The sequence below is a fragment of the Astyanax mexicanus genome, chromosome 4, assembly GCF_023375975.1.
Source record: "Astyanax mexicanus isolate ESR-SI-001 chromosome 4, AstMex3_surface, whole genome shotgun sequence".
In the NCBI taxonomy this organism is placed as follows: domain Eukaryota; kingdom Metazoa; phylum Chordata; class Actinopteri; order Characiformes; family Acestrorhamphidae; genus Astyanax; species Astyanax mexicanus.
The window spans coordinates 1709932-1782020 of NC_064411.1; the positions used below are offsets into that span (position 1 = coordinate 1709932).

General features: G+C 37.4%; 3 protein-coding genes and 1 long non-coding RNA gene across 7 annotated transcripts; 1 reads left to right on the forward strand and 3 right to left on the reverse strand.

The window, feature by feature from the left end:
* Positions 1-1112: 1112 nt before the first annotated feature.
* Positions 1113-33184, forward strand: LOC103030678 (zinc finger protein 585A). 4 transcript variants are annotated; one of them, XM_049477540.1, is made up of 2 exons: positions 1113-1253; positions 2470-5508. In XM_049477540.1, the coding sequence occupies exon 2, from the start codon at positions 2592-2594 to the stop codon at positions 3690-3692; it is 1101 nt and encodes a 366-aa protein (XP_049333497.1). In that variant the 5' UTR covers positions 1113-1253; positions 2470-2591; the 3' UTR covers positions 3693-5508. The 4 variants fall into 4 exon arrangements, with proteins under 4 accessions (XP_049333497.1, XP_049333498.1, XP_049333496.1 ...); XM_049477541.1 differs by lacking the exons at positions 1113-1253; positions 2470-5508 and adding exons at positions 7317-8788; positions 31320-33184; XM_015601146.3 differs by lacking the exons at positions 1113-1253; positions 2470-5508 and adding exons at positions 29106-29166; positions 30879-33184.
* LOC125801334 (zinc finger protein 239-like) lies at positions 18208-26960 on the reverse strand. Its single transcript, XM_049477890.1, has 2 exons — positions 26657-26960; positions 18208-22303 (listed from the first exon to the last, which is right to left on the reverse strand). Exon 2 carries the CDS (start codon positions 22256-22258, stop codon positions 21263-21265), a length of 996 nt encoding a protein of 331 aa, XP_049333847.1. The 5' UTR covers positions 22259-22303; positions 26657-26960; the 3' UTR covers positions 18208-21262.
* A 2922-nt stretch (positions 33185-36106) lies between the features above and the next one.
* Positions 36107-41419, reverse strand: LOC107197418 (uncharacterized). Its single transcript, XR_007438782.1, has 4 exons — positions 41126-41419; positions 39353-39377; positions 38597-38689; positions 36107-38301 (listed from the first exon to the last, which is right to left on the reverse strand). It is a non-coding gene; the product is annotated as an uncharacterized LOC107197418 (long non-coding RNA).
* A 6169-nt stretch (positions 41420-47588) lies between these two features.
* On the reverse strand, positions 47589-50694 carry LOC125801517 (zinc finger protein 239-like). Its single transcript, XM_049478321.1, has 2 exons — positions 50470-50694; positions 47589-48766 (listed from the first exon to the last, which is right to left on the reverse strand). The coding sequence occupies exon 2, from the start codon at positions 48638-48640 to the stop codon at positions 47951-47953; it is 690 nt and encodes a 229-aa protein (XP_049334278.1). The 5' UTR covers positions 48641-48766; positions 50470-50694; the 3' UTR covers positions 47589-47950.
* Between the last annotated feature and the right edge of the window lie 21395 nt (positions 50695-72089).

Consider the following 72089-nt stretch of genomic DNA (forward strand, 5'->3'; position numbering starts at 1 on the left):
CAGGATCCGAATCCCGTGGTTCGTTTCAAAGAGTCGGTTCTTAGAGCCGGATCGTCGCCGGAGGAAGAGCAGCATCAGCTGGACTGCAGAAGGTAATGGAGAAATTTCTCTTTCTTTAACACGCTGTTCTACATTCACTCCTACACCCACACCTACACCACCTTCAGCACGTGCAGCATTTACACCACCTTCAGCACTGGATCTTCTCCTAGCTCTGACCCACAGACACAGGAAGGGGCTTCATACACAGGATAACGGAGCCTCAACATCACTCATACCTACACACCTATTACACCTGGCCTGTGATGATCTGTGTGATCAAATCACAGCTCTGATTTTACTATTCTCGATAGCACACGACCTCAAATGTTCTATTGCTTGTAAACAACAGTTTTTTTTTTTAACAAAATGAATAAAGAAAATAAATCAAAGAACCTTAGGAAATTCAGAATGAATATGCTTTAATATGGACTGTGCCCTTCTGCCAAAAACTAGTTCCACAACAACTGTAACAGAACTAAACTACAAAACGTCGTGTAACTTAGTTTATACAGACTAACACCACGAACCTTAGCTTGAAATCAGAATTGGGAATAAGCGAAGATGGTAAACATTAGGAGCGTGAAATAACGCTAATACTCTCCTCTCCTGCTCAGTTGAGTCGTCTTCAGGTGAAATCTGCGCGTTTTTCGAGCATTTCTGCTTGTTTTTGCAGGGTGGTGTTTTGTTTTAGCTAGCCGGCTGTTTAGCTGTGGTTAGTAGCTCAGCATTAGCTTAGCTTATTTTAGCCTAGCCTGGCTGCTGGTTACCGTTCCGACTGTCAGTTCCGACTGTCAGACTGCGGTCAAGATGATTTTCTTTCCTTTTTCTCCACAAAAAAAAACGAGTCAGCGCTGCGGGCTGGGGGCGAGCGTGCCTCAGCTGGACGCTAGCCTGTGCTAAGCTAATGCTGCAAAACTGTCCAGTGTGTATAAATACGCCGTTGCTCGGCAACGCGTCTGCGTTATCCAAGTATCAGCGCGGCTAGAACACTTCTCAACCAATCAGATTGTGAGGTCGGAACTACCTGTTGTATAAAGGCCGATAAAAATCACCTCAGGCACTTCTCAACCAATCAGATTGTGAGGTCGGAACTACCTGTTGTATAAAGGCCGATAAAAATCACCTCAGAACGGCTAAGCTAGCACTTAGTTGTTTAGCAGCTGGTTAGCAGCTAATGCTAATACTGCTGGAGAAACTAAACTGAAACTTTGGTAAGCTTTTATTTTGATAATAACTCAAACAATCGGTGGCCGATAATTTGTGCAATAATGCGTAATAATTGCTGGGTTTATGTGTGTGGGAACAGTATAAGTTGTTACATATTTAAGCTTTAGAATAACGTTTAAAGAACAGGAGGATTCGAAAAATATATATAGTTATATTAGTTAGTTATAACTCAACTATCCTTCCACATACAACATATTCTTTATTGACAGAATACAAACCAGAATATGTGTTTATTAAATAAGATAGACATCATGGACGTGTGACAAATGAACAGAACAAAATGACCCAGTGTTGTTTTACCACAATAACACACCTAACGGGTAAAGTTAATTATATAACGAAAAGGATTAACCATTACAAACAGCGTGTACATTATCCCACCACTTAGCTTATATAACAACAACATAACACAAATTTCATGTTTTTAAGACATTCAGGCTGCTAATTTAAAAAGTATTTTATTGTTTGGAATTGCCAGCTGACTTAGCTATACAGATAGCATTAGCTAGGTTAGCTAAAGGTGGCCAAGACTTTAACTTACCTTTAAAATGAATGTACCCCGCTATCCAGTTGCTGTATCCTTTTAACAAAACTGCTCTTGTTGTTCAATATTTTTCTACATCGTTTGTGGTACTTAAAAAAAAAACACTGTTTTTACCAGGTAAATAAAAAGCAAATCATACTGTGTGACTCTGGCAGCTAGGCTACTTTCTAAATATTTGTATATAGAAAGTGAAGAGTAGAGATATACTGCAAGTCAGATAATTACAAAGATAAAGATATTTATAAGATAAAATGAGATACACCTTCATCAGAGCAGTATAACATATTTACAGTCCAACGTAAAAAAAAAAAAAAAAAGGTCAATATAGTAGAGTTTTAGTAGTATGGATTAATGTATTATAGTGTAAAGTGTGATACTACAGTAGTAGTAAAACATTGTATTCATTGCTGGACAGCAGCAGAGTTTCTGCTACGTGTATTTTGCTGCTGCATCCTGCTGACAGTCAAGCTACAACTTTATATTATAATGTCTGTGAATTTATAATGTGATAAAAGTACTAAAGCTTTTATTGGAGGATGAAGGTGTCCCAGTAGTTTTCTCCTTTTACTGTAACTAATGTAGGTAATTATTTTTGGTTAATTTACCTGCTTTAATTGTAATACTCAATGAAATGTTTTTACTTTTTTGTTTTTCAGAAATAAAAATATTCCAAGTTTTCTTCTGAAATTCATCACTACCAACAACCAGGATATTTAACAAAGACGTCCAGAAGTATTTCCAGAAAACGCAGAAATTGTTTACAGCATTTCACAGACAGATGGAGCCCAGTCCCGACATGGAGACACATCAGCACTCTGAACTTACTGAAAGAAGTGATCTCAAAATACACCAGCGCGTTCACACAGGAGAGAAACCGTATCACTGCTCAGACTGTGGGAAGAGTTTTTCTAAACAGAGTAATCTAAAAAAACACCAGCGCATTCACACAGGAGAGAAACCGTATCACTGTTCAGACTGTGGGAAGAGTTTTAATCAACAAAGTGATCTCAAACAACACCAGCGGGTTCACACTGGGGAGAAACCGTATCAGTGCTCAGACTGTGGAAAGAGTTTTAATCATCCGAGTCATCTTAAACAACACCAGCGCATTCACACAGGAGAGAAACCACATCAGTGTTCAGACTGTGGAAAGAGTTTTAATCGACAGAGTCATTTCAAACTGCATCAGCGCATTCACACAGGAGAGAAACCGTATCACTGCTCATACTGCGGGAGGAGTTTTAATCGACAGAGTCATCTGAAACTGCACCTGCGTGTTCACACAGGAGAGAAACCGTATCACTGCTCAGACTGTGGGAAAAGTTTTATTCAGCAGATTCATCTAAAACTGCATCAGCGCGTTCACACGGGAGAGAAACCGTATCACTGCTCAGAGTGTGGGAAGAGTTTTAGCCGACTGTGTAATCTCGAACCGCACCAGCGCATTCACACAGGAGAGAAACCGTATCACTGCTCAGACTGTGGGAAGAGTTTTATTCAACAGAGTAGTTTTAAACAACACCAGCGCATTCACACAGGAGAGAAACCATATCACTGCTCAGAGTGTGAGAAGTGTTTTACTTCACAGAGTGATCTCAAAACACATCAGCGCGTTCACACAGGAGAGAAACCGTATTACTGCTCAGACTGTGGGAAGTGTTTCAGTCAACAGAGCAGTTTCAAACAACACCAGCGTGTTCACACTGGAGAGAAACCGTATCACTGCTTAGAGTGTGAAAAGTGTTTTACTACCCAGAGTAATCTTAAAAAACACCAGTGCATTCACACAGGAGTGAAACCGTATCACTGCTCCGATTGTGGGAAGAGTTTTACTCAACAGAGTAATCTCAAACTGCATCAGCGCATTCACACAGGATAAAAACTATCCCAAATCTGTTCCTCTGCCAAAAAAGTGCAAATACTAAATGTTTTAGACATCTTTCAAAACACCTGATCATACACAAAATCTTCACTCTGTCACTCGAAGACAGACAAGAACTGAACTTAAAAATGACTTTCTACAAGTTCAGTAAAAATTAATCTTATCCAGAGACGATGCTTACTGAATTTCGTTCTATGTTTCATGTATGTTTGAATACCTACATTAGTTAATGCCTGCAGAGCTTTGTTGTGCTGAGTGTTGTGGTTTAATAGGTTTTTATACACAGAATCATAAATGGTACCTCTAACACCAAGAACGTATATTTTATAATCATGATATGTTGAGCCTTTTCAGTGAAATGCTGAATGAATGGTAAAGTGATGATGCTAGTTTAGAGTAAAATCCTCTAAACAAAACTACACTGATTTTATAGGTTCACTGCATTAGAATGTAGCACTAATAATATTAATATATTATAATAATTAACATTTAAAAAGTGTTGATTTTATAATTCCAGGACATAATTATTTTTAAAAATTAGTATGCTTAACATATTCTGATTTGTTTACATATAAACCCTTTCTTTCTTTTCTGGAATTGCAAATGTGTATAGTGTAACCCTGTTCAGTGTTGTTCAAACAAAGGGATTCTTCTGTTTTTTTTTGCTGGTTAACATGTGAATGTATTGTGTTTGCATATTATTTTAAATAATCAAAGTTAATTATTAAGTGTTCTTCCTTAAAACAAGTGATTTCTGAATCTGTGATTGACCTTGTTTATCAGAGTTTGATACCATTTCTTTGGGACAAGCGGTTAGCCAGATCAAGTTACTTAATTACTTATGAAGCAACAGAAGTGCATTCATGTAGTTTTCTCTTCCCATCAGGAAGCTGATTGGAGACTAAGCTGATTGGAAACTAACATAGCCTTTGAAACCAATATTTTCCTTCTTTCCTTCATTCCCTCTACTGGTTTTCTCATTGGTCTACGGTTCAGTCAGTCTGATTAAAACTCTGCAATTTTGTATAGAGGGATATTTGGTTTTGTTGTATTACTAACGTTATATACTCTTTTCTTGTCATTATTTGGTATCATCATCTTGCTTAGTTCCTTGGTTGTTTTTATCTAGTAATATAGGCAAAAAGGGGCATTATGATTTTAATTGGTCAAATCCTGTTGCCACTTCTGATTGGCTGGAGACTTTTGTAAGCTTTGTTGCAGTGAAAAGCTCCGTGCTCGAGCGGGGACCGCTCCGCGAGCACACAGGGGGAATTTGAGTGCGATCGCACGCTCTCAAAACATTAAGAACAGCCAGATAGCACAGGAGGATGATATATCCGAGAGCACGCGTGCAGATTCGTACAAGAGAAGAGTTAATCTGAGAGAGAGCATGGTGAATTTGTGAGAGCACAACTATACACGTGAGCAAATAAAATCCGTGAGAGCTGCATTCAAAAACGTCACTCTCGACTACTGTCAGTAAAATTACGCCATAACACTGTAAAAGTTTCTTTCCAATCGCCATCAAACTTATTAATAACTAGAACTGAACTGCTGTTTACTGTTGTTTACATGCCATACTGCACTTTATACATGTTGTATAATACTGCAACTGCACTTCACTCTACTCATCTATAGGTATTTCACTTTCAGTACGTATGCAATTCTGCTGAACACGTGAAGTTGTTATTGTCTACATATTCTTGTCTGTATATTGTGTTGTTTGTAATTGTAGAGAGGTAACAACAGCCGGAAACAAATTCCTTGTGTGTGTAAACACTCTTGGCGAATAAAGCTGATTCTGATTTCATAAGCCAAACAATTTGTATACAATTTTCACTCTAAAAACATTTCTAAACTATTATTTAGCTGGATGTATCCATATGTAACCCATATTCATATGGAACAGCTGAGCAAAATAATAGAAATGTTTAAGACTTAAAATAGTACTCATTTGCTCTACACAGCACAACAATTGTTTCAGACTTTCAGAGATCATTATTAAAGCTTTTAAACTGCAGTTTTAATTATTTAAAAAAACAGTTGTTGGAAAATGGAAAAATATAGGGGTACGTTTTCTTTCCCATTTTGGTGAAATACTTTGTTCTACTTTGTAAAATTAAAGGAAAACCCCATAGAAGTAGTTATACAGTGTTTTAAATTAGAGTTTTAGCTGTTTAGCTCCATTCAGCTCCATGCATTAAGGACTCCCTCGTGGTGATAGGGTGTAATGTGATATAGAGGGGGAGGGGGAGGGGCTCTACCTAACCCGTATGAGGCTGAGCTTCGGGCTCTGCAGTTCTCTCGAAGAGCAGGATCAGCTGAATTACAGAAGGTATGGAGAAGTTTCTCTCTTTTTCTATAACACGCTTCTACACCCACACCAACACCACCTTCAGCATGTGCAGCATTTACACCACCAGCACTGGATCTTCTCCTAGCTCTTGCTCAGCAGTCTGACTCTGACCCACAGAGGGGGTGGCGGAGCTGGGGATGGGGGGGGGGGGGGCTTTACAGATCATACACAGGATAACGGAGCCTCACACTCCTGGATGAAAGGATTTTGAGTGTGCCTAAAAGTGCATAAAATACAGGAACTCTCATTTTAATAGTAACTCATAATTGTGGCCGATAATGTGTGCAATGATGCGTAATAATTGCTGGGTTTATTTGTATGGGAGCAGCGAGTTCAGTCTGTGATGCTGGAATGGCATGTTGTTGAATATTTAAGCTTTAGAATAAAGTTAAAGAATAGGAGGATTACAAAAAATATATATATATATATATATATATATATATACAGTTATATTAGTTAGTTATAACTCAGCTATCCTTCCACATACAACGGAATACAAACCAGAATATGTGTTTATTAAATAAGATAGACATCATGGACGTGTGATAAATGAACAGAAATGAACAGAACGATCATGGAACTTGAAATTGTACACAAACCTGAACACAGTTTTTTAGTAACTACCTGTAAACTGTAAAGGTTTTCCTGAGGGATCATAACGACCTGGTCCTCACCACGCAGCCTGCCTCACTCGTCCTGACAGAATAAACTAAAATATTAGCTTGTAAAATGACCCAGTGTTATTATACCACAATAACACACATAACGGTTAAAGTTATGCCTCCCTCAACTATCTCTCCTGTTTAATCACTTGTGGAAGCGTCAGGTGCATTCATTCTGCATCTAAAATCTAAAATTCTGCATCGGGGCCGAGCCTAACCGAGGAACTCGGTTCGGCCGCGCTGCGCTCCGCGCGGCTTCATCGCGGGAGGTTTTAGCTGCAGAATGAGATCCGCTCGTTTAGGGGCGGTTTCGCTTAATCGCGGGACATTTTAGCTGCGGACCGGAGCGAGTTTTAGCAGTATGGATTAATGTATTATAGTGTAAAGTAAGATACTAAAGTAGTAGTAAAACATTGTATTCAGTGCTGGACAGCAGCAGTGTTTCTGCGACATACATTTTGCAGCTGCAGCCTGCTGAGAGTAGTACTGAAGCTTTTATTGTAGTATGAAGGTGTCCCAGTACTTTTCTCCATATAGTGTAACTGATGTAGGTCATTCATTTTGGTTAATTGACCTGCTTTAATTTTAATACACAAAACAAATTTTCTTTGTTTTTCCAGAAATAAAAAAAAAAACACCAACAACCAGGATATTTATTAAAGAACAGTTTTAAACTGCTGAAAGAGGTGAAGCACAAGCCGTCCACAAGAATCTCCTGAAAACGCAGAAACTGTTTGATACATTGCACAGACAGATGGAGCCAAGTCCCGACATGGAGGAACATCAGCACTCTGTAAAGAGTGTTACTAAACAGAGTGATCTCAATATACACCAGCGCATTCACACAGGAGAGAAACCGTATCACTGCTCAGACTGTGGAAAGAGTTTTAAACAACAGAGTAATCTCAAAAAACACCAGCGCATTCACACAGGAGAGAAACCGTATCACTGCTCAGACTGTGGGAAGAGTTTTAATCAACAGAGTAATCTCAAAAAACACCAGCGCATTCACACAGGAGAGAAACCGTATCACTGCTCAGACTGTGGGAAGAGTTTTAATCAACAGAGTCATCTCAAACTGCATCAGCGCATTCACACAGGAGAGAAACAGTATCACTGCTCAGACTGTGGGAAGAGTTTTAATCAACAGAGTACTCTCAATATACACCAGCGCATTCACACAGGAGAGAAACCGTATTACTGTTCAGACTGTGGGAAGAGTTTTAATCAACAGAGTCATCTCAAACTGCATCAGCGCATTCACACAGGAGAGAAACAGTATCACTGCTCAGACTGTGGGAAGAGTTTTAATCAACAGAGTACTCTCAATATACACCAGCGCATTCACACAGGAGAGAAACCGTATTACTGCTCCGACTGTGGGAAGAGTTTTACTACACAGAGTCATCTCAAACTGCACCAGCGCATTCACACAGGAGAGAAACCGTATCACTGCTCAGACTGTGGGAAGAGTTTTACTCTACAGAGTACTCTCCAAATTCACCAGCGCATTCACACAGGAGAGAAACCGTATCACTGCTCAGACTGTGGGAAGAGTTTTACTACACGGAGTAATCTCAAAAAACACCAGCGCATTCACACAGGAGTGAAACCGTATTACTGCTTCGACTGTGGTAGAAGTTTTACTAAACAGTGTAATCTCAAAATACACCAGCGCATTCACACAGGAGAGAAACCGTATCACTGCTCAGACTGTGGGAAGAGTTTTTATCAACGGAGTAATCTCCAAAGACACCAGCGCATTCACACAGGAGAGAAACCGTATCACTGCTCAGACTGTGGGAAGCGTTTTTATCAACGGAGTAATCTCCAAATACACCAGCGCATTCACACAGGAGAGAAACCTTATCACTGCTCAGACTGTGGGAAGTGTTTTACTACACGGAGTAATCTCAAACTGCACCAGCGCATTCACACAGGAGAGAAACCGTATCACTGCTCAGACTGTGGGAAGAGTTTTAATCAACAGAGTACTCTCAAACTGCACCAGCGCATTCACACAGGAGAGAAACCGTATCACTGCTCAGACTGTGGGAAGAGTTTTACTACACAGGGTACTCTTAAATTACATCAGCGCATTCACAAAAGATAGAAAAGTATCCCAAATCTGTTCCTCTGTCATAAAAAATGCAAACCTTAATTCTTTCAGACAGCCAAAAACACCTCATCATGCACAAAATCTTCACTCTGTTACAAGAACTAAATTTAATAATGTTTTTTTACAGGTTCAGAAAAATTAATCTTCTCCAAAGATGATGCTTACTGAATTTCATGCTGTGTTTTTATGTATGTTTGGATTCCAACATTAGTTAATGCCTGCAGAGCTCTTCAACACTTAGTGTTGTGTTGTGTTTTAAGAATTTTTTACACACAGAATCATACATGGTACCACTAACAGCATAAACTAGGAACATATATTTTTATAATCATATGTTGAGCATTTTCAGTGATATGCTGAATGGATAGTAAAGCGATGACGCTATAGCTCATAGTAAAATCGTATATAAAATACTGTACTGATTTACAGGTTCACTGCATTAGCCTTTAGAACCAAGAATAAACAAAAGTGAGGATTTTATAATTCCAGGACATTTTTAGTTTTTAAAATTGAGTATGCTTTGCCATAAGTAGGAAATTATAATTTGGTCAATTTATGTAATTTACAGCCTTAACAGATTCTCAATTGTTTACATATAAACACTTTCTCTATTTTTTCCTCCACTGCACGCTCTAACCCCTTGTCAATCAACCGCCAGCTGTAACTACCTACCATTTGTGACGGAAGTTCGCAACGACAAATCTGCCACACCCAGCTACCAGCGACTCACCTTGCTACCCAAACATAGACCTCGACACCTCAGACAACGAGCTCTTTCCTCTCAGCCAGCCTGCCCCCTCTCCTGCTCCTTCTCGCCGAACTCCTCGGTCGTAATCGGCCATGTCCATGCCAGCTACTCCTGCTTCAACCCGATCTTTCTCCCGGACCGGTCGTTCAGCGCACCACCAGTTCCCCCAATTTAACCCTCTCCCGTCTCTCCGACCCCTTATAACCGCAATATCCACTTCAGCCGGCGTCGTCACTGTACCCGCTCTCCAGCTCAACATCGCTTGTTCGGTAAATCTTAACCTCCCCAAACTCTGATTGGACAGTTGTTAAATTCTCCTCACTTCCCTGCTGGGAGGTAAACAAAACCAGTGGTGCGCCCCGATGACGTAACTCACTCGACGTAACGCCGCGGAAGCTATTCCCACCTGCTGTTGGTTCAACGTAAGCTCATCCAAGCCCTGCACTTAAAACCAATTTCTACTCACCTGCTGCAACTTCTCATCTTCCCGTACCCATTCCAAATGTCCCTCTCTCCCTCCCCCACCCTCCTACACCAACCCTCAATCGCCCCCCTTCCCTACAACCGTCCAACCTCCTTTTCCCAAGCGTCCAACACCCGGGCATATCAGTTGTACATTTGTTCCCAACAGATGATTTAAGACAGACTCGTTCCAAACTTGATTCCATATAAGCTTCAATTTTTGGGGATATAACTGCACGCTCTTCAGCCAAGCAGTTCAGATCTCCAGCCCAAATTCCTTGAGTTCCCTCCCCTTTTTCTTTCTTTCCTCTACTTCTAAAATTGTATTAATTCAGTAAAGTGCAAAGATGTATTGTGTAACCCTGTTCAGTGTTGTTGAAATTAAGGGATTAATTTATTTTTTGTTGGTTAACATATGAATGTTTTGTGTTTGTATATTATTTTAAATAATCAAAGTTAATTATTAAGTGTTTTTCCTTAGAACAAATGGTAGATTTCTGACGCTGTGATTGAACTCGTTTATCAGAGTTGGACAACATTTTGTTTGGGACAAGCGATTTGCCAGGTCAAGTTACTTAATTACGTAGCAACCAAGCAACCAAATTCATGTAGTTTTCTCTTCCTACCAGTAAGCTGATTGGAGCTTCAACAAAGGCCCAGACCATGGAACTTAAAATTAGCCTTTAAAACCAATACCAACAATGGGGTTTGTGGCCTAAATAATTCAGACTTTGTGAGGCAGACAGAGCTCAGTTTTTAGGGTAGTTGTAGTTGAGTTTAGTTCTGAAAAGGGGGAGATTGTTCAAGTTTGTAGTTGGAGCAAGGGCACTGCCAGTGTTTGCTCCTGATGTTAGATTAGCATAAGTTAGTCTTTATAATTTAGATGTTTAAAGACTTAGTTGTAAGGAGTAAAGTATTCTTGGGAATAGAGAAGTTTCTTAGCTTGCAACAAAATGCCAACACAATCCTTTCAAAGTTACAACGCTTTAACTGTAGTTTCCGTACTGAAATAAACACTCAGCAGGCTGTGCTGCAATAAAACTGCAGGATTCTTCATTCCCTCTACTGCTTTTCTCATTGGTCCATGTTTCAGGGATATTTAGGGATATTTGGTTGTGTTGTGTTGCTAAAGTTATATACTCTGTTATCTTTTCCTTATTTGGTATCATTTTGCTTTGCTAAAGGTACTAAAAATATCCAATCCATTTAGTTTCTTGATTGTTTTATCCAGTACCAATTATTATTATTATTATTGTTTTGCTTCACCTTATGTATTTACTCATATTCATATCTATTTGATTCAATAAAATGCTTTTATATTGCAAGATCTGCAATCTTATCTTATCTTTGAACTTTAGCATTTAGCCAAAAGCTTTTGTACACTGCTCTATCAGCCAAACATACATTCAAGCAACCACTATATACAGTGGCTTGCAAAAGTATTCAGCCCCCTTTGAACTTTTCAAACTTTTGCCACATTTCAGGCTTCAAAGATAAATAAATGAAATGTTTATTTTTGTGAAGAATCAACAACAAGGGGGAGACAATCGTGAAGTGGAACGAAATTTATTGGAAACTATCTCATTATTTTGAGAAACATTGGTATTTAATTTGTGTGAAACTGACACCACGTGTATGAATTATGAACTTTAGGAAAAGAATATAAACAGAATTGTGCTTTTTTTCCCAATTGTGAGTTAAATGAAGTAACTGCTGCCTATTCTAATAAGCTAACTGTATGACTAGCTTGATAAGCTCGGGGGACGTTTTTACATGGGATGTGTCTGAAAGGTCTGTGGAAAAAAAGGACATAACTTATATTAATGAAAAGTATTATTACAAATGTTACAAAATGACTTTCTGAGCTGAAAAAAAGCAAGTCTGATATGCATTATTATTTAGTGAGATCAGTGAAGAGATATAAGATGGCAAATGCCAATAAAGAAGGACGATAAAGAGCCAAAACTGTAAAAAAGGAATTCATGTCAGGAAAAGAGGGAAACTATAAAGTAAGGACGTATGTAAGACTGATCAAACAAATTAAAATGAAGCTAAAAGTCATAAAATAAGACATACGTATGATACGAAGATCATGAGTGTTATGAGCAAAAGAGGAAAATATGTGGCTAAAAATGAACGTGAACGTTTAAAATGATTGTCACGCCAACTGTCAAAACACTAAAATAACCAAACATCTTCATCCACATTCAAAACAACAATCAACTAGTCTCCATCCGGACCTGCAGGGGGCAGACAAGCTTTGAAACAACCACACCACTGCACTCTGATGGACTTCCTGTCAGGTCTGAGGGATTTCCTGTAAGGCGGCCATCTTTACCCTCAGATCAACACATGCTGCAGGGGACAAAGAAGCAAATGTTTGTTTGGAGCAAAAGCTTGGAAAAAGACAAACTAAAGAAAACAAGAAAATCCTTCAGTTCACCGGTCAAACGCTACTGGTAGGAGATTTGACTTTTCTCAATTACTTACCTTTGGTTTAAATGCGACAAGGGATGAACTTTAATACTTTGTGTGTGTCAAAATGTGCACATGTGATATGTTTGGTCTGAGTTGGCAAGTAACTTGATTTTAATGTTGATGATTAAGTTACATGTTTCACTTTTCTTAGTTTGTGAAGTAGATGTTTAGTTTGACAAGCTAAAACTTATTTTGTGTAATTTGAGAAGTGCTTTTGCTTATGCTCATGCTTTTGTTTCAAAGTAACTTATATCTGCTCATCTGTTTAGTTATGCAAGTTGCATATATTTTGTTGATTTTTGATATTTAGACCTTAATGCTAAAGCATTTTAATGTGTTTGCTTTTCAAGTAGTACATGGCGGTTACATAACACCATGTCTTTTCTGTATTTTTGTGTTTAAGGTTATCAACCTAACTATCTGCCTGGCTGATACCTTTCATCAATAAAATCAAACCAATCAAAGACGCCTTCGAGTTGTTCCTTGCGTGACTGGGCTCTTTCAAGTTTCAAGTTGGAGCATAAATCAAAGCAAAACACCAGAAACTTGACAATGATTGAGTGAAACAAAGAGCTGTTTCCTGTAGTGAATTCCAGTATGAAATTTGAATATGAATATGATTTTTTTTAGCTGCTTTTATTAAATCCACAAAAACAGCAGTACCATGTTTGGTCTGACGTATGTTTGAGCATACATATTTGTAAGCAGGGTTATTCACCATTATCCTTTATATATTTTTTCACACAGAATAGAACGGCCTCTGGACCACAGGATACAGTGGGGGTTGGGCTCTAACCTAAACACATCTGTTTCAATCATAGGCTAGGAGGTATGGGGGGGGGGCACTTCTTTCCCCCCTTTTCTCCCATGCATTGAGTCAGACTGACTTGTGTATGTTCTATATATGTGCGCCATTGGTGCACCATAGGTATGTTAAGTGTTTCCAGTTTTGAGATGTTTTCAAGCATAAAACCCTAGAATCTAAACTAGAGAGCTCTCTTCAAGCCAACCCGGGTGCTTGTTACGATGCTGTTTTTTGTACTAATTATTATTTTCCGTAATAAATTTTATTTTATACAAAGAACAGTACCAGCGACGATTTCTTTCATATATCTACATGGCATCAAAATCAAAATAGAACAAATATTCTGGCAAGAAATTATCGCATCGATGTGGGCTATTAGTTATCGGAGCTATATGGTGGGGAGCTAGAAAAACATGAGCATATAATTTACATTTAGGTCCTGGTGCGAAGAAAAAACAGGACTTGGATTGAGTCCATTTGGATATTGGGTTATGTTGGGGGCAATTGTGTTATGTCTGGTATAGCAGACATAGCTATGTAATGCTTTACATCTAACTATGTGAAAGACTGAATGAAAAACAAAAAAGAGGGGAAAAAAACGATGTGAAAGATTGATGGGTGTTGAAGGTCTCTGGGGGAACATCAGCATGAGTATCTGTCAGGTAAATTAAGCACAGATGCTCTTAGTGTGTAATGTAAGCTAGAGAGCTGTGAGCTATTGTTTACATAGTTGGGGGACATATACTGGCTGCAAGGCAACAGCAGTTTTCTGGAGCTTGATTTTACAGGGTCATCTCAAAAATTTAGAATACCTTTGAAAAGTTGCTTTATTTCAGTAATTCAGTTCAAAATGTGAAACTCATATATTATATAGATGTATTAAACACAGAGTGATCTATTTTAAGCGTTTATTTATTTTATTAATGATTATTGAAGCTTACAGCCAATGAATCCCAGAAATCAGTGTCTCAGAAAATAGAATATTATATAAGACTATATATATATTATATTATATATGGTACTTTCTGCAGTGTGGGCAGTGTGCCAAGTCCTGCTGGAAAATGAAATCTGCATCTCTATAAAAGTTGTTTTCAGCAGAGGGAAGCTGTAAGATATGAAGTGCTGTAAGATTTTGTTGGAAAACAAAACTGCACTGACTTTAGACTTGATAATAAAACACAGTGGATCAACACCAGCAGATGACAAACATGACTCTCCTGATGACAAACCACCACTGATTTTACATTTCATTTAAAGGAAATCAAGGGATCAGAGTCTGGAGGAAGAGTGGAGAGACACACAGTCCAAACTGCTCGAGGTCTAGTGTGAAGTTTCCACCAATCAGTGAACACAATATATTTCCATGCTATTGGGGAAAACCCTGGTACTGTAAGTCCAATGCACGGGACGCTTGTGGTGTATTTAATCCCACCTACACACATTATAAAGGGGACTGTGTGGTGAAGGTAAAGGACCTTGACCTTGTGGTCATTCATCTGGGAAAACTCTGGGGTGTTTTAGCTCGCAAATATATATATTGACGTTGAGGTTAATTTTTAGAAGCTCTTGTAAACACCAGCTGAAAATACTGCAATAGCGAGTGTATTAGAAAATCCAAACAGGGAAACGCTGGAGCAGCACTGATGAGAATGCGGAAGTAGTTGTGCAAAGAGCGCATTAAATATTGAGATGGTGATTTAATGCGCTCTTTGCACAACAACATTTATTAATTCTATCAATACATAAATAGATAGATAAATAAATAAATAAAATATGTATTAATCTATACAATTATTTAAGCGTTTGTTTTTTTTCTTCATTTTAACATGCATTTGTTTATTCATAATTATGTGATTTTTCGTCCTCCATACATATACATATATTCCTTGTGTTTAAATTTAATTTTAGACCCAGTGATGCTCTACATGTTTAACTGGAAGCTTTAAACCCTATTACTGTGTTCTTTATAGTCTTTTATCTGAAATATAAAGAGCAGTGTGGGTGTAAAGCTGTTTTATCTAAATAGTGCACTTCTTAGGGAGTAGGGAAGAGGGAGCACGTAGTGATCTGGACTCACCCGCAGAGGAGAGGCTAACTGCTGGTTCTGAGGTAAGCAGTGCTAACGGCTCGGAGAAAAACGCTAAAAACACGGCAAAAAACGCCTCTTTTAATCTACACTTCAAATATTTAGTAATATAGTCGACTAATAAGTATTAACTACAGAAAGGTGTGTGTTAATAAAGTTAAATATAGTTATTTCTGTGTTTGTATAATCCTAGGTTAGCGCTGTAGCTAACACTTCAGGCAGTTAGCAGGCTAGCGTTAGCTCCCTCAGAAACACTCATACAGAACCTCAGATAACCAGCTATTCACATTAGTCTGACCTGCCCATAAAACCAGATTAAACCAGTTTAAACCAGTTTAAACCGGATTAGCTAGCTATCCACTGCAGGCTGACCTGCACACTGAACCAGTTTAAACCAGTTTAAACCGGGTTAGATAGCTAGCTATTCACTGCGGTCTGACCTGCCCATTAAACCGGTTGATAAAATAGCCTGAAGTCTGTCTAATGGGAAATGTATATTAAAAAAGAGAGATAAATAAGAAATGTTTTCACATTTTTAAAATGTTACATCCCCTGTGTAAGTAAAACAATGTCAATACATAACAATAGGAGTTATTTATTTAGATCATGTTTATTAATTTATTTAAAATTGCATTACTGAAATTTCCTATGGTTATAATTATGAATATTTAGTAAGTAAAACTACAGAATTACCTAATTAACTGTAAATGTTGCTGCTGTTACATCATTTAACAGTAGAAATGTATTTCCCTCAGTGTGTTTAGCCATGCTTTGTTTTATTTAGTTGTAAGTTCTGATTAGTGATGGTGTTGATTACAGCTGATAAATGATTGTGTGTTTTGTAGCCCGTTTCAGTCGTAACACAACGGGTCAGAATATATCTGAATTATTATTGATTTCATGTTGTTTATTATGACTATAGGAGCTCAAAAAGAATTACTCTCCCATTTCGTCCTCTTTCTTATTTTACAGGTTCAAGAAAGATGCGGCATTACAGTATTTAAATATAAATAAACAATTGATGAGTATCAGTGATGTTACAAAATATCAAAATATATGAATATAACATTTTTATTACATGTGTTTTCTTACAGTAGTATACTGTGACGTGGCTAATATCTGATGGAACTATTCACACAAAACTCAGACATAACACTTGCAGGCAGTTAAATAACATATTTTTCTTTGCTAGATTTAGTCTTAAATTTTGTAAGAAACATCAAGTTAAAGTATTCTAAATTCTTGGATAATGACACTGGATTTACATAAACTATTCTATTTAAAGTAAATTACTCATTAGTTTTATGTTTGTGTGTTTCAATTGTTTTTGGTTATCATAGTTGTATACCAATCTAATGTTTTGTGCATATATTTTTTAAGCAAGTTGATTCCTTTTTACAGATCCATTAATTGAGAGAATAACTGTTCCTGTAGTGCAGGCGTGTCCAAAGTGCGGCTCGTTTCCTTTTGTGGAGCGGCCCGCGAGGTATTTTAGAAACAGAATGAAAGTTGGCCCGCTGTTAAGCAGGTTTTTATAATGTGAGATTCAAAGTTTGAACGCTAGGTGTCAGAAATGGGCCAAAGAGTCTAAAAGAGGAGAGAGTGCGCATTTCTAGCGCTGAAAAATGGGCCAAAGAGTCTAAAAGTTTCCGTAATTGAGGAGTTTAATATTAAGAGACAATCTGAAAAATCTTAGTTTACACAACACTGTCAAAGATAAAGATAGTAAGTCAAGTAAAATGGTGTGTAAAAGAAATAATCAGGAAAATGTATTATTAAAGAGGTATATTTCATTATTTGTTTTATTACAGAGTCTGTGGCCTGTGACTTAATACCGTGAAAAAAATTTCTCCTTCTGGCCCCCCAACAAAAAAAGTTTGGACACCCCTGCTTTAGTGACATGATTTCCTAATTTCTTCTTTAAGTAAATGGAAGGTTGTGCATTTTTTGTTTTGGCAAAACTCTGTATTTAGTTATTAAATATTTCCATTTACCACCCAACAAAACGTTCTTCTGGTGTTTAGAGACGGAATTGTTAAATATCAGGTCTGAACCAAACCACAGACTTAGCATTAGAGCAAGTAGCGATTTCAACAAAATGCCCAAGCCCGAACCGACCCGACCCATAAACTTTCATTATGAGCCCGACCCATAAACTGTCTGTTTTTGGGCCGTTTGAATGAGCGAAATCTGTTCAGAATTATGTAAATTAACGCTGCAACACTGATGGAGTGCAGACCTATTATTTAATAAAAATGTTTTTTTTTTTTTTTTTTTTTTTTTTTTTTTTTTTTTTTTTAAAGAATAACTGCACACAGCTCTGCAAGTCAAACGCGGACAAATGGAGGAGCTCAGAGTCGGCCAGAGCTGCGTGATTATAACAATCTAACTGGTGCAACTTTAAAAAAAAAAAAAAAAACAGTTTAATTTTCACCAAAATTATTAACTACGAGTGAGTAAGAGAGAGAGAAAAATAGATTTATCAGTTAATTCTTCCGCATGGGGTGTATGAGTTATTCACAGGTATTTATAGCTGAGTGAGGTTTATTTCACATACTTTATCTCCTGTTTTGCTACAGAACACTTTTATCTCCAGTGGGGTGACGTGCCCGTTTTGGCTGGCTGAAGACCAGACGTGCTGCTGCATTCTGGATCATCTGGAGTGGTTTTACTACACAGCCCGGGAGGACAGTTAGTATGGCATTGCAGTAGTCAAGGTGTGAGATGACCACTGCTTGTACCAGGAGTTGGCTAAATGCTAAAGTTCAAAGATTAGATAAAATCAGATTCCAGATCTTGCAATGTAAAAGCATTTTATTAAACACAGATATACTATAAAATCTATAAGGAATATACAGTTGCAGGAAAATGTATGTAAACCCTTTGGGATTGTACTTGGATTTCTGCATAATTTCTATGTTGGTTAAAGTTGCCCTGCCCTATAAAAAAACACATCAGTTTTGAGTTTGCTGTTCTTAAGAAGCATTGCTTGATGTGAATCATGCCTCGCACAAAAGATCAAGCTCTCAGAAGACCTATGTTTTGTTGAATTGCATGAAGCTGGAAAGGGTTACAAAAGTATCTCAAAAAGCCTTGATGTTCATGTGTCCACGGTAAGTCAGACACTCTACAAATGGAGAAAGTTCAGCACTGTTGCTACTCTCCCTAGGCGTGGTAAAGTCCTGTAAAGATGACTGCAAGAGCACAGCGCAGAATGATCAATGAGGTGAGGAAGAATCCTAGAGTGTCAGCCGAAGACTGAATACAGAAATCTCTGGCACATGCTAACATTTTTGTTGACAAATCTACAATAAGGAAAACAAACAAGAATGGAGTTCATGGGAGGACACCACTGAGGAAGCCCCTGCTAAAACATTTCTGCATGTTTTAAGTTTGCAAAAGAGCACCTGGATGTTGCACAGCACTACTGGCAAAATATACTGTGGATAGATGAAACCAAAATTGAGTTGTTTGAAATGAACACACAACGCTACAGCATACCATCATCAAAACCTCATCCCAACTGTGAAACATGGTGGAGGGAGCATCATGGTTTGGGGCTGCTTTGCTGCTTCAGGGCCTGGACGGATTTTGCCGTCATCAACGGAAAAATTAATTACCAAGGTTACCAAGACAATCATTTTGCAGGACAACTTAAGACCATCTGTCCGCCAACTGAAGCTCAACAGAAGATAGTTGATGCAACAGAACAACGACCCAAAACATAGAATTAAATCAACAACCGAACGACTTCAACAGGAGAAAATAAATAAATACTCCTTCTGGAGAGTCCTGACCTCAACCCAACCCATACTGTTATTGCTGCCAAAGGAGGGGTCAACCAGTTAACCAGTTATTAAATTCAAAGGTTCACATACTTTTATGTCCAATAAAACCATGCAAACATATAATTATTTGTGTGGTATTAGTTTAAGCAGACTGTGTTTGTTTATTGTTGAGATCAAAACACATTTAATGATCCATTTATGCAGAATTCCTAGTAATCCTGGAGGGTTCACATAATTTTTCTTGCAAGTGTATAAGGTGAAAAAAAAACAATGATAATAGTTGGTACTGGATAAAAACAATCAAGGAACTAAATAAGTTGTATATTTTTAGTACCTTTAGAGATATAAAAAAACCTGAAGCAAGATGATGATACCAAATAATGAAAAGATAAGAAAGAATATAACTTTAGTAATACAACAAATCCAAATATCCCTCTATACTAAGTTGCAGAGTTTTAATCAGACTGACTGAACCGTAGACCAATGAGAAAAGCAGTAGAGGGAATGAAGGATCCTGCAGTCTTACTGCAGCACAGCCTGCTGAGTGTTGATTTCAGTACGGAAACTACAGCTAAAGCGTTTTAACTCTGAAAAGGATTGTGTTGGCATTTTGTTGTGTGGTGTATTAAAATGGTACAACACTGTATTCCATACAAGAAGAATACTGGGTCATTCGGTTCATTGGAGCACTGGGTTTGTCTGGGAGTGAGGGGCCCTGGGGTAGATGTTGGAATGTGGGCCAAGGGCCAAAAACACCCCTCATCTGTTTGTACTTTAAACTTTTGGGCTCATGCCTGGAACATATATGTCCTTTTATGGTAAGGAGATATGTGATATGCCTTGGTCTGACGTATAAAACCCTGGCTTAGGACAAAGAAAGGGAGAGAGAGAGCTTGGGATCAGATTTGGGAACCTCTCTCCAAGCAAAACCGGTTTGCTTGTTAATGATGCTGTTATCTTTTGTACTAATTATTCTTTTTTCTGTAATAAATTTTCTTATATACAAAGAACAGTATCAGCGAAGACTTATTTCATGCATCTACACAGCATCACAGCTCAAGATACTACAGTTGCAAGCTCATGATCCTACTCTACTCCTAAGAATACTCTACCCCTTACAACTACGACATTTAAATTTTAAAGACTAAGTTATGGTAATCTAACATCAGGAGCAAACACTGGCAGTGCTCTTGCTCCAACTACAAACTTGAACAATCTCCCCCTCTTCAGAACTGAACTCAACTACAACTACCCTAAAAACTGAGCTCTGTCTGCCTCACAAAGTCTGGATTACTTCAGACACGACTCCAATAAAGGATTGATTTGAAAGGCTATTTTAGTTTCAGTGGTCTTTGGGCCTTTCGTTGAGGCTCCAATCAGCTTCCTGGTGGGAAGAGAAAACTACATGAATGCACTTTTGTTGCTTCATAAGTAATTAAGTAACTTGATCTGGTTAACCGCTTGTCCCAAAGAAATGGTATCAAACTCTGATAAACGAGGTCAATCACAGCGTCAGAAATCTACCATTTGTTCTAAAGGAAAACACTTAATAATTAACTTTGATTATTTAAGATCATAAACAAACAATACATTCACATGTTATCCAACAAAAAATAAATGAATCCATTGGTTTCAACAACATTGAACAGGGATACACAATACATCTTTGCATATCAAATGAATTCATACAAGTAATAAAAAAAAAGAAAAAAAGTGTTTAAATGTAAACAATCGTGAGTCTGTTAAGGCTGTAAATGACAGTTCACCAAATTATCATTTCCTACTTATGGCAAAGCATACATTTTTAAACTAAGAATGTCCTGGAATTATAAAATTCACACTTTTGTTTCATATTATTAATGCTAAATGGTAATGCAGTGAACCTGCAGTGAAACATCACCCCTGGATAAGATACATTTTACTGAACCTGCAAAAAATTCAGTTATTAAATTATTACAATGATTGAATTCAGTTCATGTCTGTCTCTGATGAGGTGCTTTTGGCTAGCTGAAAGATTTAGAATTGCAATTTTTATGGCAGAGGAACCGATTTGGGATAGTATTCTATCTTGTATGAATGCGCTGATGTAATTTAAAATAACGCTGTGTAGTAAAACTCTTCCTACAGTCTGAGCAGTGATACGGTTTCTCTCCTGTGTGAATGCGCTGGTGTTTTTTGAGATCACCCTGTTGATTAAAACTCTTCCCACAGTCTGAGCAGTGATACGGTTTCTCTCCTGTGTGAATGCGCTGGTGTTTTTTGAGAGCACTCTTTTCAGTAAAACTCTTCCCACAGTCAAAACAGTGATATGGTTTCTCTCCTGTGTGAATGCGCTGGTGTATTTGGAGAGTACTTTGTTGATTAAAACTCTTCCCACAGTCTGAGCAGTGATAGGGTTTCTCTCCTGTGTGAATGCGCTGGTGTATTTTGAGATGACCCTCTCGATTAAAACTCTTACCACAGTCTGAGCAGTGATACGGTTTCTCTCCTGTGTGAACCCGCTGGTGCATTTTGAGATTACCTTGTGCAGTAAAACTCTTCTCACAGTCGAAGCAGTAATAAGGTTTAACTCCTGTGTGAATGCGCTGGTGTATTTTGAGACTACTCTGTGTAGTAAAACACTTCTCACAGTCTGAGCAGTGATACGGTTTCTCACCTGTGTGAATGCGCTGATGTATTTTTAATTGACTCAAATTATAAAAACTCCTCCCACAGTCTGAGCAGTGATAAGGTTTCTCTCCTGTGTGAATGCGCTGGTGATTTTTGAGAGTACTCTGTTCAGTAAAACTCTTCCCACAGTCTGAGCAGTGATACGGTTTCTCTCCTGTGTGAATGCGCTGGTGTTTTTTGAGATCACCCTGTTGATTAAAACTCTTCCCACAGTCTGAGCAGTGATGCAGTTTCTCTCCTGTGTGAATGCGCTGGTGTATTTTGAGATCACTCTGTTTAGTAGAACTCTTGACAAAGTGGCGATATATCTCCATGCCGGGAATTTGCTTCATCTGTCTGGAGATTCTTCTGGATGGCTTTTGTGCTTCACCTCTTTCAGCAGTTTCCATGGCTCTTTGTTAAGTATCCTGGTTGTTGGAGGATGGTTTATATTTCTGAAACAAAAAAAATAACAATATGAATAATAAGTGTTTTAAAATAAAAGCAGGGGAATTATCCAGAAAGAAGTACCTACATCAGTTACACTATACCACGTTCCAAATTATTATGCAAGTGTCATAAAGATTCATTGTTTTGTTTTTCAATGAAACTCATGGATGGTATTGTGTCTCAGGGCTCTTTGAATCATTGAAATCAAGCTCAGACACCTGTGATAATTAGTTAGTTAGGGCCAAGTGAGCCCAATTAAAGGAAAACTACTTAAGAAGGATGTTCCACATTATTAGGCAGGCCACAGGTTTCAAGCAATATGGGAAAGAAAAAGGACCCCCACCCCACGCAAAGAGAAACATGTAGAGAAAGGTAGACAATAAAAGAAGGAGGAAGATGGGGAGGAGGTGGGTGCGAGGTTGTTCAACAAGCAGGTAGAGAGGAAGTGACGGTTTATTTAGGGAGGAAAGTGGGAGGATTTATATACATAACTCCACTTTGCTAGTATTGCAACTCACCGATTCGAGCTGGTGAGTTGCTGTGTATAAATCGGGGGCAAGTGTCGTTACATTTAGGATGGTGGGAACTGCCAGAAGCGGAATTAGGTAAAGTGGAAGAGGGGTTGAGTGTTGCGGAAAGAAGAGAGGCACATGACCTGTGCAGAGCATGAATGCAGTAAGACACAAAATGAGAAGAGAAGGAGGTGCGGATTGAGAGCGCGAGGCTCTTTTTTGAGATCTCTGATGACCGGAGAATATGTGGTGGTTGGAAAGGGGGAGGAGATCTGAGTAGCAGTTGACAGAATTAAGGTAAACTAGAGAAGGAAGAACGGTTAACAACAAGTGCTGGTGAGATGAGGAAGGCAGTGTGGAGGTCTAAGGAAAGAAAGGTAGGGAATGAATTAAGTGAGGTGTTTTAAGGAGCTGCCAGCCTATTCAAATATGGGAGTGTACTGGAATAACAGCATAGAGGGTGAGGTCCTAGGAGTCAGAAATCAGTTGAAGTGGAAAGATGGTGTTGAATGACTTTGCAGAATGATGCACATGGTGTACATGTAGCTTAAAGGGCCCAAAATAGAAGCCGCAGCTGCCACGTCAGCAAGGAGGGGGCGGAGTCACGTTTTGGGCCGGAATCATGGGGAGAGAGCTGGTAGCCCCTTTAGGGTCCCTGAAGGTATGAAAATGGTACAAAAGACTCTGGGAGGCTATTCTGATATCATGCAAAGAAATTCAAGCAGAAACTCTCCAAAAACTCACAAGCTCAATGAATGGAGGAATTGTGAAGGTGATTTCAAAGTTATCATCGAGAGGTTTTTAAATAATATTTGATTTATACTATAATGGGTGACGAATTATTATACTGGCAGTCATTTGTACCTTCATACAACAATAAAAGCGTCTGCACTTTTATCCCATTCTGCTGTCCAGCACTGAATACATTGTGGTACTACTACTTTGGTATTTCATTTTACACTACAATACATTAATCCATACTACTAAAACGCTACAATATAAGTTACTGTAAACATTATACTGCTCTAATAATGTTGTCTCATTTTAGCTTTTTTTTTTTTCATTGTAATTTTTTGACTTGCAGTATATCTCAAGATTCAAGATTTTTATTGTCACGTCACAGAGAACAGGTGTACATGTGACTGAAAAACTTGGGTACAGATTCCCACCAATGTGCAAAGGATAATATACAAGAAGAGTAATAAAATAAAATAATGTAATATAAGACATACAGATATCTTTACAGTACAAACACTTCACAATACACTTAATAACAATAAACATGATAACTTACACTATAGACACATATTGCACAGAACAAATATTGCACACATGTAGATATGCAGATATCTAGAGTATATCTGTGTTTGTGTGGAAGTGAGGAAATAGTCCTGTGGGTGACAGAATAACTATGAGTAAGTGCAGGTAAGGAATGAGTTGAGTGGGGAGTGCAGGGGGCAGAATGCTGTATAATATGGGAAAGTCTGATAGATGCCTTCAATTTATATATTTAACTATTTACACAAAGTCACAGTATGATTTTCTTGTTATTTACTTAGTTTTCTCAATACTGGTAAATTATTAAAGTTAAAAAAAAATCTAATACTTCTTTAGTTTTTCAATATTCTAGTGAGAATTGGATGTTCTGACCTGAAGCACAAAAAAACTAATATTATGAGAACATAGTAGTGCTGGGTGATTATGGCCAAACTTTTTTTTTTTTTGTAGATTTTTTTCACCCCCTACTAAAAATCAAACTACAGATGACAAAGAAATAAAAAAAATAGGTTTATCTGTAAAATATATATATATATATATATTATCTATTTTCGTTTACATTGTAGATTCTCACTGAAGCATCAAAACTATGAATAAACAGATGTCGAGTTTTGTACTTAACAAAAAAATGACCTGGCCTCCAGTCACCGGACCAGAACCCAATCCAGATGGTTTGGGGTGAGCTGGAGCACAGAGTGAAGGCAAAGGGGCCAACAAACAATAGTGTAAATTAATGCACTGGGGGCGCAGGGTTGCCTCATCCAATATGGCGGCCACGCTGAAACGCTGGCTCCAATAGAGGGCGTCTGTGGATGCGGCGCCTATGTATATGATGTCTATGGTCACAGACACAGAGGGATCACGTGAACTCAAAACGTATGTAGCGCCCCCATCAGGTACTGATTTAAATAACAAGGGCCTAATTTAAGTTGTCATAAACTCAGACAAACAGCATGGAAAGAACCTGCCGGTTCCCGTCAGCTCATTTACTAGGGTGATGTCTCCCCTGTCGGTCCAAAGTGCAGTATTGTACTATTATTCTCAGAGCACCTGATCAGACTCAAACGTTTTTAAAAATGATAATTTCACTAAATATAAAAAAACGCTTAATACCAGTATCCCCTCTAGTGTTAAAGCTCCACTAGGTAGGATTGAGATTTTGTGTATGTTGTGTGTGTGTATATATATATATATATATATATATATATATATATATATATTTATTTATTTTTACATATATACAGTAGACAGTTCTGTACTACATAAATAGTGGAAAAAATCCTCTGGCATGTAAGCTACCTTTTCCATCAGAAAGTAAAAAGCACACAAAAATAATTACAACCATCATCAATTTGTCTCTTTTAGCATGAAATGTTTACTATATTGTAGTGCTGTACGATTTGACGATAAATATCGTGGGGACGTGCTACTTATCTTCAATCATCCCTATCATTTCTGCAGTAATTTCATCAATTATTCATGCAAATATATAAAGTAGGCTACGATGAAATGTATTGGTGTGGTCACTTTGCATAAACTCGATTTATTTAAGTGGTAATAAAGTAATCTTCCCAAAAAAGCCTCATAATGTGGTTTTGCGACATGACACTGCTTTACATTATTTGACGGACACTTTAAACATTTTTTAATGAGTTTATTGTGATAACTCAATTTAAATACCTGTATAATTTTTTTATATAATTAGCTACTGCATCTACCTTATCTGTGTTCATTTGATATATATAAATATATTGCTGCACTAAAAGGTAGTAATTCTCATTTCGTGAAAATTTGGTTTAATGTCCCTTTTTAAATAAAGTTGTAAAAAAAGTAAGCAATGATATTATTTTGTCATATTTTTCGAAGAATAACTGAAAACATACTCAAATGTGGTATATCATGATATATATCGTTATCGTGATATTTGATTTTACCCATAACACCCAGCACTACTATACTGTAATCAGACTGAAACAAGACATTTCTTCTGTGTCTACAACTGATAAAACAGCGTGTTTACAGAGCAGCACTGTTAACCCTCACCACCAGACAAACACAGCATGAAATAATATTAAAACAAAAACACAGAATCAGTAAAATCAGCTTTTACAAGCCCCAGACTACAATAGTCTAATTTGAGCTCAGAGGAGCTCCGGCACAGACATGAGAGCACCGCTATTCCTCCTATTACACCTCAATGCAGCGAGTTTCAAGCTGTAATTTTACTTCTTTACAAAGTTCAACAATCAAAAGAAAATTCTACCTCGTGTGCCTTTAATTGAGAACATTGACTTAATCAATTCATTAAACCACATCAGCAACCTGAATGGACATGTGATGGAACACAATGTAATTAGTGAAAAATACACAGTTTCAGCTGAAATTTAGCGTGTAACGGGAATCTTACTCAAATAACCAAATTAAATGACTGATTATAACACATCTGCAATCAAGGATTCCAAGAAAAAGAGAGCTTATAAACCCAAAGTCAGAGTCTGTGAGGGAGCTACCCTCTCGTTGGTGCACGTTAGAGCCTATAAAAAAGAGAAAACAAGTTAATTTACTCACAGTTCAGCTTGAAGCACGATTATCCAAAGATGGTGGTTTAGTGGAGAAAGAAACAATGCAAAACAGAATAAAACATATCTCCAGTATAGCGACCCCGGCTCGGCTTTAACACTGCTCCTGTCCGTCTGTCCCAGCAGCAGTCTGTCTTTACTCCCACCAAATCTCTATGTCGGGCTACACGCAGTGTGCTTTCTCAGAGATTAACACAAACACTCACTGCTTCTCACTCTTAACTTTTATCTTTCTGACCATATTTAGCTTCAGTCGCCCAAAAAAGTCTCTCTCCAGCCCCCCAAACTTTGTAGTTTTCTCCCCGCTCCCCTCTCTCCACCACTCCTGCCACCCCCGTCTTCCCTCCCCCTTCTCGCTCTCTCTCCCCGCCCCTTCCCTTACTATAAAAAAACCTGTAAAAATAACATCCAATAGAAAACACAGGATAAGTGTCATTCTCCATTTGCAGTGGGAAACCATGTCACAAAGGTTGGAGGACTAAAAAAAAAAGCCTCACAGCTAACCTAAGATTAAAACCACATTTTTCCTCATGATTTATTAGATTTTCCTTTTAAATCATATCTCAAAGCTGCTTTACATGCGTAACATAGCTTGTCAAATAACCAACTTTCAATGCTTGAGCAAACATTTTTAGTGTAAAGAAATATTTTTTAAAAATATAAAAAATATTTTTAATATATGCATGATTAACATCAAAAAATATTTTTGTCACCTTTTTTTTTGTCACTGGTGTTATCAGGACTGTATTTATATTATATTTGATCATATATATTGTTAGCTCTGTTAAACTTTTCCCCGGGTCACAGGTCATCAAAGAATAAGCATCTCAAGGCATGAGAAGGTGAGACCATACTTGATCATTTTAGTTTGTTAATTTGACGATAATTCTCTTTATCAGGTAGCACATAACTTCTTAGTGTCACTGGTGTTGTGTGCTTTAATTGTTTAAATATATATAAATATATAAAAATGTAATATATATAAAAAAATATAATACATTTTTTATTAAAAGTGTCCTGCATGAAATGTTAGAATCATTAATAGCTGCACTGTTTCTTATATCACTAGTTACATTTTCATGTTCATTGGACCAAAAATGTAGCATTTTATAAAAAATAGTATAGGAAGATGCCTTTAAGTATAAAGAAAGAGCGCTTTATTTTTGTTATTTTCAGTGCTTGTGTATAAACATACCGTGGTAACCTGTTTAGTTAAATGGAATTTCTTTATCACATTTAGCCACATTGTAATTTCAATTAAAAATAAATAAATTGATGTCAAAATAAAATTCCTCAAGATGGGCTAACACCAGTGGCAAATTGACCAAAGCTTTGCACTTTAATAAGTGTGAATAAGCACATCTAATAAAATAACCATGCATACACATGATCACATCTAGTGAAATGAACATGCATAAATAACAACGCCAATGTTAAATGTTGAAGTGTGTGGAAAGACACTGAAATTTATGGTTGACAGCGGTTCACACAGGAGAGAAACCGTATCACTGCTCAGAGTGTGAAAAGTGTTTTAGTCGACAGAGTGATCTCAAAAAACACAAGCAAGTTCACACAGGATAAGCTGTCTATACACAGCACGTCCAGTGTTTGCTCCAGATTTTAGATTTAGACCGTAGTTGTAAGGCGTAGAGTATTCTTAGGAGCAGAGTAGGATTCTTAGCTTAAGTGTTGCTAAAATTATATACTCTCTCTTATAATTTCCTAATATGGTATTATCATCTTGCCTAAAGGTTTTTTTTTATCTCCTAAGATACTAAATATGTCTAGTTCAATTACTTCCTTTATTTAAAAATGTATTAATTAAAAAAATATTTTAGATATTGTGGACACATGTTTAGAAAACCACTTATTCAGATGCATTATGCACTTCATAATGCCAAATATTTCGAGCCAGTTTCTTTTATTCTGTTTCTTCTCATTTTTTTTAGTTCTGAAAATATATGGCGCTGATTTTTAAATTGTCAAGCTGCTCAGAGTGTGATGTATACTTTTTTCTTCTGTATTGTTCTGTATTAATATTTCTTGTCTTGTCTACTGCAGTTTATTATTATTATTATTATTATTATTATTATTATTATTATTATTATTATTATTATAACTGAAAGTATCAGTTAAGGACCAGCTGAAAATATTTCACAGTAATTGTTTTAAGTGGGGTTTCTTTTTACTTTCATTTGCTAACTTTTTGTATTGTTTATTATTACAGTAAAATAGTGAGTGAGTTTTCTGTTAAATTATCAAGCTACTCAATGAAAAAAAAAATACTTGTGAAATTCCACTTCTTACCTGTCTTACCTGACCTTCTCCTCGCTATTATCACTTGGAAAACCAATTCTATCTTTTTAAATTTAATATTTTTACAATCGGACTTTTATTTTGACGGCAAAATCACATGACTTTCCAGCTGCTGTTGCTCATTTCACGGAGCAGTTCTCCCGCAGCGCCGGAGGAAAAGCAGCATCGGCTGAACTACAGAAGGTATGAAGAAATCTCTTTCTCTCTTTCAGAGAAAGACTGATAACGGGGCCTCACACTCCTGCCCTCCCTCCCCCACATTACTAATAAACACCTGAGATTAATCTGAGGATCACACTCCTGTTCACTATGGGTTTGAATATTCGGTGCAGCAGCAGCAGCTCCGTGAAATAGACCTTTTTCACACTTCCGGGTTTAAAATGCGAAAGTAGGAAATAGCCGAAAAAACAGCTCAGCTAGAGAGAACGCGCTCCCTATTTACTAGTTATTCGAACGTGATTTTGAGGCACTATAAACTCCCACAATGCATCATGATTCATAGTAAACATCGCTGCTTACTAAGCGAGCTAAATGTGCCCCAAAATGCATTGCGGGTTTGGCTACTAAGCAACAGACAGCTGAAGAAACGGAGCGGACAGCGAGCCATTAGGGTTGCCAGATTGTTACAGAGGAATTACGTGTTTCAAATCCGCCAAAATACTGAGAAAACCCAAACCCAAACAGCGGATGTTCATCAAATTAACAACGTAACAGGGTTTATTCCAACATGATCTTAACTAAAATAACTTAATTATCTTAAATATCACTAATGACAAAAAACTACATTTAAATGAGTTTATCTGCATGTTTGTATTATGTGTTTGTGTCTTGTATCATTGGACACACGAACCAAAAACGTAAATACAGTACATAAAAATAATCTTGCAAGTAATGAAAAAGAAATATTCACATATAATAACAAACAAACAGCTTCAAATTTCCATCAGCATGACTAAAAGCTCTGTCTCTGCAGGGTTAGATATCTAACTACAACACTGATGAGTACCCTTTCCATCAGCAGGACTAAAAGCTCTGTCTCTGCCAGGTTAGATATCTAACTACAAAACTGATCAGCTGTTCAATTTCCAAACTTCTAACACTTGGTAGTTTTGTTCACCTGTCAAATCACAGCGTTTCCTCCAGACAATTTCAGACACAACTGGAGATTTAGCATGAAACCACCCAATCTGGCAACAGTGCGAGCCGGTTGAAACTGTTAATTTCAAGGTTTCTTAATGAAGTTCAATATTGTGAGAATTATCTTTTAAACAGCGTAAATTTAACAGTCAGAAATATTAATTAATTCATGATCAGCTCAGAGCTTCACTAACTTTAATTTCAGTGTGTTTATGGAGTTTTAAACACGGCTCAACCCCTCTCTCACCTGTGTGTGTTTCTGCGACCGGCGCTGGCGCATAGTGTCCGAATTAACTCCTGTTTTACAAAAATAATAAATATTTCACTCTTCTACTCAGTGATAAAACTCCTGCATCTGGACTGCAATTGTAAAAACAGGAGGATCAGTGAGTTTTAGGCTTTTTTCTCAGTCACATGACATCACGTTCAGTAGCTCCTCCATTTCCAATCGCTGTTGTGTTTTACGTTGATCTCCGTGGAAACGCACGTCCAAACCATAATTACGGTGCGCGGCAGTGGACAAATAGCTATTTAATTCAACGTGAGGAGACGAAACGAGATGTGCATCCGGACGGGACTAAAATTACCGGAGGACCACAGAGTTCAGAGAAAAACAATAGTTTACCTTGGTAACTGACGTTATCTAGCTAGCTAAAGTTATCGCTGTTTTGTTTAACCGGATAGCTGACATTATCTTGCTAGCTAAAATTGCTTAAGTCTTAAGTTAATTGACCTGCTTTTTTCTTTTTCTTTTCCAGAAATGAAAATATTCCAGGTTTTCTCCTAAAATCCATCACCAACAACAACCAGGATATTTAATAAAGAGCAATGTTAAACTGCTGAAAGAGGTGACGCACAAGCCGTCCAGAAGAATCTCCAGAAAACGCAGAAATTGTTTGCTTCATTTTACAGACAGATGGAGCCAAATCCTGACATGGAGAAACAGAGTGATCTCAAAAAACACCAGCGCATTCACACAAGAGAGAAACCGTATCACTGTTCAGACTGTAGGAAGAGTTTTACTACACAGAGTAACCTCCAACAACACAAGCGCATTCACACAGGAGAAAAACCTTATAACTGCTTAGACTGTGGGAAGAGTTTTTTTCAACCGAGGACTCTGAAACTGCATCAGCGCATTCACACAGGAGAAAAACCGTATCACTGCTCAGACTGTGGAAGTAGTTTTAGTCGTCAAGGTACTCTCAAACTACACCAACGTATTCACACAGGAGAGAAACCATATCACTGCTCGGACTGTGGGCGTAGTTTTAGTCGTCATGGTACTTTCAAACTGCACCAGCGTGTTCACACAGGAGAGAAACCGTATTACTGCTCAGACTGTGGGAAATGCTTTTCTTCAGAGAGTCATCTAAAAAAACACCAGCGCATTCACACAGGAGAGAAACCGTATTACTGCTCAGACTGTGGGAAGAGTTTTACTCAACAGGGTAATTTTAAACTGCATCAGCGCATTCACACAGGAGAGAAACCGTATTACTGCTCAGAGTGTGAGAAGTGTTTCTCTACAGAGAGTCATCTAAAAAAACACCTGCGCATTCACACAGGAGAGAAACCGTATCAGTGCTCAGACTGTGAGAAGAGTTTTAAACAAGCGAGTCATCTCCAACTACACCAGCGCATTCACACAGGAGAGAAACCGTATCAGTGTTCAGATTGTGGGAAGAGTTTTAAACAACATAGAACTCTCAAAATACACCAGCGCATTCACACAGGAGAGAAACCGTATCAGTGTTCAGATTGTGGAAAGAGTTTTAATCAACAGAGTACCCTTAACCTGCACCAGCGCGTTCACACAGGAGAGAAACCCTATCAGTGCCCAGAGTGTGGGAAGTGTTTTAATCGTGAGAGTAATCTCAAAATACACCAGCGCATTCACACAGGAGAGAAACCGTATCACTGCTCAGAGTGTGGGAAGTGTTTTAATTTACAGAATACTCTTAAACTGCACGAGCGCATTCACACAGGAGAGAAACCGTATCACTGCTCAGACTGTGGCAAGAGTTTTACTCAACAGAGTAATCTCAAACTGCATCAACGCAATCATCACACAGGAGAAAACTGTCCCAAATCTGTTCCACTGACATAAAGAGTGCAAATCCTAAATATTTCGGACATCAAAAACACCTTATCCAATGCAAAATCTTTCCAAAATTGAATCCAGTCTTCTGAATAGACAACACCCTTTCTCACGGCTACACATCTGTTAAGTCCTCTCAAATCAAATATTCATGTGGAAGGAGCTTTAAAGGAATGCAAATTGCCCTTCCCACAAACACAGACACTCTACATTGACGTTTTATTGACTCATTTGGCTTTTTCTCCCGAACAGGACCTGGTAGAAATCCATGTCAACACAATTGACCACAAATGAAGGGTTTGGATCAACAGTCATAAACTTAACATAAACTTAACATGTTCATAATGTTATCGGAGTTCAGATCAGCCAAGATAAAAAAAAAAAAACAAGATTAAGTGACTGTAAAATTCTCCCCTGGATTATGCCCCAAGCACCAACGAATGTTGTCTCCTGGACGAAAGTCGTCGTCTGGAATTGTTTTCCAATTTATGGTGGTTAAAGGTTCTGGTTTGGCTTCATTAGTAATGTGACTTTTGATTTCTTTTAATTAATACTTCAGGGTATCTGGAATATGTTACAAACACATTTGGAGGTAAAACTACATTATGTGCATTTTGTCTTGGTTTGTATAAGTTAATAGTTATGCGTTTTGCTTCAAGACACGTTAAATTTAGAATCAGATTGCGTAAAATAATATTAGTCCTATATACACTGTTTTTGTTCTCATTAATCAGTATTATATTTTTTTATTGTTTTTTTTTAACAATTTGAGAAGCTACTTTTTGTTAGCTAATATTAGCATTGTTTCCTGATACTTACCTCATTTACCATTTAAGGAGCTGCAATTTTAGTGTGTTTTCTCAAGACCTGATGTAGGAGTTGCTGTAACCTGTAGTACCTATTATCTTGAGATGAATGTTGTGTTATTATGTAGTAAACAGTAACTGGCACCCATTAACCGAATTATTAAGACATCTCAGCTTACACTTAGTCTAGTCGGTGTCGTGCATTGGATCCAGTTGTTGAAAACATGCAAAATATTTGTTCATTATTTATTTATATTTTTCATTATCATATTATTTATATTTATATAAGTCTTTATTTGACATAATATCTCATTATTTTGAGATAGTAAGTTTGCTTTTCGGAAAAGAAAAAATTAGGGAATTATTTCGGAAAGTAATGGCTCACCGCTGCCAAGCCCCTTCCGCTGTCTGCTTCCGCGGCCTGCTTCCGCGGCCGAGCGCTCTCCGCTGCCGTGACCCTCCGCTGTCTGCTCCCGCGGCCGACCGCTCTCCGCTGCCGTGACCCTCCGCTGTCTGCTCCCGCGGCCGAGCGCTCTCTGCTGCCGGCACCCTCCGTTGTCTGCTCCCGCGGCCGACCGCTCTCCGCTGCCGTGACCCTCCGCTGTCTGCTCCCGCTGCCGAGCGCTCTCTGCTGCCGGCACCCTCTGTTGTCTGCTCACGCGGCCGACCGCTCTCCGCTGCCGTGACCCTCCGCTGTCTGCTCCCGCGGCCAAGCGCTCTCCGCTGCCGGGACCCTCCGCTGTCTGCTGCCGCGGCCTTGACCCTCCGCTGTCTACTCTCCGCTGTCTGCTCCCGCGGCTGAGCGCTCTCCGCTGCCGGGACCCTCCGCTGTCTGCTCCCGCGGCCGAGCGCTCTCCGCTGTCTGCTGCCGCGGCCGAGCGCTCTCCGCTGCCGGCACCCTCCGCTGTCTGCTCCCGCGGCCGAGCGCTCTCCGCTGCCGGGACCCTCCGCTGTCTGCTCCCGCGGCCGAGCGCTCTCCGCTGCCGGGACCCTCCGCTGTCTGCTCCCGCGGCCGAGCGCTCTCCGCTGCCGGGACCCTCCGCTGTCTGCTCCCGCGGCCGAGCGCTCTCCGCTGCCGGGACCCTCCGCTGTCTGCTCCCGCGGCCTAGCGCTCTCCGCTGCCGGGACCCTCCGCTGTCTGCTGCCGCGGCCGTGACTCTCCGCTGCCAGGACCCTCCGCTGTCTGCTGCCGCGGCCGAGCGCTCTCCGCTGCCAGGACCCTCCGCTGTCTGCTGCAGCGGCCGTGACCCTCCGCTGTCTACTCTCCGCGGCCGTGACCCTCCGCTGTCTACTCCCGCGGGTCCCACTGCCGGCACCCTCCGCTGTCTGCTGCCCCGGCCGGGACCCTCCGCTGTCTACTCCCACGGCCGAGGGCTCTGAAGCGGTAATGTAGTAAATCATTTTAATAAATTGTTCTGTTAATTAAATAAATAAATTCCTCAGTTTTATTAAATTGTTCTGTTCGTCTAACAAATACTTACCTTTGTTTTAATAAATCGTTTTGTTAATTCCCTCATTTTTAATAAATTGTTCTGTTAATTTAATAAAAAAGATCCATCAGTTTACATTTTTTTTCCTGTTAATTATGGTTGTGCATTGCTTTAGCACATTTTAATCTCATTTATGCAAATACATTACCTAGTAACCACCTAGTAACCACTTAGCAACATCAAAGCAACCACCATGGATACCATAGCAACCACCTAGCAACTGCTTAGCAACACCATAGCAACCACCATGGATACCATAGCAATGCCTTAGCAACCACCTAACAACTGCTTAGCAGCACCATAGCAACCACCATGTATACCATAGTAATGCCTTAGCAACTGCTTATCAACACCATAGCAACCACCATGGATACCATGGCAACGCCTTAGCAACCACCATGGATACTGTGGCAACACCTTAGCAACCACCTAGCAACTGCTTAGCAACATCACAGTAACCACCATGGATACCATGGCAACGCCTTAGCAACCACCTAGCAACTGCTTAGCAGCACCATAGCAACCACCATGGATACCATGGCAACGCATTAGCAACCACCTAGCAACTGCTTAGCAACCACCATGGATACCATGGCAACACCTTAGCAACCACATAGCAACTGCTTAGCAACCACAATGGATACCATGGCAACACCTTAGCAACCACCTAGCAACTGCTTAGCAACATCACAGTAACCACCATGGATACCATGGCAACGCCTTAGCAACCACCTAGCAACTGCTTAGCAGCACCATAGCAACCACCATGGATACCATGGCAACGCCTTAGCAACCACCTAGCAACTGCTTACCAACCACCATGGATACCATGGCAACACCTTAGCAACCACCTAGCAACTTCTTAGCAACCACCATGGATACCATGGCAACACCTTAGCAACCACCTAGCAACTGCTTATCAACACCATAGCAACCACCATGGATACCATGGCAATGCCTTAGCAACCACCTAGCAACACCTTAGCAACCACTTAGCAACTGCTTATCAACACCATAGCAAACACCATGTATACTATAGTAACGCCTTAGCAACCACCTAGCAAAATCATAGCAACCACCACACTCTTAACCCGGATTAGTTGAGTTTACTAATAAATCGCGTGGAAACCCGTTGCCTTAAGTTACTTTAGTTTTTACATAAGAAGAAACTAAATATGTTAAGCTGTATTAACATAAACGCTTAAGTGGATCCAGTAGACAAATCAAGTTTACATTAGTAGTCTTTACTCAAAATCATTAGTTCACATAACTTCTCTTTTCGAAACTTTAAATTGTTAAAAATAAATATTTTAAGTATAATCTGTTAACCCGGATTAGTTGAGTTTACTAATAAATCGTGTGGAAACCCGTTGCCTTAAGTTACTTTAGTTTTTACATAAGGAGAAACTAAATATGTCAAGTTGTATTAACATAGACTATTAAGTGGATCTAGTAGACAAATCAAGTTTACATTAGTAGTCTTTACTCAGAATAATTAGTTCACCTTAATTATCTCTTTTCGAAAGTTTAAATTGTAAAAACAATATTTCTAAAGATTTCTAAAGATTTCTAAAGAAACAAAACAATACTTTTCAATGTTTCAAAGTATTTTATTGACAATAAAAGGTTACAGCTCACGTGTTGCTGAATCAATAACAATGTTGCCAACCAAGTACAAGGGAAAAAATGGGCATTAAAATGGGCATTAAAACTTAAATGCTAAAAGTTTGTTTTGTTCATTTTCAGAACACACAACATTTAACAAATCTGCTGTATCACACATACACTAAAACTTGATACAAGCTGTTAAAACATCAACTTGACAAGTGAACTGTCTTAAAGGAGTTAAAGGTGTAAAATGGACTTGGGGTGTAGTGAAACATGATTACAAATACCAACCTTTGTTGAATAGCCCACCTCTGTTCTCCCCAGTATTCCAAAAGTTTTTCTAAACTGGCTTTAGAATAGACACTAGAGGGCATGTGGTTGCCCCTGCAGATTAAAAAAAAAAATATGCAGTTTGTCCAAACAGAATTAGCTTATGCTACGCAATGTAAACGGTCAATTAAAAAGAATGAGGTTTGGAGCTAATTTGAGTTTGTAAACGATGTAAAAAGCGATGTATCTGCAGGAGCAACAACATGCTCTCTAGCGTCCATTCTAAAGCCTGTTTGGAGAAACTTTCAGAATGCTGGGAGTGAACAAAGGTGGGCTATTCAACAAAGGTTAGTACACGTAATCATGCTTCACTACACCCAAAGTCTTAAACCAGAGTTTCAAAGTTTTCAAAGTTTCAAACCAGAGTTCTCCCTCAAATAGTGTACACTAAATAGTGTACAACACTATTTAACACTAATATGCAGTCCTGAGGAAATGTGTCTCCACGCTGAATTGTAGAACACATATTGATGAACATTTCCCAAATATCCCAAACATATGCACAGCATTGAACAATACCTGCTATATACTTGTGAACAAATTAACTTTTGAAGACACATCAAAACTTGATACAAGTTGATAAAGTTATAACTTGACTAATCAACTGTGTTAAAGGAGAACTTCGGTGTGAAATTGACTTTGGGTGTAGTAAAACATTATAATGAGTACTAACCTTTGTTGAATAGCCCACCTCCGTTCTCCCGCAGATTTCTGAGATCCAGCAATTTTGTGCTGTTTTCCAAACAGGCTTTAGAATGGGTGATACAGGGCATATTTTACCCTGTAGATAAATCGCTTTTTACACTGTTATCCAGGCTCCACTCCACTCCATTGGTAGAAACCAAAGAGCACTGGCATTTGAAACGAGGCTTTAAGAAATTTAAAAGTGCACAAGAAGTTTATTAAAAAACACTGTTTACAACCCGTAACATAGCTGAATCTCCGGGCACCATCATCTTAAAATGAAGACGTGATCAAGAATTTTTTAATATACTTCTTGTGCACTTTTAATTTCTTAAAACCTAGTTTCAAATGCCAGTGCTCTCTGGTTTCTACTAATGAGGTGTGGAGCTAATTTGAGCCTGGATAACAGTGTAAAAAGAGGTTAATCTGCAGGGGTAAACATACCCTGTTTCACTCATTCTAAAGCCTGTTTGGACGAACAGCACAAAATTGCTGGATCTCGGAAAGCTGTGGGAGAATGGAGCTTGGCTATTCAACAAAGGTAGGTACTTTATCATGTTTTACTAACTACACCCAAAGTCAATTTCACACCAGAGCTCGTCTTTAAGTATATCCTGTCAATTGAGGACTGACATGCAGTCCTAAAAAATGTCTGAAGTGACATGACAGAAGTAATTGGACATTTCCATCCCACAATAAACTTAAATCAGCATAATACAAAATGGAACAACCCAGTTTAACATTTCTTTTTTAGCACTGGTTCAAGGACAATGACAATACAATGAATACAGTCACACAAGACTGTAGTGGGGAAAAGGCACTGGAAAAACAAAGCAGCTATGCCTTTTCACATTAAACTTGGCACAGCAGTTTCTTACAATGTAAGCTGGTTTTTCAGCGATTGTAATTTGGGTTTAAGTTCAATGTGGCCCAGTGAGAGAAGTACCTGTTGGATGAACTGGAATGTGTTTCTCATTGATTTGGGATAGTTTAGATGGAGGGCATATGTAAGACCAAACAGAATGCACATAGCTTTTGGCAGGTCTTGAATGTTGTCCATCAGAACTTCTCCCTCAATGACAATCTTCAGATAGGCTGGACTGAGGTGGGGGGGTGGGAAGAGCAAAGCAATGTCAAGGTGGAGGAATGAGTCATCAGAGTCCTAACAACATAAGAGCACAATTAACACATTTTTTATTAAATAACCATCCATAAGGTAAAGCAATACAGTATAAACATGTGAGAGTCATAAGGGGAGGTGTGAAATGGTTATGACTGCTGAAGTAGACTAAACAGGCAGATCAATTAAAAAGAGCTGGGAGACATGGGAGATCTTTAATTCTAATTGTATAAAACTATACTCACACTGTGTCAAGAACAGAAACTATAAAATATTTGTGAAAAGTCAAGAATAAGCTGTTATTTGATACTCTTTGATAAATTAAGAAGTTACTTACAGAGTATTCTTTGTAGAAGTCTGCAGGACTGTCCCCAAGGACAATAGGAAGCCCTTTGAGCACCAGTGTCCGGATGTCAGTAGGCTCTTTGGTCTTTTGGGGAGTGAAATAACAACACAGTTAGTAGAATGAAAAGTCAATAATAAGAAAGCACAATTTTGAATGGATTGTGCAACTATTATACACTGAACAAAAATATAACCTCATTAGTTTTGCTCCCATTTTTCATGAGCTGAACTCAAAGGTCTAAGATTTTTCTTATGTACACAAAAGGCCTTTTTCTCACAATTTTACAATTGGGTCTAAATGTGTGCTAGTAAGCATGTCTCCTTTGCTGACTTAAACCTGGCTTGAACATTGTCCAATTGCCCATTCTGTGCTCTTTACTGATGTGTGCATTAAATGTAGAGTACACATTCGTATGGAAGTTACATCCTTTATATGGACAATGTACTCTGTGATTAACTTTCAAATGTGTACTGCGCAGGTGTGTAAAAAAAACTGCTTCTGTACAGGGTGCAGAAAAATCACATAACTGACACTGAATTATCCGGTCAGATTCACACAGCTGTGCATCCTGGGTTTTCTGATGAATTTTAGATAGGTGGACCTTAAGTGCATTAATGGAGTTAAATGTGCACAAACATTCTTGGTGTAAACAAGGAAATGGCACCGTTCTACTGTAGCCCCCATGTTTTAACCTGTAATGTTTTAATAGGTAACCCCGTTTATCACAAATGAACTCACAATACTTACACTTCCACTGCATCTTCAAAACAACCTGTAAAAAAGAGCATAAAAATATTTAGCTCAACAGCTGCAGTTCTGTAAACTCCACTGCAAAACTATCAGCCTCTACTAATGACTTGCTAAGAAGTCGATAAATGTATTATTGCTTAACAACGACTCTACGAGAGGCAAACAAACTAAACAAGGGGCACGGTGAGCGCGAGACGCGGCATGTTGGCGCTAGATGCGGCATGGAGAGTGACCTGTTGGCGCGAGACGCGGAATGGGGGATGGTGGGTGGGCGCGAGACGCGGAATGGGGGGTGATGAATGGGCGCGAGACACTGACTGTAAGCTTTAAACCGCCGAAACGTATTTCTGGGACAGAGCTTGACTATCTAAATATGTAACCGCTAGTACTTTCAAAAGTCGTCTCTTTATTTTTTTTTTGAAATATAGCACATCACACATACAACATGGATATAAATCACCCTTTGAAATGCTAACTAGCTTACTCGTTGGCTAAGCTTTCTAGTTAACCTAGCTACAGCATCCAACAGACAAGTTAGAGCTAGATAACCTTATATAAACCGTATAAAGCACTCAAGCTAGCGTTGGTCAGCTAACCTAAATATCTAGCTACCATATAAAGCTGACAAATAGCGTTACCCATCTACCATATATAAAGCACTCAAGCTAGCGTTGGTCAGCTAACCTAACTATCTAGCTACCATATAAAGCTGTTAAATAGCGTTAGCTATCTTCCTCTTCCAACAGGCCAGCTAGCTAACTTTATGAACTTTTAACACGGTTAACCGGCAGAATACTAATGGTATTGCTAAATTGTGCCCTGACACAAACACCCCAAACAGTTGTGCTACCAATATAAACTGTGAACCGATAAAAAATAGTTAACTAGGGTTAGTTAGCTAGCTACTTAGATAGTTAGCGTTAGCTAGCTAGCTAATTAGCGTTAGCTACCTTTAGCACACAGAATTAACGTTAATGCGCCACGCAGCGTCCAGCCGAGTGGAGCAGAGCTGAGACACAAATACCCCAAACAGTTGTGCTACCAATATACACTATGAACCGATAAAATAGTTAACTAGGGTTAGTTAGCTAGCTACCTAGATAGTTAGCGTTAACTAGCTAGCTAGCTAGCTAATTAGCGTTAGCTACCTTTAGCACACTGAATTAATGTGCCACGCGTCCAGCCGAGTGGAGCAGAGCTGAGACACAAACACCCAAACACAAACACAGTTGTGCTACCAATATAAACTGTGAACCGATAAAAAAAAATAGTTAACTAGGGTTAGTTAGCTAGCTACCTAGATAGTTAGCGTTAGCTAGCTAGCTAATTAACGTTAGCTACCTTTAGCACACTGAATTAACACGTCCAGCCGAGTGGAGCAGAGCTGAGACACAAATACCCCAAACAGTTGTGCTACCAATATACACTATGAACCGATAAAAAATAGTTAACTAGGGTTAGTTTGTTAGCTAGCTAGCTAAATAGCGTTAGCTACCTTTAGCACACTGAATTAATCCGCCATGCAGCGTCCAGCCGAGTGGAGCAGAGCTGAGGCGAGCAGCACTGTGACTGAAGTGAGAGCTCTGTGTGTAATGGATGAGCTAGCTAACTAATATATACTAATATATTCAGCAACTTCATCCATCATGCACACTGGAGCTGCTTGCGAGAGAGACGTGTATTACCGAACTGAGTCAGCCTTCTCACAGTGAAAAGTTTATTTGTATCAGAGAGGTCTCATTCAAAATATAGCTAGTTTCTTATACTCACCATTTGAAGTAACAGATTTCAGAACCCACAGGTTTGGGGTGCAGCAGCCATAAGTCGTCTAACAAGCAACTCTTCTCCTGCAGCGTTCTGTTGCTGTTTCAAACTGGCCCCTCCCCTCCCTCTCAAAAATTTAACACATTTAGTTATCTTTGCTTAACATGATTATTGCACTGAATATTTCAAGTAAATATTACTAACAGCTAGTTTTATTTAGTAATGGCAATATTTTTTTCCAAAACATGAAAGAATAAGTAATGACTACTTAAAAAAATTATTTAAACCAAATCCGGGTTTACAGTGCATGGATACCATAGCAACCGCTTAGCAACACCATAGCAACGCCTTAGCAACCACCAAGCAACTGCTTAGCAACACCATAGCAACCACCATGAATACCATGGCAACGCCTTAGCAACCACCATGGATACCGTGGCAACACCTTAGCAACCACCTAGCAACTGCTTAGCAACCACCATGGATACCATGGCAACGCCTTAGCAACCACCTAGCAACCACCATGGATACCATGGCAACACCTTAGCAACCACCTAGCAACTGCTTAGCAACCCTCTAGCAACAACACGTTCCACTTTTTAAAACTTATGAAATACAATGAAGTAAGTGTCTAGAACTGTTCAGAAGACCTGCCTTATGACACCTGACCATAGATAAACATAAACATTACAACATAGTTTTAGTAATTCTTAAACATTTCCATTTAGTTATGTAATTAACATTTTCTTTATAAAAACTTGTATATAATTGTATAGACAGAATATACTGTGGCTAAAATGCCATGGACATGTTTTTGAACCCCTTCACTATTTATTTTAATGCAACTTACATTTGCAAAATGTTTTGTCTCAGTTTACACTCTGTTATTTAGGAAAACATGACGCCCTGGGCTCACTCTTGCCTTTCTCTGCTCTTAGCTGTGCTTTTTTAATTTTTGTCAACCCTGATGTAGGACACCAGTGTGCTGCTGCGTCCCAATGTAAACTCTCCACTCATATCATTCCTCCAAGGATCAGGCCAACATGTGTTGTCTGAACTGATTTAATAGTGTACCTAATTATTTTTTAATGTTTGTGTTAATTAAATTAATTGAGCCACTTCACTTTTACCCATGTGCGCCCAGGGAAAATAATAAAATTCAGTACTCAAATGTATTTTGAAAATGTAATTTAATTGCCCATTTTTAATGTATGTCTTTAACATTTAGCTTTATTTGGCAAACATGAATTGTAGTGAAAAAAGTGCACTGAAGAGCTCCTTAGCTAAAATGTATTTTACAGTCTTGGAGAGATTTGTGTCAATTATTCAAGCAGGCATCGCTTGAGTAAAGATAACTTGTGCTGTGCACATTTATGAATTAGTTAATAATTATTTTTTAAACCCACTGTGCTATATGCACTTTCTGAATAAGGGTACCAAACTGTCACTGGGGTGATACTCTTAAATGGCTTTAACGTAAACACCTGTACCCTAAGGACCTTTTGAGGGTATATTTCATTGTTTGTATCCATACAGTAGGCAAGAATGTGTATTTTAATAATAATAATAATAATAATAATAATAATAATAATAATAACAAGAAAAAACGAAGTAAAAAGTGTCTTAAAATAAAAGTGAAAATTATAGAGACATGTAATAAGCAGGTGTTTTGAATTACCGAATTACTCCTATGGAGGTAACAGGACCAGACGAAGTGTGTAATAAAGAAAATGTATCATTTACCCATTACAACGTGTGTGTTTCTAGGCCTATACAAATGTTCTCAATTAGTATTTGTTAAATAATATATATCACAGGAAATAAGTAGAAATATGTGGGCTACATTAATAGATATTTTTAAAAATAAGAACATTAATTGCCATTATGAAAAAAAATATTAAGAGAATAAAACCACGACTGGGATTTGAACTAGGCTTCCATCCAGTTTTCTGTTGAGTTTTCCACCATGTCAAACCATACTACCCTACTGCATATTTAAATATAAAATTGCTAAAAAAAAAAAAAAGCCCCATATTTAAACATGCATTAGGTAGAATATTTGGAAACCTTGAATCAAAATATCAGGAGACAGTTTAGAGTTATTAGGGTTGATTATAACCCTATTTAATTGCTTAAATGTCATGGCACTTACTATTACTTTCATTATTATCAACTGTCATTTAAACATTTGTAATACTAAGACAAATAATGGCAAGGGGTTTCTGTTCGTTTAATGCAGCCAAGAAGAACAGAATTACCATAATAAATAATAAATAAATAAATATTTCCACGCATGGGCACTGGTTGTAAGAAGCACATCTCGATGGGTTGCACAATTTGACAGAACACCACCCGCTGCACCGTCCTAAGTGCTCTGCTGAACCACTCAGTAACACAAATTTCTCAGGTCTCATATTAATAAGACTAATTCAGAATGGTGATGTATACATGTTTTATTAAAAAAAAATATAGCAATAACAAATATGTATATGTTTTTTTAAAGTGACACTGTTACAATTAATAATTAATATATAGCAATTATTGTGTGAATTTTACTTGCAGTTCATTGTTATTTTATTAATAGTATTGTTGTCGGTTCTTGTTGTTGTGATAATTACAATATAAATAGCCTAAATTATACATTACTAACATATTTTTGTCATAATATTTTAAAGATCTTTATTACTGACCATTATTATTTTTTATCTAGCTAGCTAAATGTCCAAAAACAACATTTGCTGTTTTACTGACTATTATTTTTTAGCTTTTTAGCTAGCTAGCTAAACGTCCAAACACAACATTTGCTGTTTTACTGACCATTATTGTTGTTTAGCTAGCTAGCTAAATGTCCAAAAACAACATTTACTGTTTTAATGACCATTATTATTCCTTAGCTAGCTAGCTAAATGTCCAAAAACAACATTTACTGTTTTACTGACCATTATTAATTTTAGCTAGCTAGCTAAATGTCCAAAAACAACATTTACTGTTTTAATGACCATTATTATTCCTTAGCTAGCTAGCTAGCTAGCTAAACATCCAAACACAACATTAACTGTTTTACTGATCATTGTTATTTTTTAGCTTTTTAGCTAGCTAGCTAAATGTCCAAACACAACATTTACTGTTTTACTGACCATTATTATTCCTTAGCTAGCTAGCTAAACGTCCAAACACAATAACTGTATAACGGACCATTATTATTTTTTAGCTAGCTAGCTAAATGTCCAAAAACAACATTTACTGTTTTACTGACCATTATTATTTTCTAGCTTTTTGGCTAGCTAGCTAAATGTCCAAACACAACATTTACTGTTTTACTGACCATTATTATTTTCTAGCGTTTTAGCTAGCTAGCTAAATGTACAAACACATTGTTTACTGTTTAACTGACCATTATTATTGTTTAGCTAGCTAGCTAAATGTCCAAACACTGTATTTCCTGTTTTACTGACTATTTTTTTTTTACTTAGCTAGCTAGCTAAACGCCCAAAAACAACATTTACTGTTTTACTGACCATTATTATTTTCTAGCTTTTTGGCTAGCTAGCTAAATGTCCAAACACAACGTTTACTGTTTTACTGACCATTATTATTGTTTAGCTAGCTAGCTAAATGTCCAAACACAACATTTACTGTTTTACTGACCATTATTAATTTTAGCTAGCTAGCTAAATGTCCAAAAACAACATTTACTGTTTTAATGACCATTATTATTCCTTAGCTAGCTAGCTAAATGTCCAAAAACAACATTTACTGTTTTAATGACCATTATTATTCCTTAGCTAGCTAGCTAAACGTCCAAACACAATAACTGTATAACGGACCATTATTATTTTTTAGCTAGCTAGCTAAACATCCAAACACAACATTTACTGTTTTACTGACCATTCTTTTTTTTTGCTAGCTAGCTAAATGTCCAAAAACAACATTTACTGTTTTAATGACCATTATTATTCCTTAGCTAGCTAGCTAAACGTCCAAAAACAACATTTACTGTTTTACTGACCATTATTATTTTTTAGCTTTTTAGCTAGCTAAATGTCTAAAAACAACATTTACTGTTTTAATGACCATTATTGTTCCATAGCTAGCTAGCTAAACGTCCAAACACAACATTTACTGTTTTACTGACCATTCTTTTTTTTTGCTAGCTAGCTAAATGTCCAAAAACAACATTTACTGTTTTACTGACCATTATTATTTTTTAGCTAGCTAGCTAAATGTCCAAAAACAACATTTACTGTTTTACTGACCATTATTATTTTTTAGCTTTTTAGCTAGCTAGCTAAATGTCCAAACACAACATTTACTGTTTTACTGACCATTATTATTCCTTAGCTAGCTAGCAAAACGTCCAAACACAACATTTACTGTTTTACTGACCATTCTTTTTTTTTTGCTAGCTAGCTAAATGTCCAAACACATTGTTTACTGTTTAACTGACCATTATTATTCCTTAGCTAGCTAGCAAAACGTCCAAACACAATAACTGTACAACGGACCATTATTATTTTTTAGCTTTTTAGTTAGCTAGCTAAATGTCCAAAAACAACATTTACTGTTTTAATGACCATTATTATTCCATAGCTAGCTAGCTAAACGTCCAAACACAACATTTACTGTTTTATTGACCATTCTTTTTTTTTACTAGCTAGCTAAATGTCCAAAAACAACATTTACTGTTTTAATGACCATTATTATTCCTTAGCTAGCTAGCTAAATGTCCAAAAACAACATTTACTGTTTTAATGACCATTATTGTTCCATAGCTAGCTAGCTAAACGTCCAAACACAACATTAACTGTTTTACTGACCATTATTATTTTTTAGCTTTTTAGCTAGCTAGCTAAATGTCCAAACACAACATTTACTGTTTTACTGACCATTATTATTCCTTAGCTAGCTAGCAAAACGTCCAAACACAATAACTGTATAACGGACCATTATTATTTTTTAGCTTTTTAGTTAGCTAGCTAAATGTCCAAAAACAACATTTACTGTTTTAATGACCATTATTATTCCTTAGCTAGCTAGCAAAACGTCCAAACACAATAACTGTATAACGGACCATTATTATTTTTTAGCTTTTTAGTTAGCTAGCTAAATGTCCAAAAACAACATTTACTGTTTAACTGACCATTATTATTCCTTAGCTAGCTAGCAAAACGTCCAAACACAATAACTGTACAACGGACCATTATTATTTTTTAGCTTTTTAGTTAGCTAGCTAAATGTCCAAAAACAACATTTACTGTTTTAATGACCATTATTATTCCATAGCTAGCTAGCTAAACGTCCAAACACAACATTTACTGTTTTATTGACCATTCTTTTTTTTTACTAGCTAGCTAAATGTCCAAAAACAACATTTACTGTTTTAATGACCATTATTATTCCTTAGCTAGCTAGCTAAATGTCCAAAAACAACATTTACTGTTTTAATGACCATTATTGTTCCATAGCTAGCTAGCTAAACGTCCAAACACAACATTAACTGTTTTACTGACCATTATTATTTTTTAGCTAGCTAGCTAAATGTCCAAAAACAACATTTACTGTTTTACTGACCATTATTATTTTTTAGCTTTTTAGCTAGCTAGCTAAATGTCCAAACACAACATTTACTGTTTTACTGACCATTATTATTCCTTAGCTAGCTAGCAAAACGTCCAAACACAATAACTGTATAACGGACCATTATTATTTTTTAGCTTTTTAGTTAGCTAGCTAAATGTCCAAAAACAACATTTACTGTTTTAATGACCATTATTATTCCATAGCTAGCTAGCTAAACGTCCAAACACAACATTTACTGTTTTACTGACCATTCTTTTTTTTGCTAGCTAGCTAAATGTCCAAACACATTGTTTACTGTTTAACTGTCCATTATTATTTTTTAGCTAGCTAGCTAAACTCCAAACATAACATTTACTGTTTAACTGACCATTATTATTTTTAGCTTTTTAGCTAGCTAGCTAAATGTAACCTTCATGACTGGGGAGGGTTGGGCAGAGCAGACTATTCTCTGTGGTGTTTTGAAATTGGACTGCTGTAGCCATTTCACACACTCGCCCTCAGGTCTTACATAATGCACCTTTAACTTAAATACTGAAATTGGGGAAACAGAAGAGAAGAGGAAGGCACAGTCTTCATTCCACAGTTAAGTCTAACTTTTTTGTAACTTCAACTATTTATTTTTCTAATCCCCCACCCTCTCTTTCTATGTTGAGAGAACAGAAAAAGATAGAAATAAAGAAAAGTCTGTCCCAAAGACTCAAAAACAGAAAGAATAGCAGCCACTTGGCTACTTGTTCAAACAGCACCCCTTTTAAAGGCAGGACACAGGTGATGCTTATTTACAGGTGTTTGCCAAATAATAATGCAAGACAGTCCCAGGATTGATTGGTTCCAGGTCACAGAGAATTTCTCAAACATACGTTGAGAAAACAAGCTGAGATTGCGGATCTTAAAACATATAAGCCTTTTATTGAAACACGCAGACAGACAGGCGGCTTCTGCAGAGCAAATACAGATATACTGGAAACGAATGAAAATAAATCAAATCTGCACAAACTATAAAAAATTAATTAAATTTGTTTTTAAAGGCATTACGTTTAGTTGCAAGCTAAGAATACAACTCTACTCATAACATATATCACATCTAAATTTTATAAACTAAGTTAAGCTAACCTATTATAACATAATAATGTTATAATATAATTTTCAACGTTCATGGTGTTACTTTTTGTGTAAAAATGTATTAGTGTAGTAGTGGAGAGCTCTGTAGGCATTAACTAATGTAGGTATCAAACTCCACCCTGGATGCGTTTATTTAGGACTTTCAGTTTTTATGGCAGTGGAACAGGTTTGGGATAGTTTCTCTCCTGTGTGAACGCGCTGGTGTTTTTTGAGATTACTCTTTTGAATAAAACTCTTCCCACAGTCTGAGCAGTGATACGGTTTTTCTCCTGTGTGAATGCGCTGATGCAGTTTGAGAGTACTCTGTCGATTAAAACTTCTCCCACACTCTAAGCAGTGATACGGTTTTACTCCTGTGTGAATGCGCTGATGCAGTTTGAGATGACTCTGTTGATTAAAACACCTCCCACAGTCTGAGCAGTAATACGGTTTCTCTCCTGTGTGAATGCGCTGGTGTATTTTGAGATCACTCTGTTGAATAAAACTCTTTCCACATTCAGAGCAGTGATACGGTTTCTCTCCTGTGTGAATGCGCTGGTGTTTTTTGAGATCACTCTGTTGAATAAAACTCTTCCCACATTCAGAGCAGTGATACGGTTTCTCTCCTGTGTGAATGCGCTGGTGCAGTTTGAGATGGCTCTGTCGACTAAAACACATCCCACATTCTGAGCAGTGATGCGGTTTCTCTCCTGTGTGAATGAGCTGGTGTATTTTGAGATCCCTGCGTTGTTTAAAACTGTTCCCACAGTCTGAGCAGTGGTGCCGATTAAGAGTACTTTGTGTAGTAAAACTCTCGGCAGAGTGGTGAGATTTGTCCATGCCAGGACAAAAAATTTTGATGAAAAATGTTCTGGAAATTCTTCTGGACGACTTGTGCTTCACCTCTTTCAGCAGTTTAACATGGCTCTTTGTTAAATATCCTGGTTGTTTCCTGGTAATACATGTCTGCAAAAAAAACAAAGAAAATATAATTGTTTATTCAGCGTAGATATTACGGTGCTGCACATAAACACATTACCCATTGGCTGGTATTGGCTCTGCCCAAGAGTAAATCAGCCATATTGGAATCCGTGAATTTTTTACACATTTTCACAAACTCATTCAAACTCCTGCTAGAGTCTTTGTCAAATTACCTCTATATTGGATCTGAATAGACTCCAGATACACCTAGTGATAAATTGCGAACGGATAGTTCATAGCTGAAAACATGGCGTAATGGCGGGTGAAAGATTTAACAGAGACACAACACTAGACCAAAAAGAAACATGAGCACGGTCAGAATGGGAAATTCATGAAACTTGGCACAAACATAAAAGACATCATTTCACACGTTTTCTGTTTTGGCATGTTTGACTTCACCTAACAGGAAGTTGGCCCTTTTAAAAATATGTATATTTTAAACACATTTTTTGCATACTTGTCGACCTCCTCCTAGGAAATGTGTCAAATACAGTTGATATATCTCCGAAATAAACTTGTTTTGTTTTCGGCAAGATCATCACGATATTAAACAATGCAGCACGTGACGTCGCCAGCCCCACCACAACAGACCCGACCCGAGCCCGTTCTGCCGCACACTGTCTCACGACACACCTGCCCGAACCCAACTCATAAATAGTCATTATGAGCCCGACCCGACTCATAAACTGCCTGTTTTCAGGCTGTTTGAATAAGCGAAATCTGTTTAGAATGGTGTTAATGAACACTAAAGGAGCATAAACCTATTATTTAAGAAAAAGGTTTAAGAACAGCTGCACACAGCGCTGCACATAAAAAATCCTCTAAGCTTTAGTTTTAGTTTAATTCTTTAGAAAGCTTTATCAGTTCATCAGTGTAAGAGCTACTTACAGGTAACATTCTCACAGCTGCTTCTCAATTGGACTATAAAACTATGTGGAGTTTATTCCGGCAAACGACTGAAGCACGGCTACTTTTTGTCATGTCAGATTTTATTTTTATTTTTTACAGTATTTTAGCAGCAGCAGTAAATACATAAACTATCCCTGCCCTGTTGCTCCGGCCCCCGGCCATCAGCCACTGCCCCCGCCGCGGGGTTCAGCTTATGTCTAAATTAGCAAATTTGTTTTGAGTTTTGTAAATTTGTTATTCTGAAATGTAATGTTTTTTTGCCCATGTAAAATAGTTTTTTTCTTTAGTAATTTTGTTTTATTGAATGTAATTTTTGTTCGTATGTAAATTTGTTTTAATTTTTGTCATTTTGTTTTCTGACATGTTCATTTGTTTTGCACTTCAGCGCCACCGTACATTACCTACCGGTTAAATAAAACATTGGTTAGCTAGCCGGTTAAACAAAGCACTGGTAACTTTATCAATCTATTTCTAGATACCCAGCTATACAAACCACAGGTACTTGGTTCAAGAAAGCACTGGTAACTTTGGTTAGCTTGATGACATTAATTACCGGTTAAACAAAATACTGGTTAAATAAAGCACTGAAAACTAGCTAGCTAGCTAAAGTAGCTACTGGCTAAACGAAGCACTCATAACTTTAGCTAGCTAACATTATCTATCCAGTAAAACAAAGTGCTGGTGGTGTAAATGCTGCACGTGCTGAAGGTGGTGTTGGTGTGGGTGAAGGAGTGAATGGTGAGAGAGAAAAAGAGAGAGAGAAAGAGATTTCTCCATACCTTCTGTGGTTCAGCTGATCCTGCTCTTCCTCCTCCGGCGCTGCGGGAGAACAGCTCCGTGAAATGAGCAACAGTAAACAGCGCGAGACCGGGAGAGCTCTCTTACCGCGGCTCAGGCGAATGTCATAATAAAAGTCTTCTGTGATTATGTATTTTACAATATAAAAGTCTACAGCGCGAGACTGGCAGTGTGTCTCAATTCAGGGGCTGCATCCTTCGAAGGACGCGGTCTATGAAGGTGTGTCCTTTGAAGGACGGGTAGGCTGCGATGGCTCTACTGAAATGGGACAGTCTACCCTACGGAGTATTTCCTGTTTCCTGTTTGAGATTCTACCCGCCACAACCAAAGTCAGAGCTGAGAAATGATCGAGCCAGAGATTTTGATTCTCGTTTTGCTTCAGACCACAAAATACCAAATGAATTAAGTCCAGGTTAATTAACTGTGCAGTCACTTAAATATTTTAAATGTGAACGGGTGGAACTGAACATAAACAAATAAAATGGCGTTTGAAATGAAGTTGGAAAAAAGAGAATTAACTAGAATAAAGTATTATTTAGTTTTAGTTTAGTTCTATATATATATATATATATATATTTGAGTTCGAATCACGGTCATGCATCATGCCATCAGCTGCCGGAGCACAATTGTCCTTGCTCTCTCTGGATGGGTACAGTAGATGGCACTCTCTCTTTCCCCTCATCACTCCTAGGGTGATGTGGATCACCACAAGGCTGCGTCTGTGACCTGATGTATCAGAACCGAGTCGCTGCGCTTTCCTCCGAGCGTTAGCGCTGCGATGCTACTCGGCAATGCTTGGGGAGTAGGGTCAGGCCTTAAATCTCAGCTTTGACACTTAGCTTTTCTGTGGGACCAGAAGAGGTTCCAGAGAGGAGGTCCTGTATTATATTGATCGCCAGCTACAGGCGTGGAGTGGTATTGCCCTGGAATAAAACATTAGGTGTTTTAGTGTCTAGCGTTCACATTTTTCACAAAGGTGACTTAACAGCAGGCTAATTGGACTGATGATCAACTGATAAGGCTGTGAAAATGTGTTTTTTCTTCTCTTTTGTACACAGTGTATGTATGTGTGTGTGTGCATGCTTTTAAGTTTGTGTTTTTCAAAAACATTCAGTGTAAGCTTTCATTATTTGTTTTATTGACTTTGAAATCTTTGTTTTTAATATAAATAATATATATATTTTTTGTAAATAATTCACTAATTAAGTTTGCTTTTATAATTTCCATGTTCTGTATTGCTTAATAAATTAAGTTACTGAGTTACATTTGGGTTTCTTGCATTTACTAAATCAAACACACAACATTGACATTAATTAAACTTCACAGTTCTGTATATAGCAAGTGTAGTTGTCTACAAAAAAAAAAGTTTTTTAAGTTTTTCTCCATGGGATGTGGTTAATATGTGGATAAATGCCAGTCACTTTTTTCAGAAAAATGTCTTTTTTTTTTTTACTATTTATTTATTTACAATGTGTAAAATAAACTAAAATCAGGCCTAAAGAATATATATATATATATATATATATATATATATATATATATATATATATATATATATATATTGGAGTGAAAGCGAAAATTATTTAAACTTAAATTTATTCCTATACACAGTTATATTATATTATAGAGATAATTGTTTGGGTAATTGCTTGATAAAAATAATAAATAACTAGTGTTCACTTGAGTAATGTTGGTTGGCTATTTACATGTTAATATATGCAGCAGAAATATTGCTAGGTGCAGTTTATTCCCTCAGTTGATGTAAGTTGATGTTATATATTTGAAATATTAATAATGTATTGCAGGGCCAAATTTATTCGAAATAAAAACGTCATAAAAAAATCAGGATTTTCATTGGCCCCTCTCTCTACTCAGGCTCTGGGTAGTCAGGTCCACTTTTCCCCTCCCACTACCACACCCATGACAATTGGCTAGATAAATTGGGAGAAAACAGTAGAAAATGAAAAATAAAAAAAAGATTAAAAAAAATAATGGTATTGCAGCTATTAATGCAGCAATTTATTTGGTGATTTATGTATAAAATATGTTTTTACGCAGCTCTTTTTTTAAAGAACGTTAAAAACGTGTTCATCATTGACCCTTTTGTCACAATAACAAGAACAAAAAAAAAACAAAAAAACTCCCGCCTCTTGTTTGCACAGGTTTGCATGTCTGAGGCGGTTGTTACTGGAGCGTTTCCCTGATGGTAGTTTACTGTGCAGTCTCTGGAAATGTAACCTTTAAGGAGATACGAGGTTCAGCGATAGATTAGAATGCGTTTATTCTCCTGCTGCTGCTCCTCTCAGGTAAGGAGAAAACATGAGCATTAAACATGTTTCTGCATGATCTGGTGAAAAATCTCATTTTTTTTTAACAAAACAGAGATACATACAGTTCAGGTTAGGACTCTCACCATATTTTCCCAAAAATAATCACAATAAAAGCTATTATTGTTTTTTTGTCTATAATAATTATAAATAACAATATTGGTAACACTTTACCATAAAAGTACAAAGACATAATATCTTTTAATAAATAATTATTAATTGGCACTTTTTAATACATTATTAATCATTACAGTGTTTATTAACATTATTAACAAACAACATTTACAACATACCTAATAATTAAAATGTATTTAGGGTTTGTATGGTCATGAGAAACATGAAAAAGTCATGCAATTCAAAAATAGCAATTTCCAGGCCTGGATAAGTTTTGGATAAGCATTGGTGGCTAATCATTAGCTGGTTATGCTAATGCTGCTCCAGCAGTGCTAGCCAAGGTTACGAGCAGGCTACAGGCCGATAATGCTCCCCTCCGAACAGAGAAAGAGCTAACACAATTAGCGGGTAATGCTAATGCTACTCCAGTAGTGCTAGCCGGGGTTAGGAGCAAGCTACCGGCCGACAATTCTAAATCTAAGCTAGACTTAAATTTCAGAATTTCTCCATCACTACGGCTGGAACATTAGCATTAGTGGCTAATCATTAGCGGCTTATGCTAATGCTGCTCCGGCAGTGCTAGCCAGGTTTAGGAGAAGGCTACAGGCCTATAATTTCCATCTTTACCAATCTGACCTAAAGTTTTGTTTATTATATATTTAACCAGAAACTGAAGAAGTGAATAAATTAAACACTCCTACAGATCTCGTGGAGTTTTTACCGCTATTGGTTACATGTCTTGGCTGTTGAGGCTGTGTGCACAATTTAAATGTGCACACAAAATAACTTTAAAATACATTTTATTATTCAGCACAGTGTCTTGTACATTGACCTAATTGTAAAAGTAAGATATGTAATTAAACGCATTAATAAAAACTATTAGAACACTGAAAAATAGCATTTGTTACCCCGTTTGTTCCACACTATAACTATAAACTTTACCATGAAATACAATTATTTAAATCCTTCAGAGATGTAATTTTTTTTGCATTGTTGTGTGAATCCAAATCCCATCTATGCTATATTATAATAAATCCATAATATTTAAGTTAAACTGCACATTTTAGTTTAATGTCCCTGTGTTGTGGTTTCACTCAGTCCTGTTACCGTAACACATTACCCTGATCATCTGAAACATCTGGAACATTCTACAACAGGAAGTGCAATCAGCTGGTTCTTCTGAAGATCATGGGAAGACCAAACATTCCCAAAGTTCCCTCATTAGTTTATTTCTGTATATTTGATCTTATTTTAGCGATGACTGAGGAGCTCAATCTCAACACTCACTCCTGTTACCTGCATTTATTCTTACATCTTATTTGTTTTTAAAATATTTTTTTGGGGAAAATCACTAGCTATTATTAAAATCATGCTATTAGCATAGCCACTGTTAAGCTATTTTTCATGTTTTTGCCAATTCTATGCTAAAAACAAATTTCTGTTACTTTCATTCCTCTCACTCAAAACATACAAAGTAACAGAGGAGTAAGTTCCTTTAACAGAAGTGAGGATTTTGTTTTTTGTCATAAATATCAAGACTTTAAAGTCAAAGAATCAAAGGAATTAGTGGACATGCTTTTAAACATACTCTTTAAATGTCACATGAGTTTTGTTTAATTTGGAAGAGTTACAACAAGCATATGGCTCCAATTTACTGAAGAAATATTTTCTGAACAGTTAAATATATATATTATACTGTAAAGAATTGCTGTAAATTTACTGGGGATTTAAAACACTATTGAACTGTATTTTGTAACAACTGTAAAATGGCACACACCTGTCTTTATAAGGTCCCACAGTTAACTGCATGTCCGAGCGCAAACACCAAGCATGAAGTCAAAGGAATTGTCTGTAGACCTCAGAGACTAAATTGTCTCGAGGCACAAATCTGAGGAAGGATACAGAAAAAGTTCTGCTGCTTTGAAGATCCCAATGAGCACAGTGGCCTCCATCATTCCTAAATGAAAGAAAGTTTGTATGGTCATGAGAAACATGAAAAAGTCATGCAATTCAAAAATAGCAATTTCCAGGCCTGGATAAGTTTTGGATAAGCATTAGTGGCTAATCATTAGCTGGTTATGCTAATGCTGCTCCAGCAGTGCTAGCCAAGGTTACGAGCAGGCTACACGCCGATAATGCTCCCCTCCGAACAGAGAAAGAGCTAACACAATTAGCGGGTAATGCTAATGCTACTCCAGTAGTGCTAGCCGGGGTTAGGAGCAAGCTACCGGACGACAATTCTAAATCTAAGCTAGACTTAAATTTCAGAATTTCTCCATCACTACGGCTGGAACATTAGCATTAGTGGCTAATCATTAGCGGCTTAGTCCTGGTTTGGAACCACCAGGACTATTCCTAGAGCCGGCCGGCCGTCTAAACTGAGCGATCGGGGGAGAAGGGCCTCGGTCAGGGAGGTGACCAAGAACCCGATGGTCACTCTGTCAGAGCTCCAGCGTTCCTCCGTGGAGAGAGGAGAACCTTCTCTGCAGCAATCCACCAATCAGGCCTGTATGGCAGAGTGGCCAGGCCAAAGCCACTCCTTAGTGAAAGGCAGAAGTCAGCCCGTCTGGAATTTACCAAAAGTCACCTGAAGGACTCTCAGACCATGAAAAACAAAATTCTCTGGTCTGATGAGACAGATGTGTGAATGCCAGGCACTGCTCATCAAGAGGCCAATACCATCCCTACAGTCCCTACATGGTGGTGGCAGCATCATGCTATGGGGATGTCCTGGATGAAAACCTGCTCCAGAGCTCTCTTGACCTCAGACTGGGGCAGCGGTTTATTTTTCAGCAGGACAACGATCCGAAGCACACAGCCAAGATCTCAAAGGAGTGGCTTCAGGACCCCTCTGTGAATGTCCTGGAGTGGCCCAGCCAGAGCACAGACTTGAATCCAATTGAACATCTCTGGAGAGATCTGAAAATGGCTCTGCACAGACGTCTCCCATCCAACCTGATGGAGCTTCAGAGGTACGGCAAAGAAGAATGGGCAAAACTGCCTAAAGAGAGGAGTAACAAGCTCGAGGCATCATATTCAAAAAGACTTGAGGCTGTAGTTGATGCCAAAGGTGGTTCTACAAAGTATTAAGCAAAGGCTGTGAATACTTACGTAAATGTGATTTCTTTGTGATTTCTTTGTGATTACTTTTTTCACATGGTCATAATGGGGTATTTTTTGTAGAATTTTAAAGAAAAAGAGATTAATATAATACAGTTTGGAAAAAGGCTGTAACGTAACAAAATGTGGAAAAAAATGAATCGCTGTGAATACTTTCCGGATGCACTGTACATATTCACACAGAATTTAACTGTTAATGTGCGGTAGAACTCCAGTGGCCGTTTCTTCTGATCAAAATTTGACTATTTGGCAATTAGGAACACCAGGAATTTGGTTAGGTTGGTGTTAGGAGGTTTGTGGTGCAGTAAGTGAGTGTTTTAGTCTGCAGGATTTGAATAACCAAATAAAGTCTCGTTCTGTTTTTGTTAATCGTTGATGAAATGTGCTGTTAACCCAGCGACCTTTACAATAGCTCAGATTATTATTAAAATGGTCTCCATTGGAGAGTTCCAAGATAAAAAACACTACTACACAACTACAGTCTGAAATTATTATATTATGCAAATACAGCGTGAAATATATGATCATTGCAGCTGATAAATAATATTTGACAATCTTTATTTAATTGTTAGAATTCCTCTAAAAGAATGACTGCAGTTATTTTAGTGAACTGTACACGAGAATTATTTAATTTATATCAAAATGATGTCACACTTTGGTTAAAGATGACAGTATTAGTTGGAACATTTCTTCTGCTGCTCCTTCACTGTTTTGTCTAAAGAGAAAACAGTTCCTCTGAGGTTTCTCCAGGTCAGGGTGGTATCAGGACCCACACCTTGTTTCCTCAGGGTCTGCGTAATCTATAAAAAAACATATTATACTGATTACGAACAGACTACCATATTTTTGGCACTGTAAAGCACACCGGATTATAAATTGTACTATCAATAAATCAATAAACGTCTATTTTCTGGTCTATTTTTATACATAAATTATTTGGGTGAGTAAAGTGATTCTGTTTGTTTACAGTAAGCTTAGATTTACAGATTTTCACTAAGGCTGGGTGCAGCAGCATTAGCGGCTAACTGCTAACGCTACACTGAGGAAACCTGAGTGTTCTGGTAAGCCAGGGTGATATTAGCTAGCGGTTCATCCAACGTAGCTTGTTTTAACACAGTAAACACGCAGGCTACAGTCTCAACTCGATATACTCGCCTCTGAGCGACAAAAGAGCTAGCGCTGTTAGCGGGTAATGCTAATGCTGCTCTAGCAGCAGTGCTAGCTGGGGTTGGCAGCAGGCTACAGGCTGAAAAAGAGCTAGCGCTTAGTGGCTTTCCTGCTCTTCACAACTTGACTGGTAAAATTCATACTTAAGCTGATGATTTAGGAAAATTTAATGGATTGTAAGTGATTTTATAGTGCGGTAAATACAGTAATGACTCACATCTACATTTAATGCAGGAGATCCCAGACACACATATTCCAGACGTTACAAATATACTGAGATTTAACACTAAGGGGAACAGGTGAAAGTAATCAGTACTCAGGTGACTGTGAGCAGATTCTGATGAACTGGGTTCTGACTGGTTGGTAAAAAGTCAAGCAGTGATTTCACTAACCTGAGTCTGAATGTTCGCCATCACGACAGGGTCATTGAGATCCGTCTCTCCACCAGACGTTACTTTCAGTCTTATTAGGCGTTTGTTTGGAGCTGGAGAAACAAAAGCATAAATATATACTGCATATATTTATTCATATTTGTTATTCAGGAATCACATTTATCACCCCCCCCTTAATGAGACAGTGATCATACTGACCTTTGTAACACATGAACGCTATTTTATCATCACACACTGTGTTAAACCAGTATCCGATCCACTTTGTGGACACCGCAGCACAGTCTCCGATCCACGGCTGTCCGGAATACCAGTTTTGGAATGTGGTTTTCTTCCCGTCAGACCACTCCCACAGACCGAAGAAGAGACCGATCCACACCGTATCTGAGTTGGTGAGAAGACCCCAAACGCGCTGAAGCTCCTGCTCGCTGTGAATGGTGGCCAGGTCGGTGTAGTACTGCCGGCAGTAGGTCTGCGCCGCTCTCCAAGTGTTCAGTGTCTTAACCAGAATAAACTTTCTCAATGACTCTACACACACACACACACACACACAAAGAGAGAGAGTTTACATTTTAGAGCGTTTTCACACCTGGATCAGTTGATGAGTTTGTTTATTTGGAGCTTCAGTTTCTCCCTCTGTTTGGTTTGTTTTCACACTGGCATAAAAACCTAAACGCCCTAAAAATAAGCACCAATAAACCACACAGACACATAGTCTCCTCTGATTGGTCTGAGCTGTCTAGCGCAGGAACAAGAAAGTAAATATAGTGAGAAGACTCTGTGTTCCAGTGTGTGAATCTGTACATTGGCGTAGAAACCAGGGGGATATATAACATATATAATATTAGAAACAGGTGAATTTGTCCCCCCCAAATATGGTTTTGTTTCGCTCAGCTTAGCTGTACTATTTATGAGGAGACAGACCGCTAAGCGCTGTGTAAAGGGAAACCAATCACGCTGCCGTTTCAGGGAGAAAGTCACGCCTTTCGGGAGAAACAGCCGATCAGCTTGCTGGTTTCCTCTTCTGAAGTCTCCATTGCTCCACCAGCCGCTCACGTTCAGTAAAACTAAGCCAGATCGTCTTTTAGAGGCTGTACGCGTGAGTGTGTAGGTACGTAAAGATGTGTGACGTGGCCAGAAGAAGAACTCTGGCCCACTGGTACCTTTTTTAAACACAATATTTTATCTCTTCTCCACTCAGAAATACTTCTGCTTTCAGTTTAGCAACAAAATAATACGGACTGCAACTTTAAAAATCATACAATGTGATTTTATATATACATGACATTCATTTACTGCACAGTCTTTAGCCTGTATTATTAAAACTCACCACTGTAACAAACAAACTGATATTTGTTTGTGCAATACATATCGACAAATCCGCCAGACTTATACATTCCTCCACAAATGCCTTCTAGGTTTTCATTGTCGGGTTGTCCAGGGCTCCATTTAGCATACTGGAGGACCTCTCCTGAAGACCAGCCCCAGTGTTTCACCGAGCCCGTCTTCAGCCCAATCCAAATACTATCGCTGAACCCAGGAGGAATTAACCCTTTCAGCTGCTGCATCTCTGCCATGTTGTCCACAGTGGCCAGGTCAGTGTACTGCTGTCTGCAGTAACTCTGAGCCTGAACCCACGTCTTCGGCTCAGTCACTAAGTAATAGTACCTGAACCCAGCCGAGGATGGACTCCAGAGACCTAAAGAGACATAAGTTCCACATTATTTACATCCTAAACTCAATACTAAATCAATTAACAGCAGCAGGTGATGGTTTATGTTTACTGTACTGTGTTTACTGAGTAAATTACAGTCTACACTAGCACTTCCACTAGTCGCCACCATGGGGAGCATTCGACTAGTCCGAGGAAGAAAAAGCAGCAGTGAAGATGCAGACCCGTCTGAATATCTTGCAGCAAGGGACATAATTCAATTGTTATTCGCGGAGCGCAGTTTAATAAATCCAGGTAATGTGGGAGTTGGATCACACACACACATTATATATATATATATATATGTATGTAGAAAAATACCGCAAATTAATAAATAGTCCAGAAAACCATGCATAACGAACAGAAGGAAAACAACTTATCAATCGGTAAGATTACTATTAATAATAATGAAGATATTCATTAATTCCATTTAATTCAATGATATTTATATATATATATATTTCTGAATCAATACTTTTACCCGTCATCTACCTGTACTACAAGATTCTTGGTTGCAGTCAATGCTTAAATCCTGATCAATGCATTTACTACTGAGAATAACGCAAAAGAAAATTAATTCTGAAACGGACATGAATATAACAGCCGTACAACTCAAAGAAAGCTGCAAAATTACAAAAAATAACCCTTAAGATATTACTGATCAATATAAAAGCGGAGGATGGACCGACAGACACACGCGGACACATTTCATTATGTCCAATTTACCTGTTAAGAAATAGGACCGCGCTATCCACAGCGCTATATTGCTCTTTTTTTTAAATAAATACATAAGTACATTTCAAGCACTGACTTTAATTTATTAATCAGAAATGTGTATGTTGCGGGAGAGCGCGGAGTTTAAAAAAAGCGATTTTAGGGGGGAGCGGCCGGTAACGGCTATAAAACAAGCGCGAGCGGCTTTTAAAAAAGCAGTCCCAGCAGAAAGTAAAGGTAAAGTTAACTCTTTAAAACCCTGTGATATCCAAACCTCGACCTTACCAAACTTTCCAAAGTGTATCCGGCTATTCCAGCCAGCAGAACCCGAATGAGAAGAGTTTTTTCCCTAAGCTGGGAGCACCGTAACCTGACGTCCTTCTTAAGGTTTTTTTTTTAAAACGAAAACCAAGAACGCAAGTTGAGCACTTCATGTGATGACGCTAAAAGTGAGAACGATTTTTTTATTTACCGCACAAGGAAGATATGTTTTAATCTACATTTTATCAGCACTGTGAGAAATGAGGTGTAAGATCCTGTGCAGCTGTATTTATTTTGCAAATGTATTAAGTTTTTTCTTTTTAAAGTTGTTGGCAAAGAAAAGGTGTAATACATTTTTAAAAAATATTTAATTGTTTAAAATAATATTTGACATATTTTTTGTGTTAATCACCATTAGACGCAGCTAAAATAAATAAATTAATGAATAGAGAAATTTAGCATCTCCCGAGTTTTTTTTTTTTTTTTTGCTTTAATTGTGCAAATTCTGACTAGTCAACTTATTTTTTTGAACAACTAAAATATTAGTAAAAATATTAGTCGTGCAACCCCTAGTCTACACTCACCTGAGATCAGCAGCAGCAGCAGCAGGTGATGGAGGTTCATGGCTGAAGGTGCTGTGAGTGAAGTGTGAGTTTATTCAGGAGTGTTTCGGCTCGGCGCTGTCCGGTGTGTGTGCTGTAATCAGGACGCTTATTTGCACAGGGTGCCCTTGGCGGCTCATTTGCATATTTTTACAGTAAAATGATGCTTCTCAGTCCAGAGTATGTGAACATGTTCACATCTTTTATGTTAATCAGAGTCGGAGACGGAGGCAGAGCCAGTCTGAAAAAGTTTGTGGACCCCTGATCATTTTTTATGATTTTCCTTTATAAATCTTCGGTTGTATCATATAGCAGATGAACCCAGTGATATTTGAGAAGTGAAATGAAGAAATGAACATGCTAGTTAATTTTTTTCACCTGGTATTTTTGCGGCCTCGACTTTTGACATTGATGTGACACCATACCTACCGGGCGTTTGCCTGGTGGGCCAACAGTTCCCAGGAGCCGATTTTTTTTCTTTCCTATATAGAGGAAGCGGCCCATTGGCCCATCTTCAATAAAGACAGTGGACTGAACCAATCAGCATGTGTGGTATACTATACTCCCGCTACGGTCAGTGTTGAGCGCGTCTGTTAAAGAGAGGCAGCATGGTGAAAAAGAAGCTGCAGAAAGTGGGTGTTCAGCTAAAAACTGCTGTTCTCAGACACTCTCCATCCAACCTGACTGATCTTCAGCTGTTTTATAAAGAAGAAATTAGTAAAAATCTCTACAGTCTAGATGATCAAAGCTGGAAGAGACCAACCTCAAAGCACTTGCAGCTGTAATTGCAGTGAAAGGTGGCTCTACTAAGTATTGATATGTAAATAAATAACAGTAAAATGCTGAATAAAATTTGATTACTTGATTAATAGGGGTGTCAGGGGCATTTGGTTAGGTTGGTGTTAGGAGGTTCATGGTGCAGTAAGTGAGTGTTTTAGTCTGCAGGATTTGAATAAACAAATAAAGTCTCGTTCTGTTTTTTTCACTCGTTGATGGAATGCGCTGTTAACCCAGCGACCGTCCTCTGCAGCACTCTAACCTGCAAACGCATTTTTTCCCTTCATTTCTATTCTACTGTTAAAATTACATTAGAACAAATAGATTTAACACGCTGCAAATACCTAAATCCACCAGATGTTTTAATTTATCTATAATAAAATCTATAATAAATTGTTGCCTTTGAAACAGGCAGTCATTTATCAAAATAACTTTCATGCTTTTTATAAATCATTTTTATGTAAATTATTTTTAAATCAGTTTTTTGCCTGCTGTTAAATGTAAGCATAAGAGTAGCAGTAAGCAGGAACTGCTATTCTACGTTCAACCCTCCTCATTTATCCTGGCTTGGGACTAGTGTTAGTGTTGTGACAAAAATGGCATTTAGTTTTAGGGTGTACTCACACTAGGCAATCCGAACCGTGCCCGGTTACCTCCCAAAGCACGGTTCGTTTGGCTAGTGTGAGCGCAAACCGTGCCCGGGCACGGATCAAGATGACGTCAGTGATGCGACGCTACTGTAAACGGAGGACGTTTTATACACAATTCTGCATATAATATTTTTGAAAAGGGTTCTAAAGAGCACCATAATGGTTAGTGTTACCCATAATAAATTAGGACTACTATCTACAAGTCCTAAAAAACAAACACATTTTATTATTACTTGAGTGTTATGTTTCGCTCCTTTGGTCACTATTTATGTATATAGCAAGTACGTCTCTTACCTTACTGATGAACGTGAATTGTAGTCCGCGAGCAAAGCTGCAAATTTCTCGCTGGACGTCTGCTGCTTGTGTAAAAACCTTCTTACACGTGCAGCACGATTAGCAGTAAATCGCCGTGTTGCACAATCAATGAATCTCTGGTTCAGTTGCGTATTTGCACGCCCAAAACGACTCCAGAGAAACAAAAACAACAGTACAATCCTGAACTCCATTGTTTTGCGTGCGCATACTGTTCTTCAAAACAAAAGTCACCTGTTGATGACGAAAGCGTGCTCGGGCACGGATTGTTTACCGCAGTGTGAGTGCAGGCCTGCGGGGGAGTGGGGAGGGGGCCGAACCGTGCTCCGGCACGATTCAACCAAACCGGGCCTAGTGTGAGTACACCCTTGGTCATAACTTGTGTTTTTACTTTTAGTACATACTTTTATACAGTATGGCCTTCTAGGCCTTCCTGCGCTTTGGAGACACTGAAGACCAGTTATAAATCTCCTGTACCAAGTACTCCACACTACTGGGGATAGTGTAATTGGAAGCATGACGCACACAACGAATAAGAATCAGATCTTTGAGGCCATATTCCTCCTTCAGCACTTTGTGGACCCCATTATTAATCCTAGTCACATCGGAGGCATTGTCCGTTCCTATCCCCAGGAGTTCCTCTTTTTTAAGGCAACGCTTTTCCAGGATCTTACATCTCCACCCTCTCAACTATTATATTTATTTAAGAATAATTATATTTATTATTATTATTATTATTATATATTATACTGTGGTTTGGTTCTCTAAATGGCTTTGGTAAAAGTTGACAGCATTAAAGATTACTGTAGGCAGAATCACCTCTTTTCTTTGTCTCTGCCAGCAATCCATGACACTTTGGTGATACAGAACTCTAACTGAAGACATTTTGGCAATCCATGACGCTTTGGTGATACCTAACTCTACTTGACATTTTGGCAATCCATGACACTTTTGTAACACATAACTCTAATTGAAGACATTGTAGCAATCCAGGACGCTTTTGTGATACATAATGCTAATTGAAGACATTTTGGCAATCCGTGACACTTTTGTGATACATAACTCTAGTTGAAGACATTGTAGCAATCCATGACGCTTTGGTGATACATAACTCTAATTGAAGACATTTTGGCAATCCATGACGCTTTGGTGATACATAGCTTTAATTGAAGACATTTTGGCAATCCATGACACTTTTGTGATACATAGCTTTAATTGAAGACATTTTGGCAATCCATGACACTTTCGCGATACCTAACTCTAACTGAAGACATTTTGGCAATCCATGACACTTTTGTGATACACAACGCTAATTGAAGACATTTTGGCAATCCATGACGCTTTGGTGATACAGCACTCTAACTGAAGACATTTTGGCAATCCATGACGCTTTTGTAACACATAGCAATCCATGACGCTTTGGTGATACATAGCTTTAATTGAAGACATTTTGGCAATCCATGACGCTTTGGTGATACATGGCCCTGAAAAATTGGCACAGGTGTTTAGGCTTATGATTTCATTAAAATTTCCACCTTGGACCCTCGAGGACAAATTCACAACCTAATTACGTTCTATGTAGTACTATGAACGTTCAATAAAGAGACATTTATTAAACATTAAAAACATTTATTTAACATAAGCACCAAAGAATGACAATGACCGTAAAAGTGAAATGTTCAACATCGAAAAATAATGTTTTAAATACTGTTTACAGAAACATTACAATACCATAAAATATTTTACTTAGTTTGTTTATTTATTTAACAATAAATTCAACCCAATTGAATAAAAATGTTATATGAAAGATGGCAAACAAGTCACAGGTGAAGAAATGTGGGTTTTGTTGGATGGACATAGTTTGTGTTCTTTGCTTGTCATCAAATACTTTGGATCAACCAAAGAAGAGGACGTTTTCTACCGTGTGGGATCATTTTGATCTTATCATGGAGAAAAAGGTAAATAATTATTCTGTCCTTCTTTCCAATATTGATAATTTTTCTTGTTTCAATTTCTTTCACAAGGATATTTAAATTAGTTTACATGGATTATTTATTTATTTTTTAGCTTCCCTTCACTGCTGCCTGTGTCTTTTAAGATTGATTTAAAAATTCTCTTACTGGTTTAGAAATCTCTAAATGAGTTAAACTGCACCTACATACATCTCATCCTGTCTGATTGAATTTGTTCCAAATCGTGTGTTCAGATCATCAGAAACTGCTTTATTGAATATTCCCAGCATGAATTACTAAAGACTGGTGAAGCAGCTTTCTGTTTTTATGCCACAAAAATATGAAACGCTTTACCAATTTATGTTCTACAGGCATCAAGTTTTACTAGCTTTCTACTAGCTTCTGTTCTGCTTATACTTATTTTATTATATAATTAATTTTGTTGTTCGTATTTTTAATCTATTCTAGATTTTATTTAAATATACAGGTCGTATTTACTACTATTTTGTTAAATTGTTACCTTTTATTTTGTTTTATTTGTTTTATAGAACTTTTAAATTTGGCAGTTTTATTTAATGTTATTGTAAAGCACGGTGATTTTTAGTCAGAGGTATGAGGAGAAAAAGGAGCAAGTTAAAAAACGCCAATGATTCAGTGAAAAGACTAAAATCGGAGTGTTTGGCAGAAATGAAAGGCGCTGTACAGACACAAATGAAAGATGCCCAAGCTGCTTCCTTAACTCTCTCTGCTCTCAGTTCAAGAATGTCATGATTGTTAATTGTGTTTATTTGTTTTTTTTTAATGTTTTTAATTATTACAATGAATTAGTATCGCAAATTAATTGTCTTTTTTCATAAGATGACAACCTGTGGCAGCAGCTGGAAATAAAAGTCAAGGAGAGCAAGGCCAATTTCACCATCGATGCCATTATTGAGGTACAAAGATATATCTCCGAGGTGAACAAACCAAGATCACAGGATCCACTGCAGTACTAGAAAACACAAAAACTAAATTACCCTACCTCATACAAACTTGCAATAAAATATCTATGCACGCCTTCATCATCATCAGTGCCCTGTTAAAGGGTTTTCTCAAAAGCAGGAGAAATTGTTTGTAAATGACGCAATCGCCTCGGCCCAAATACGTTAAAGCAGCTGATATTTATAAATAAAAAGTGTGACTGAACCTTCAGTCTGTTTCCAGTCTTTATTGAAGTTGCTTGCAATGTTTTTTTAAAGTCCAGCTGATATCGCCATTAAGTGATACAGCAACACAGTTTGGGAAATCTGCCATACGCCCAATGAGGCCTCATCTACCTATCACTAGAAAATAATACATAAAACATCTCAGTATGAACTAAATACTTTTTGTATAGTGTCCCAGAAAGTTTTACTATATTTTAAAACACAATAAAACGATGGATGGCTTTAAAAAACAATTATTTTTAACTGGATGCTCTAAAACACCTCTTACCATCTCAAAGCACAACACAGCACTGAGGCTCAACTGCTTCCTGATCAGCCAATTACTGTAGGCTGGGCTAAAGCGCCACCTAGCGGCTCGGAGGGGAACTACCACCAACATTACCGTTTACTGACTTTTTTATTATTCAGGGCTACAGATTAGAAGTGTTTTATCTTTAGAAGTGCAGGTAAAATATATGTGTCTAATTCATTTTTATAGTACATATAGTTAAAACACATTATCAGTAGTGTGCTCCAGAGTTTTTAGGTGTTTAAACACTTTTTAAACACTATACATTCTCTAATTTGAGTGTTTAATATTTTATCACAAGTCTTGAGACTTGGCTCACGCAAGTAGGAAAAAACAGGAAAATGCACAGCAGTGAAATTGTAAGTCTCTTCTTAACAAGGTTGTGGGGAAAAAAGAAGGGTAAAAGAAGCTTATAGGCAGAACTGAACACAAAATATATTGTATTTAATAAAATATCAAGAACAATTGGGACACAATTTGTGATTCTCTAATGATAAATCACAGTATTGATATATAAACATTATTTGTAACTTAATATGTAATATGTATTGTATGTAAACTCCACCAGAAGCACGATGGAGTTATTGATCCCCAGTCTGTGACTTATCTTTATATGTGAGAGGGAGTTTAATAGACTTTAATCTGTTTTAAGTCTTTTTAAAGTCGTCTAGTGTATAGACGACATTAGGTTGATCATTCTTAAACTTGTGTCCTATCTCCAATAGTAATTTTAGTGCTTCAGGACAAAGCCAGGGAAAATGAAGAGTCCAAGAAGGAGAGGGCAGAGATTTATCAGTTACCAGTTCCTAAAATTTCAGATCATCTAAATGTTCTTAACCTGCAGGTATAAAAAGAAAAGCTCCGGCACTAAAGACACCAATAACAGGTGACTTAAAAAAAATCAGTAAGAGATTCAGTCACTGTTTGGAAATATTAGATTTTATTTCATTTTACTGTGGCAGATTTTTTTGTAGCGGTAATCTCTAGATTTTCAGACTCCTAAAGATTATTTATTAGAGGTAGAAAAACAGGAAGGCGATCAGAAGAGCGAGGGGATGGAGATGCATCAACGACACAAACCAAAAATAAGAAGCCAATAAACAGATTAGTCCTAAAATCAGTAGTTAATGACAAATTAAAAATAATTAGATTTGTGCTATTATATTCAGTCAGCAAGGAAGAAAGAGAGTGAGAGGAAGTGTTTGTTTAATGTCAGACTGGTGTCTGTGGGAGGTGCAGAATGGTAAACCCACCAGGAGAGGGAGCTATGTTGCATGGGTGTACTGTAGTTAAATCATTTATGTATCAGTTTGAAGAATATAAAAAATATAAATGTCTGGGCTTAATTCACAATTCTCATATATGTGCAAGAACCCTGTTTGTATCAATAGCAACAACATCAGAGGGGGAATCAGTTTAAGTGTGATTATGTTTTCCTTTATTTAGCGTCCCTTATTATTTGGAGTTAGTAGTGGTTATTTTAGCTTTGGTTTCCTTTTTTTTATACCAAATCCTCAGGTAGGTATCTATAATTAATATATATAATTATTTTAGAAACTGCTTATTGTCTCATTAGTTTCAGGTTCTTTTAGGATTTCAGACTAGCTTTTAAGGAAAGTATGGTTATTACGGATACAGGTAAGTATTTGCATAAGTATTATTATAAAGGTAAGTATTATTAGGGTTTATACAGTTGAAATAAGTATTATAATAAAAGTAGATATTGAGTTAGTATTACTTTTATTTTAACCGGATAATATTTCCTTTTTAAGGTATTAAATAGTTAAAAAGCAATTACCAAAATAGCCCAAATGATCAGTTTCACCTTAATAATCGGAGTAACCCAAAATAAAATGGTAAACAAATTAATATTAAACCCACTAGGAATCAATTAAACAATTAAATAACCAATTAAAGAAATAAAATAACAAAACAATTCAATTGACTGCAACCAACATTTAAAGTGGGGAGTAAGTCTACCTAAATTCAAATAGCTGTTGCTCGAGCACTTAATCTGACCTGTGCATAAAAAACATAGTGTCTATAATCACCATTTTCTACACAATTGTGACTATATATATTATTCCACTCCTAGAATATAATAACATTAGTTTAGCAGTTGTACATTTAGGCGTTAACTTTATTTTAGCCAGAATATTAACTTTAATTTGTCTATTACCAAATACAATCCAGGTGTTTAATCACCGCCAATCTGGCAACTCGCGGCTTACTGGCTCTCACTCCTGTTACTGGAACTGGCATGAGTACACTGAGCACATTCTAGTGATTTTCCCAAAATTTGTATTCATTTTAAAAATAAACCAATAAGATGTAAGAATTCATTTAGGTAACAGGACTGAGTGTTGAGATTGAGCTCAGATTTCGTCACAATATAACGAAAAACATACAGAAAAACAAATAAGGGAACTTAATTTTGGTATTCCCATGATCTTCAGAAGAACCAGCTAATGTCACTTCCTGTTGTAGATGTTCCAGACACAACTCAAATGTGTATTTTTACTTTAATATTTTTGATTTTTTCAGAAAAAAATATTTTTAAAGCATAGACCAGATTTGGAGACACAGGTAACAAACGCTATTTTTCAGTGTTCAAGGTAGTTTTATTAATATTTTAAATTACATATCTTACTTTTACAATTAGGTTGAGGTACAAGACATTAGGCTTAATAATAAAATGTACTTAAACATTTTGTGTGCACATTTATACATATAATTTCCTGGGGACAGAAATAAAACCGACTCAGTGGTATGGCCCATATATGTATTATATAATAATGCATTAAATTAAGGGCCTTCTTTGAAAACTGGGTTATGAACAATTAAACCCATGACCTGGTTTAACTTATATTCAATTAATTAATTTACTCAGTTAATAATTATTTACAGCTTAATTCTAAGAATTCCAGCACTGTAGGAATTCACCAACACGAGGCTGCAGCAGCTCGGGGCTACACTGGCTATACTGCACCAAGAATATTCCACATTTAGAGAAAAAATATTTAACAAAACCCTCAAAATACGACATAAACACGAACATAACTCCTCAATAACAAGTTTATCTACTTATTTAACAGATTAATACTTCATATTTAGTCTTAAACGTAAACATAACTCATCAATAACATGTTTAACTACTTATTTAACAGAATAAAACTAAATATTTACTCTTAAACACGAACATAACTCATCAATAACAAGTTTATCTACTTATTTAACAGATTAATACTTCATATTTAGTCTTAAACGTAAACATAACTCATCAATAACATGTTTAATTAACTTACTTATTTAACAGAGTAAAAAAACAAACTTAACTTATCAATAGCATGTTTAATCACTCTCCTGACAGTGTAATACTTCATATTTACTCCTAATATAAGCATTTTAGATGGATGTAAATTACTGAAATTCAGTTTAAGTGAACGGGATTTCCCACTGAGCGGTTAGCATTTTAGCTAACTAGCAAAGCACTGAGTTTACCTGTTTCTTCCCGATGCGGGGGTTTTACAGTCTGTTTTCAGGGTTTAAACTGAGTATTTTCGGCTCTCTGTAAGTAATACTGAATATTAAGAGCGCTTTTCTAGAGTTTTAATCAGCTTTTAATATCTTTTACTGTGTTTTATTACAGATTATGCTGGAGAGATCCGAGCTGCGCGCGCTGCCGTCTACAGGGGAAAATACCGCGAACTGCGTCATCACGCGCTGCAGCACTGAGCAATTTCATTGGCTGATGAACTCTCTAGAGGCCTGTGAGCCAATCAGAAACAAAGAACAAAAGTATACGCCGTTTTAATAAAATAATACAATTAAATAAATTATTTTTTTGCTTTTATTTAATAAAAATACAAGTTTAATCTAATTTCTTACCCAAATATAAGAATTAATTATTTCATATATTTAATTAATATTTTTCTTTATGACATTTCATTTAATTAGACTATTTTAACATTTACTGAGTTTAATTTTTTTTTATTAGTCTGGATTAAACTTCTGTTCAGAGCCCAGTGAAGTTGTGTTTTACAGAAACTGTGCAGAACTGATAACTTTAACTAAACCCGGAGAGGCAGTCTGTAAGCGTAGCTAAAACATTAAAACTACCAGGAATCAGTTCTCCAGTCGAAACAGCAGCTGCTGCTCGAACCAGTGTGGACTGTGATATCTTTGGGATAAGAGATGCTAAGTTGTTGTGCTTAAGTGTTCATTTTCACCATGTACAGCTCTGGAATAAATAAGAAACCACTTAAAAATGTCAAAAATTAGTTTCTCTAATTTTACTATTTATAGATATATATTTGAATAAAAATGAACATTGTGATTTTATTTTATAAACCACTGAAAACATTTCTTCCAAGTTACAAATACAAATATTGTCATTTAGAGTATTTATTTGCAGAAAATGAAAAATTGTCAAAAATAACAAAAAAGGTACAAACCTTAAATAATGCAAAGAAAACAAGTTCATATTCATTTTTAAACAGGTATGCTAATAGTTTATAAATTTAGAAATCAGTATTTGTTGAAATAACCCTGTTTTTTATCACAGTTTTCATGCATCTTGGCATCATGTTCTCCTCCACCAGTCTTACACACTGCTTTTGGATAACTTTATGCTGCCAGTCCTTGTTCAAAAAAGTTTTAAATTTGGTAAGATTAAAGAAACTATACAGTTCTGGAAAAAAGAGACCACTTAATGATGATGTTTTTCCTTGATTTTACCCAGTTCCAAGTTTTTAACATGTTGGACAAATTTTAATATCAGCGGTTTTACTTACATTAACATTTAATTAGCTGTGTGTGTTTGGTAATTAGGTGCTGGCAGGTGTCAGGATGCCTTTACCTTATCAATCAGAAGCTCAGATTTACCTTTTCACACTGGCCTACAACACCTACCTGCAGTCACCTTTCACTGATTCTTTTTTATTCACCTTTAGATAAACTTATGTATTACAGTTGATATGTTCATATTATGTAATTGTTTGTGAGTGTGCTTCAAAAACTACATTTTTCCTTTTAAAGCAAAAAAAAAAGCCATTTGATTTCACATGATCTTTAGCAAACTGCAAAAATAAGCAGCAACATTCTTTTTGGAGAGCAGTGGCTTTCTTGACATGCACATCATTGTTGTTTAGTGTTCTCTTGATAAACTTTAATATTAGTCAATATAAGAGAGAGCCCTTCAGTTGCTTAGAAGTTACCCTGGGGTCCTTTGAGACCTCGTCAACCACTTCTGGGGAGGGTAACGAAGGTCTTGAATTTCCTCCATTTGTGCACTGTAATCTGTCTGACTGTGGATTGGTGGAGTTTAAACTCTTTAGAGATGCTTTTGTAAAAAAACTTTTCCAGTCTAATGATCATCAACAACTCTTTTTTTTTTCTGGGTTCTTCAGAAATCTCCTTTGTTCATGCCACAATTCAAACGTGTTGTGAAGAGCAGCCTTGTTCTTTAAATAAAACAGGCTCCGCCCATTCACACCTGATTATCATCCCATTGATTGAAAACACCTGACTCTAATTTCACCTACAAACTAGCTGCTAATCCTATAGGTTCACATACTTTTACCACTAACAAATAAATAATATTAGATAATTTTCCTGACTAAATAAATGACCAAGAAATTTATTTTGTCTCATTTGTTTAACTGGGTTTATGCAGAAATATAGGACTTGACAAACAATATTATTATTATTTTTATATTAATATAAAATGTGAGTTATTTTTGACTGATAGCTGAATTCAGGCTGGAGCACTTCTGCCGTTTCTCCATCATCTTTTGTAAAGTGAAAACCTTTCCTTTCATCATTTGCCAGGTCAGGGTGGTGTCAGAGCCCACGCCCTGTTTCCTCAGGGTTTGCTCAATCTATAAAAAAAAAAAAACAAATATAACGATTAGAAAATTATAATATCAGGTTCAGAGCAGGTTTGGTGTAAATTCTATATTACTGGAATATATGCAGTTTCAGTAGTGGGAATGTCAACCATTTACTTTGTA

Coding starts and splice junctions, on each gene's coding strand:
- LOC125801517 (XM_049478321.1), bottom strand. CDS start 48,640: ATGGACAAATCTCACCACTCTGCCGAGAGTTTTACTACACAAAGTACT.
- LOC125801334 (XM_049477890.1), bottom strand. CDS start 22,258: ATGGAAACTGCTGAAAGAGGTGAAGCACAAAAGCCATCCAGAAGAATC.
- LOC103030678 (XM_049477541.1), top strand. CDS start 7,468: ATGGAGCCAAGTCCCGACATGGAGGAACATCAGCACTCTGTAAAGAGT. Junction 8,789..31,319: donor GAAGAGTTTTACTACACAGG/GTACTCTTAAAT, acceptor TTAGTCGTCAAG/GTACTCTCAAACTACACCAA.